Source organism: Vicia villosa, linkage group LG2, assembly GCF_029867415.1.
Source record: "Vicia villosa cultivar HV-30 ecotype Madison, WI linkage group LG2, Vvil1.0, whole genome shotgun sequence".
Lineage (NCBI taxonomy): Eukaryota > Viridiplantae > Streptophyta > Magnoliopsida > Fabales > Fabaceae > Vicia > Vicia villosa.
The window spans coordinates 21,972,719-22,044,807 of NC_081181.1; the positions used below are offsets into that span (position 1 = coordinate 21,972,719).

Genomic DNA, 72,089 nt, shown 5'->3' on the forward strand with positions numbered 1-72,089 from the left:
AAAACCTTAGAATCCAAATAATAGGACACATCCACCCAAAGAGGAATTATTCCCGGTGAAACCTCTTACCATTTGCTTAGAGCCAAAATAAGTTCAAAACTACATAGCTTTCTCTTGTGCTATAACAAGGACCCTCGATTAGCCTCCTCTTGGGCTTTGTACAAGGACCCACAGGCTTCTTAAAAGCATTTCCAGCTTCCTCTTGAGCTTGTATACAAGGACCCATCAGGTTTCTTATAAACATAGGAACAGGTCTTTAGTCACCTTTTAGCCTACCCTGGTGAGTTTCTTCCAATTTAAACCAGACTTTAAACAAGCTAAGTTTGTCTCAATTTTGCATTGAGTACACCTTTTGGAATGAGAGACATGGACAGTCTCTGTCACCCTTATCTTCATCAATCTTCCTTAGCAGAGTCTAGGATCCATGCTTTGGGTCATCCTCAGCATTGAGTCAGCCTTCATCTTGGGCTTTAAACAAGAAGTCTCCATTAGATAATCTTTCTGCCATTCATTTCAATAAAATCCCTGGAAAGGGTTAGCTTCCACACATTCTTTCATTTTTTAATAAAACCCCTGGAAAGGGTTAGCCTCCAAAGTCAATTAAAATCAACCTCCATAAACCCCTGGAAAGGGTTAGCCTCCAAAGTCAATTAATAAATGTCAATAAATAAAGATTCATTTCTCTTAGGAGATAATTTCCCCAAAAGAGTCAAAACCCCTGGAAAGGGTTAGCCTCCAAAAAACATGATAAAGTCAGTCTTTTAACAAACAATTTCTCCAGCTGAGTCAAAATCCCTGGAAAGGGTTAGCTTCCAAAGAAAAACAGTCTTTCAATAAATAAAATCTCCTCAGTAGAGTCAAAACCAACAAAAAACAGTTAGCCTCAACCTTGGGCTTCATACAAGGCACCCAAACAATAAAACTCCCCTGTCAAGAGTCAGCCTCAACCTTGGGCATTGTACAAGGCAGATAATAGAGTCTCCCCAGTGAGTTCTTCATCATTCAGTAGCCACAACCTTGGGCTTTGTACAAGGCAGATAAACCATACTTTCATGTGTCAAAGATTCCTAACACTTAGGATCTTTCCCCATATAGTCATCCATACTTAATTCATTTAAGAGTCCGCCACAACCTTGGGCTTTGTACAAGGCAGAAAATAATGTTTTCCCTAGCAACAGTCAGCCACAACCTTGGGCTTTGTACAAGGCACATAAAATAGAGTCATTCATTCAATTATCCTCAACAGTTAGCCACAACCTTGGGCTTTGTACAAGGCACACAAATAGAGTCTCCCTAAGTAGAGTCAGCCTCAATTCTGGGCTTCGTACAGAACACAAAAATACCCTGTAATTAATTCCCAGTGGAGTCATCTCCCAGAGTCAATAATAATTAATAAGTCAATCAAAAAGCCTCAAGCTTGGGCCTCATACAAGCCAGCTAAAGTCAAATCTTTTATACAGTAGATAGACATAGCTTATCTCTATAGAGAGATATTTTTACTACTCTACCACATTCAAACAAACAAACATTTCAATTTCAATTTCAATCAAAGTCTCCCATTTAGGACTCTGAAAGACATGCTCTGGCACATCCCCAGACTTGTACACTTTCCCTAATTTGGACGAGCATCTTTCTTTCATTTTAGAGGCACGATGGCTGTCATACTTGATCAACCAAGTAGACTCCCCTCTTGAATGAAATGAATCCAGTTATTCTGTCACTCCTTTAAATGTTTGTGGTAGAATAGTACAAATACCTCTCTGTAGAGATGATTTCATGTCTCTTTACTGTAAACAGAGATTTAATTCCAAGCTTCAACCTTGAGCTTCAAGCAAGGCACCAAAAACATTAATTTCCCTAGTTAGTTCCCCGAACTACATTAAGCTCTGACTTCCACTAGGGATATGTAGGCATGAGGTTCACAAGGAATCTCAGCGAGCTAATAAAATACCAAAAATAGTCAGTCTGTCTGTCTGTCTGTCTTTTCAAATCAATTCAATTCTCTCTCCTAACACAAAGGAGAAACTTTCCCAATCATTAGCAGCAAACACAATCACAATGACACAGAGAAGGTTCCTGTAGAGTACTACAGATATGTAGGGTGTTTAAACACTTCCCTATGTATAACCGACCCCCCGGACTCCAGAATTTCTAGTCTAGGTGAAATCCCCACACTTAGCAAACTCCTAGGGTTTAGTTGAGATCTTTTTTCCCCTTTCCTACTCGTAGGACAAATAAGAAAGTTCGTGTGATATCGTAGGAAGAACTGAAACAAAATTCATCCCACCACGGGCGCATTCTCCTTCCAAATTTCGCGTGAAGGGTTTAGCGTGTCGTCCTCCCAAGTGAAACGGGGAGGTAAAAGAAAACGACACCACATATCTTATCATAGCTCATGCCAATAGAGGACAACATCTTTTTGGCCTCATACGTTCGATTGGGAAGAACATTATCATCTGGTAGCATATCTTTCATAAGGGCTAATAACTCTGTGAAACTTTTATCCGACTATCCATTGTCCGCCTTTAAGTTTTACAACTTTAACACCGCAGACAATCTTGTGAATTTTGTACAACCATCATACAACATTTTCTCTGCATCACTTACCAACCTCTCGAACATTTTGGGACAATCCTCAAAATCTTCTTCAAGCGCTTCTGCAATCTCTTCGACTCGATCATAATCATATGTGTCTGTGCAATCATCGTTTGAAGCATACTTCGTATTACACCTCGACTCAACATTCCCGTTACTTTTCTCACCATGCATTGTCCAACATGTATAACTTCTATCAATTCCAAACCGTAGTAAATGTGATGCCAACTTATTCCCGTCAACCTTACCCCCATAACAGCAACCCAAGCAAGGATACGGCATTCGAATCGGGTCTTCAGAGTGCGCAACCGCAAACTTAACGAATTTCCATACCCCTTTATCGTACTCTTTCGACAATCGGTTTGAATTCATCCATGTTTTATCCATGTCTTAATTAAGCTAAACAAATGCTTTTGCTTCTTGGTTTCTCTATCAGGTACTAAGGAATTCTGTCAAGATAAGAAATAGCTATCATCATTATGTCTTGATCAGAATACCTAATGAGATCCTATAAAGTGTGAATAATAGAAATAAATCTTGTCAAACCACTCAAGTCTTGAAATAGAATGTTATGCAACTATAGTACAAAAATATACTACTGTGAATAAGCAACACTTAAGCAATACCTAATGAGATCCTATAGCTTTCATATTGGTTAAGTTGGTAGTTAGCTAAAGATAGGAAGTTACCGTTGTCTCGATTGTTTGAGTCTCTAAAAGAAGACAGTACCTTATTTCAGCCTACCCCCGATTTCTTAAAGAAGACATTACCTTATTTCAAGGTAATATAAGTCCACAAACCAAAAAACTGGTTGAGAGACACTAAATTGAAATTAAATAGCAATAATCTGTCAAATGAAGAAGAACTAATTAAAGTGCGACTAATTAAAGTGGAGAAGTAAGCAACTAATTAAAGTGCAAATGATCCATCATAGCAGTTTATTCAAATCACAACTAATTACTTTGACGAAAGAGATTCAAAAACTATAGCAAAAGAATAACTAATTACCTTTAGAGAAACTATAGCAAACGAATAACTAATTACCTTTAGAGAAATTCATAAACTTCTGGAACCACACACCGTAAGCTAATCTGATGTCTCTAGTGATGTTCTTTTAAAAAATCTTTAATATCCCCTGAAAAATAAAATTTAGAACAATTAGCCTTATATACATCCTGCGAATATGTATACTTGATTACGAGCCTCTTTTATACAATGAATCCAAATGGGACAGCACTACGGGAACAAAATGAATGACATAACATGGCTAAGAAAATGATCTGAAACCAAACTAATCATCACCCAGAAGTTATAGCAAATCTAGATACATAGTACCGCAAGGTAAATCAAAGTTTAACACCTACTTAGAAACCGGGGCAACAACTACCCATGTCAAAACATCGTCGTGAAAACGACCACAAATCATAGTCGAGTTATACAAATGGAGAAATCAAGGTGGAGCAATTATATCTCATGAGAAAACAACAATTTAGCATGTATTTTCGTAACGGGGCAGCATTAATGTCTAACGAGAAAGCACACAAAAAGTTGTCGCAAAAGCTATTCAAATGAAGTTATGAGATATGCTTATATTAAGAAATATAATTATAGTGAAATATGCTTGATATTGACTTCATTCAACAGACTAAGGTTTTATTTGGATAAGCAACATAATTAAGTGCTTATGGTATAGGTATTTATCATATAAGTTCTTATGTATAAAGCTCTATCACAAGCCGATGAAATTAACCTTTAGGCCACCGAGATAACTAGAATCCTTAAGAAACATAAAGAGTACAAAAAGAATGAAAATGCTACAAATTTGTTTCAAAACATGAGGCCACATTTACTTCAATGAGGTCAAACAAAAACCTCAATTACACTTTTATTTAAAGATTGACATAAGAAAATATTAGAAAACGTAGCAACAATAATCATAGCCGGTCTAACATTAATACAGGGGTTTTGATGCCAATTTGAACATGTGGAGTTGTAGCTACGTATATCTAATCGAAATTCAGAATTCAAGTATCATCACAAGTAGCAAGCATGTAATCATCATCATCACACTTATATTCAAACAACAAGACCCACACTAGAATTTATCATCAACTACCAACAACAATAAACAAGTTTCATCCACAATGAAAATAATTGAATCAACAACTAAAGGATCGTGAAATTACCGAGAAAATAGTGCGAGAGCAGAGTCACGGCGCGAAGCAGAAGCTTACAGCGTGAATCGAGTAGAGAAACAGAGGATTCACGATGGAGGGAGGAAGTCCGACGAGGTTGCGGCGGTGTCCGACGATAGAGGGAGGTTGTGGTCGAAGGTTGATCTTAAGGTTCACGATTTTCTTCTCTGACGGCTACTGATTGAGAACGGAGAATGGTGGCTCACGATTTTCTGAGATGGTGAGTTTTCTGAGTTGAAATGGTGGCCAACGATGGAAACGATGGCACGATGTTTTTTGAGTTGAAATGCTGAGATGATTTCAAAGATTTTCTAAGTTTTTTGTGGGCAGCAATGGCAGAGAAAGAGGAATTAGGGATTTGGAAACGATGAAACGCGTTTAGTATAATTTGTTTTAAAAAATTTTAATTTTAAAAAAGGTATGACAGCGCTTTTGAAAAGCGCTTTCGTAACTAAGGCTATACCAGCGCTTTTTAGGATAAAAGCGCTCTTGTACCCCACCCCCTATAGCAGCGCTTTTGAAAGCGCTTTCATATCCCCCCTATAAGAGCGCTTTTGAAAAGCGCTTTCGTACCCATGCCTTTACCAGCGCTTTTTGAAAGCGCTTTCGTAACCCCCCCTATAAGAGCGCTTTTTTTGCGTGTTTTTTAATTTTGTTTTTAGCGAAACCTATACCAGCGCTTTTTCCTAAAAGCGCTTTCGTAGGGGTGCTGCTAAAAGACAAATTTGGCATAGTGAACGCAAAAAAACACCAACTGGAAGAATAAACCAAAAGCCCAGATCGCATGGAAAAAAGGTATTGATCATGAATATGGTTTTTGTTTTTCCAAAACGTCTGTAAATACGTGAACCCGAGTCAAATTTTCCTTATGCCCTAACAATGGTAGTTTGTGTTCTACGCATAAAAGCTTCGTGACCATGGTTTAAATATCTCCTACACTGCATGCTGAACTCAAATATATAATTAGTTTCGATTAAAACACAATATAATGCATGATATATATAAAAAACGCATGAATGAAGATGATCATGGAGCATGCATTCAGAGCATCATGGGGCGTAGTCAATGACTCAATCTTACTCTATGCTACCTGTGGAAGAGATTCGGACGAGTGGATTAGTGTGATAAAGGCTGCAAGTGAGGAAACAAAAGTTCTTTTTAGTGAGATTTTTGGAACTTTTAGAGACTCCTTGAGGCAAGGTTTTTTCGTCCTCCTTGATGCTGAACATATTAGATATATATAGAGAGGACCAAATTAGGTTAAAACATGGGCTTGAATACTGGGTTTTTGGATCACTTAGAATTTTAAAAAAATATATGATATATCTATTTCTAAGTTTGCACACTTCCTCTCCTAATAGGGTTTGCACGAATTTGGACCCCCCTCATGGTGTTAATTGGGCCCTTGAATCATTAAAAATAAAACCATATGGTTTAATCACATTATCTTCATATTATATTCAATAAATTTGGCTTTTAAATGAATAAAAAACCAAATAAATTAAATAATAATTATCAAAATAAGTGGTAGGACTTATGGATCTTTATTAATGTCATGAAGATGTTTGAAGTCCAAAACCTGGGCCCAAAAGTTCAAAAACACAAGATTATGCAATTAGGGTTTCAAGCCTTTCTTGAATTTTAGCCAACTTGTGAACTTCATATCTCTCTCAATTTTAACCCTATGGAGATGTTCTTGACCATTTTAGAAAGCTAAAAATGTCCTCTAAAACCTCCTTTTGGTTTCATCTCAATTGAGTTTACCATGTTCAAGTTATGAGCTTTGACCAAAAAGGTGTTTTGTTGACTTTCAAAAATGACCTATAACCTTTTGATCCATATCTCTAAAATGAATCATTTTTAGACTTAGCCTGTGAGAGACAAAGATGTAGATAATTCGATTTCCTTAAAAATGAGCTTTGGATGGAAAGTTTCTGATGTTCTATGTGAAAGTTATGGATGGTCAAAGTTGGGTTGACTTTCTCCTTAAAAACCCTAATTTAGAAACTTAGGTTTTGGATGATTTTGGAGCTTTTCTTGATGAATCATGATCAACCCTTGATAAAATGATAAATCTAAAATTAAAATGTTGATGTTGACAAAAAACAGAAATTCTGACTGTACTTTGACCATTGTTGACTTTTAGGTCAAACTAGTCGACTGTTGTCTTTCTGAGCTTTTAGCTGAGCAATCTTGTGAATCAGAGCTTGAAACTTGGCATAAGGATTATTTGAATCATATGAGAGTGTTAGAACAAGATTTGTTCTGATCAATTATCTTAGTTTTGATGATAACAATAATATGAATTTTGCTTAAGATAATATGGTACTCTAATCCAATGCAATTTCCCTTTCAGGAAATATATAAAGAGTACGCATAATTCAGCGCTCAGAAGCTTTGTCTCAAATGGTTCAGCATGCAACATTAGGGGTGTTCGCGGGCCGGTTTGGTTCGGTTTTGAGAGAATCCGATACCCAAACCGATTAAAATTAAATGGATTGGTTTGGATTGGATTTACAAATTTTTGCGATAAAGCCCAAACCGAACCGATCCGAGTAACAACGGATTGGTTTGGATTGGATTGATCGGGTAGATAAAAAAATAAAAAAAATATTTTTAAAAAATAACTTATTTACAAAAATTAATTTTACATAATATTATAAAAAAATATAGTATTAATAGTGTTCAAATTTAAATATTATACTAGAAATTTTTATCTAATAGATTCAAAAATATCTAACAAGAAAAATATCTAAAATTAAGACTTTTGAATCTATAACTAGTCACTTGAATTAATATGATAATGAATGTGTTTCATAATTTTATGTTCATTTATCATATTACACTATCAATTTTCTAATAACAAATTAAAATAGCATAATTTGTCCACACACAACATTTTATTTTTTTCTTATTGAAGTTGAATGTTTTGTAGTAATTTTCATGATAATTAATTATGGTTGGTTTGGGTTGGGCTTGCGGGTAGAAAATTGAAAATCCGATGCCCGAACCGATTGTCATTGGATTTCATTGGTTTGGTTCGGTTCTTGCCCGAACTAAAAAAATGTCCAACCCAAACACTATGGTTTGGTTCGGATTCTGGTTTGGTTCGGATTTACCCGAACCAATGAACACCCCTATGCAACATCAGAACATGGTCTGGCAAGACATCAGAAGATGGTCGAAGCAGAATCAGAACATGGGTCTATGGAAGCATCAGAAGAACAAGAGAACAGAAGCACTGAAGTTCTGATGGTATCACGCTCAGAAGCACTTCAAGGTCAGAAGATCAGAAGATGCTATGCACCAAGCTGTTTGACTCTGATGATATTCAAACGTTGTATTCACAAACATCAGATCAGAAGGAAGTACAAGTGGCAGGCTACGCTGACTGACAAAAGGAACGTTAAAAGCTATTAAAGGCTACGTCAGTAGACACAGCGTGAACAAGGCTCGAGGTAGTTGACAAAAGCGTATAACATTAAATGCGATGTTGTACGGAACACGCAAAGCATTAAATGCATTCAACGGTCATCTTCTCCAACGCCTATAAATATGAAGTTCTGATGAGAAGCAAGGTTAACGAATTTTACATCTATTCTGTGAATATCAACTTGCTGAATCTCTGTTCAAATCTAAACTCAGAATCTTCATCTTCATCAAAGCTCACTACATTGCTGCTGTAATATTTTAGTGAGATTAAGCTTAAACGATTAAGAGAAATATCACAGTTGTGATTATCGCTTTTAAGAAGCATTTGTAATACTCTTAGAATTACATTAAGTTGTAAGGAACTAGAGTGATCGTGTTGATCAGAATACTCTAGGAAGTCTTAGGAGTGAACTAAGCCTAGAGTGATCGTGTGGATCAGTAGACTCTAGAAAAGTCTTAGAGGGTATCTAAGCAGTTGTTCCTGGAGTGATCAGTGTGTGATCAGAAGACTCTGGAAGACTTAGTTGCTGACTAAGTGGAAAACCATTGTAATCCGTGCGATTAGTGGATTAAATCCTCAGTTGAGGTAAATCATCTCTGCGGGGGTGGACTGGAGTAGTTTAGTTAACAACGAACCAGGATAAAAATAACTGTGCAATTTATTTTTATCTGTCAAGTTTTTAAAGCTACACTTATTCAAACCCCCCCTTTCTAAGTGTTTTTCTATCCTTCAATTGGCATCAGAGCGCCGGTTCTAAGGTGCAAGCACTTAACCGTGTTTAGAAAAGATTCAGGAAGAGAAAAACGCTTCTGTAAAAGATGGTTGATGAAAGTGAAAAGACTACACCTACACCTGCATCTACATCTGGCTCTGCTGAGCAATACAACGGTAACAATGGTTATACTAGACCGCCGGTATTTGATGGTGAAAACTTTGAATACTGGAAAGATAAACTGGAAAGTTACTTTCTTGGTCTAGATGGTGATCTATGGGATCTTCTGATGGATGGTTACAAACATCCAGTAAATGCCAGTGGAGTAAAGCTGTCAAGGCAAGAAATGAATGATGATCAGAAGAAGCTTTTCAGGAATCATCATAAATGCAGAACTGTTTTGCTAAATGCTATCTCTCATGCTGAGTATGAGAAGATATCTAACAGGGAAACGGCCTATGACATATATGAGTCCTTGAAAATGACTCATGAAGGAAATGCTCAAGTCAAGGAGACTAAAGCTCTAGCTTTAATCCAGAAGTATGAAGCCTTCAAGATGGAGGATGATGAAGACATTGAAAAGATGTTTTCAAGATTTCAAACTCTTACTGCTGGATTGAGAGTTCTTGACAAGGGATACACCAAGGCTGATCACGTAAAGAAGATCATCAGAAGCTTACCCAGAAGATGGGGTCCTATGGTGACTGCATTCAAGATTGCAAAGAATCTGAATGAAGTTTCTCTGGAAGAGCTTATCAGTGCCTTGAGAAGTCATGAAATAGAGCTGGACGCAAATGAGCCTCAAAAGAAAGGTAAGTCTATTGCATTAAAATCCAATATCAAGAAATGCACTAACGCTTTTCAGGCTAGAGAAGAAGATCCTGAAGAATCAGAATCTGAAGAAGAAGATGAACTGTCCCTGATTTCCAGAAGGCTAAATCAACTCTGGAAGACCAAGCAAAGGAAGTTCAGAGGCTTCAGAAGTTCAAAGAAATTTGAACGTGGAGAATCTTCTGATGAAAGAAGATTTGACAAGAAGAAGGTCATGTGCTATGAATGCAATGAGCCTGGACACTACAAGAATGAATGTCCAAATCTTCAGAAGGAAAGTCCCAAGAAAAAGTTTCATAAGAAGAAAGGTCTTATGGCAACCTGGGATGAGTCAGAAGATGATTCAGAAGATGAGCAGGCCAACTGTGCGCTGATGGCGACAGAAGATGACGGATCAGAATCTACATCAGAATCAGATTCTGAAGAGGTATTTTCTGAACTTACTAGAGATGAGTTAGTTTCCGGTCTAACTGAACTTCTGGAACTCAAGTCTAAGATTAGTCTCAAATACAAAAAGCTGAAAAAGCTATTTGAATTTGAAACAAAGAAGCTTGAGTTGGAGAATTCTGAATTAAAAGAAAAACTTTTAAAACTATCCAATAATGTTGGATCTCCTTCTGATTCAGAAAAATCCACTCCTAGTCTAAACCATATTCTGAAAGAATATGATTTAAGTTTCAGGAAGTTCTTATCTAGAAGTATTGGCAGAAGTCAGCTAGCTTCTATGATATATGCTGTGTCTGGAAACAAAAGAGTTGGTATTGGTTTTGAGGGTGAAACCCCATACAAACTTGAACCTGTTGATGAAATGAAAATTACATACAAGCCATTGTATGATCAGTTCAAGTATGGCCACTCCCATGATATTAGGCACACTTCACATGCTCAAAGTTTTCACATAACACACACCAAAAAGCATGTGACACAACCTAGGAAATATCATGAAACTCACATTAAAAATTACCATGCTGTTCCTCCTATTGCTTACAATGTTAAACCCAAGTTCAATCAGAACTTGAGAAAATCTAACAAGAAAGGACCCAAGAAAATTTGGGTACCAAAGAAAAAGACTATTTCTTTTGCAGATTCTCTTGGTGAGAAAGAAGATAAAAGTCAACATGACATGTCTCCTGGACTCAAGTTGATCTCAACACTTGAAGGGAAGAAAGATTGTCTTCCAAGTTCTGGTTCTTAAATCTGTTGAAGAAACTATGTTTGTAAGAAATCAGAGAAGAAAGCTTATTAGTCTTGGAACCATCTGTTTTGTTTGTCTCTAAAGCATTGATGTTTCTTTCTTGATTATTCTGATTGATCTAAATGCTACAGAATAGACAATATTGAAACATTGATTGTGGACTAATCAATAAATGTCTGGTTTGATGATAAACTTGGTTCTAATGAAACAAAGCGCTTAAGAATTTCTGCAGATACAGTTTTGTCTTATCAGAAGCTGCAGAACAAAGAAGTGAACCTCCAGAAGCTGTGTGTATCAGAAGTAATGGATCAGAAGATCATTCAGATTTATATCAGCACACTTCAGAAGGAGTGTTTCCAGAAGAGAAAGTTAATCAGATAAGAAGCAGTGATCAGAATCTGAAGGCGTAAAGTCTATTCTGAAATTTACAACTGTCATCTAGTATCTGATGGTGAACACGTGCCTGTACGGTTTGTACAAAGCGTGCAGTTGAAAAGACGCCGACCTAGGTAACTGTTTTAAATCATTTCATTTACCACGTTCTCTCTCCTCACGTCACTCATCATTTAATAAAATTGATTTCCTTTGATTCTGGAACTGTTCAATTTATATTTCTTATTATTCTCCTTTTCAAATCCGTCTCTATATATTCTTTTCAAATCATATCTTACATCTTTTTCGCTCCCTTGTCTCTCTCTCTCTCCTTGCATTCTCTCGTTTGAAAAGTTCTTAGCCGTTTTCTAAAAACCCTAATCGAAAACCCTGTCCGTTCTTCTTGTTCGTTTTTGTTCATTCTGCATCCATGGCTGCCTTCTCATCCCAAAATGCTGAGTCATCTGTTCCTCATCATCTCCAAGAAGAAACTTTGCAACTCACTCCTGTTGTTGCATGCTCCATTCCTAAAGATGAATTGGAAGTTCTGTGTGAACTCATGGTTGACTTTGACAACCTTGAAGAAAACCAATTCCACCTTAAAGAAGACATCATCTTTCAAGGATGGACCTCGTTGTTCGCTGAGTTTGTTGGTCCAGTTTATCCGGACCTTGTCAAGGAGTTCTGGGTACATGCTGTGGTTGCTCCAAAATCTATAATTTCTTTCGTTCATGGAAAGTTTGTCGTTATTACTGTAAACATCCTAAGAATGATGTTTGACCTGAAAAACCCTGAAGGGGTTTTTGAGTTGGATCAAAGGGCAGATATGGGAGAGGTTCTATCCACTCTTTATCCAAATGTCAAGAAAACAAAATATGTCAAGGAATTGAGAGATGTCTACAGAATCTGGGCAAAGATCCTTCTTGGGTGTTTCTACCATAGGAAATCAACACATGCCTCGGATTTCATCAGTAATGATCAAAGGTATATTCTTTATTGCATTGCCACTCAGAAGAAGGTTGATGTGATTTACATTATCTTCAACCATATGTGGAAAGCAGTAAAGGATTCCAGAAACGCCTTCAGAAAAGAAAATGGTGGAACAATCATTCCTTTTGGTAGAATTATTACAAACCTTCTGGTGCATTCCAAGATTGTTGAGAGTCTGGAGTCTGAAGGTATTATCAAAGACCTTGCTGTCACCTCTGGAGTCTGTCTGAATGCTTTTTCTTTGAAGAAGATGAAAATTATTGACACTATCCTCAAAGTTCCTAAACCTCTAGCTGGAACAAGAATCAGAAGAAAACCAGTACTAGCTGACTTTGAAACCTTCTTCAATAGTGAGGTACCTGATGTCAGAACTAAGTATCTGAAGTCACAAAAAGAGGATAAGAGTCTTAAAGATCAAGACAAAGGTGCTCCTATTAAAGTGAATCGTAAGAAGGAAGAAAGGACCAAAAGAAAGTTTGATCATCCTGCTGCTACCACCAATAAAGAAATGGTCCCAAAAAAAGTCATTGCAAAGGTTGCTAAGGCTGTCTCTGCTGATTTTGAGAAGAAAAAGAAGGAAGCTGAGAAAAAGAAGAAGAAGTCTAACAACAATGCTGAGATTGTTGAAGTTGTTGAGAAGAAGAAAATCGGAAAAAGAAAGATGATTCTTCAAGAATCTGATGAAGAAAATATCTCTCAAGAGGCTGAGAATCAACCAGAAGTTCTGGCATATGTCAGAAGGAAAGAAATCGCTAGCGGCAAAACAAAGATCTTTGAAGAGCCGAAGAGTAAGAAGCAGAAGAAGACTGAGGATGTGGCCAAAGCTTTTCTGAGAAGTTCCAAAGGTATATGCATTTCTGAACCCAATTCTGTTCCTGCTGTTTGTCCAGAAGTTGCACCAATAGAGATTGTCCCTACACCTGAACCAGAAAAAGCCACATCAGAATCACCTGTTTTTGTCCATGTTCTTACACCTCCATCTTCTCCTTTAACCATTCCTTCCTCTCCACCTACCATAAATCCTGTTCTGGATATACCACCCCTTCAAACTCTCTTTCCATCTCAACCTTCTCTCAATGCCACTCTTGAACATACTCCCTCCACCTCTCAAAACAATCCTTGTGATTCTCCTTTTCCAACCTCTGCATCACATGAGCAGCTGCTCCGTGATTGCAACTACACTCCCAAGCCTCGTCCTGAAGCTGAAGTGGTAGTGTTAGATTCTGATACTGAAGCAGAATCTTCTTATAGGTTGGATAGAGAACCTCATCCGTACTTCACTTCCAACCTTGCCTTTTCAAAAACCCAAATAAAATTCCGTCCTGTATATCCTATTGGTGTAGTTTTTGAAAACATAAAGAGGAATCTCAGAAGTACCTTTGATACTCTCAGAATTGCTGAAAGTTCTGGATTGAATGATGTTGCTATGCGGAACTTCTGGAGGATCTTTCGCAGAGAATCAGATGCTCTGTTTTTAGAACTTCAGGAAGCCTGTGTAGCTGCTGCCCCACGGCCTCGTGGAATTCTGAGGAATTATGAAGACTTCTGGTTTGCTCGTCTCAAAGGAAGATATCTTTTGGAAGAGAAGCCCTTCTTGGATGAGATGGACCAATTAAGACTCGCTGCTGCATTGGAAGCCAATCCTTGCAGGGAGATTGTGGTTTGGATACCTCAATATCCTGTTCTGCTCGGAGATTTCAAGACTCTTTTTGACTATCTAAGGGAAAACCCGTCTGAGAAATATCCAAACTTGGTCATTCCAGAAGTTGTTGACCCACCAGAAGTTGAAGGTCCTTCTGCTCCAAGGAATCTAGCTGCCATTCTTCAGGCACTTGAGACTGGAGACTCGGAAATTCCTGCTGCAGAATATGGAGATGCTTCTATGCAAGAAGCAGATGCTGAAGATCATGTTGCTAAAACTGTTCCTGTTGAGGAAATCCCTGCAAATGATCTATCCATGGAAGCTACAGATCAAGTTGCTATTCCTGTGGTTGAAAGAGTTGAAACTTCTTCTGGTGAATCTTCTCGTCTTGCAAGGACTCTAGAAGAAATTCAAAAGAGACAGGATGAGCAAAGCTCACTCAATGATCAGTATAGTGCTTTCATGGTGAGGCAAGAAGGACACAACAATATGGTTCAAGAGATGCTGACCAAGATCTTGTCAAGACTAGGGCCATCTTAGATTGAGTCTGTGTTGTTTCTTTCCTTTCGTTGCATCTGTCTTTGTGCATCTGATCTTTCTTATCTTCATGTACTTCTGTACCTGCTGTTTGCACTTCAATGGAATCATCTTCTTCCTCCGCGTGTTTCGTTTTGTTTATCTCTGAATCTTTTTTTTTGCTTTTTGATGTTATGACAAAAAGGGGGAGAAGATAAATGATAAATGATTTGATTAATCTATCAGTTGCTGGGTAAAGCTCCCACACATTCACTAACAAGAACTGCAAGTTCTACATGGTTTAAGTGTTTTGCAGGTATAAAGAAGTGAAGAGAGTCTTCAAAGCAAACACAAGAAGCAAAACCATGGAAACTGAAGCAAGCTGAGTGCTGTCAAGCTTCAGAAATCAGAAGCAAGAAAGAAGAATGAATCAGAAGCACTGATAATAGAATTTGATCCATAGTTGTCTACTTGATTTGACAAAATTCTATTTGCTCTGATATATTATTTGCTCTGATACATTATTTCAGCCTATATGGCTCTGATACATATAATGTTATAGCTCTGATACATATAATGTGTTAGAATATACATTTTATGTTCTAACTCGTTCATGCTGACTTTTGTCGTTTAGTTTTTGTTCTGTAACATTTCAGGATGTAGAGATGCTCAGATGATGCTCTGGTACATTCAACAATGTTCTGATACAATTCTAGCATGAAGTGATGTTGGTAGAAATTCAAAGCTCTGAAGCTATCCGAGGGAAGCAGAAATCAGAAGCTGTGAATGTTCTAAAGATCCAGAAAACTCAAGTTCTGAAGCTGTCCTAAATGGAAGCAGAAATCAGAAGCTGTGAATGTTCAGAAGATCAAAGAAATTCAAGTTCTGAAGCTGTCCGGAATGGAAGCAGAAATCAGAAGCTGTGAATGTTCAGAAGATCAAAGAAATTCAAGTTCTGAAGCTGTCCTAGATGGAAGCAGGAATCAGAAGCTGTGAGTGTTCTAGGGATCTAAAGAAATTCTAGTTCTGAAGCTGTCCTATGGAAGCAGAAGTCAGAAGCTATGAATTCTCTGAAGACAAAAGCTTATATGATCGTCTCTACCGAAATAATCAGGGAAGTCTTTTATTAAAGTTCTCCGAGTATTCATTTCAGGGGGAGATTATTTATCTCAGGGGGAGATTGTTAATCTCAGGGGGAGACATATTCATATGCTTATGCTATAGCTGTGTAATTTGTCTTTTGCCGTCTGTTCTTTCTGATCGCAAATTCATATCATTTATATATGTTTTTGTCATCATCAAAAAGGGGGAGATTGTTAGAACAAGATTTGTTCTGATCAATTATCTTAGTTTTGATGATAACAATAATATGAATTTTGCTTAAGATAATATGGTACTCTAATCCAATGCAATTTCCCTTTCAGGAAATATATAAAGAGTACGCATAATTCAGCGCTCAGAAGCTTTGTCTCAAATGGTTCAGCATGCAACATCAGAACATGGTCTGGCAAGACATCAGAAGATGGTCGAAGCAGAATCAGAACATGGGTCTATGGAAGATCAGAAGAACAAGAGAACAGAAGCACTGAAGTTCTGATGGTATCACGCTCAGAAGCACTTCAAGGTCAGAAGATCAGAAGATGCTATGCACCAAGCTGTTTGACTCTGATGATATTCAAACGTTGTATTCACAAACATCAGATCAGAAGGAAGTACAAGTGGCAGGCTACGCTTACTGACAAAAGGAACGTTAAAAGCTATTAAAGGCTACGTCAGTAGACACAGCGTGAACAAGGCTCGAGGTAGTTGACAAAAGCGTATAACATTAAATGCGATGCTGTACGGAACACGCAAAGCATTAAATGCATTCAACGGTCATCTTCTCCAACGCCTATAAATATGAAGTTCTGATGAGAAGCAAGGTTAACGAATTTTACATCTATTCTGTGAATATCAACTTGCTGAATCTCTGTTCAAATCTAAACTCAGAATCTTCATCTTCATCAAAGCTCACTACATTGCTGCTGTAATATTTTAGTGAGATTAAGCTTAAACGATTAAGAGAAATATCACAGTTGTGATTATCGCTTTTAAGAAGCATTTGTAATACTCTTAGAATTACATTAAGTTGTAAGGAACTAGAGTGATCGTGTTGATCAGAATACTCTAGGAAGTCTTAGGAGTGAACTAAGCCTAGAGTGATCGTGTGGATCAGTAGACTCTAGAAAAGTCTTAGAGGGTATCTAAGCAGTTGTTCCTGGAGTGATCAGTGTGTGATCAGAAGACTCTGGAAGACTTAGTTGCTGACTAAGTGGAAAACCATTGTAATCCGTGCGATTAGTGGATTAAATCCTCAGTTGAGGTAAATCATCTCTGCGGGGGTGGACTGGAGTAGTTTAGTTAACAACGAACCAGGATAAAAATAACTGTGCAATTTATTTTTATCTGTCAAGTTTTTAAAGCTACACTTATTCAAACCCCCCCTTTCTAAGTGTTTTTCTATCCTTCAGAGAGGCCATGGGGTACATTTAAGGCATCAGAAGTTGATTTTACTTTGAAAAGATCAAAACCCTAGTTTGAGGGTTGTTGTTTGGGAGAGTGTATATTCAGTCAAGTATTGAGACTTTGATATTCAAATGAGCTTGAGTATGAAAATGGGATGGGCAAATTTTGGGGTATGACACCTCCCTACAGAGTATGGGCTAATATCATTCTGGGATCTCTCTATCATAGAAAATCATTAAGTTCTGCTCCCTACATTAATCAAGATCAGAAGTATGTCTTGTTCTGCATTGGAAAAGGCATGAGAGTGAATCTTCCTCACATTCTGTTTCAGCATCTAAAGACAAATGTTGAAGAATCAAGGGATGAAGAACGTAAGAAGTATCAGTTTAAGAAGAATACTATTCCTTTTGGAAGAATGATATCTGATATTCTGACTGAAAGTGGTTTATTAGATACTCTGAGAGCAGCTGGCTTTTCTCAGAACTTTACTGCAATTCGTGGGAGTATTCTAAATTCTCAATCTCTAAAAAGGATGCTTCTGATTGAAAAGATGGCCACCCCTCCAAAAGGGTTTCCCGATATTCTTACCAGAAGAACCCCTGTCGTTGGTTTCTCTCATATGTTCAAAGAGGAGCTTGATAAAACAGTCAAACGCTATCTGAAATCTTGTGTTAAGGCACAAACTTCTGTTGATCCTGCTTAGATGCGTGGAATAACTCTTCCATCTCTGGATGAGTTAAGGAAGAAGGATAAGAAGAAGAAAGAAAAGAAGCTGAAGAGAAAGGTAACAAAAGAAGGACCTGAAGCTAAGAAAGCAAAGAAACAGAAGAAACCTTCAGGTATAGTAATTTCTGAATCTGTACCTACTGCTAATTCGGATCGTATATCAACAGATTCTCTTAAAGTATCCAGAACTTCTGAACAGTTCAGAAGCTCATAGAAGATGCCTTCAAAGCAGATTCTTCTAGCTCTCAATCTACCTCTGCCCATCCCCTTCAGAAAAAGCCTACTCCTTCTGAAATTCCATCTTCTTCCACCATCTCAAATACACTCCTTTCTTTACCAATTCTTAACCCCTAACCTCTAAATGTTGTTTCTCCTCAAATTCCATCTGACAATATATTATCGACAACATCTGTTCTGAAGGATAGAAAAACACTTAGAAAGGGGGGGGGGGGGGTGAATAACTGTAACTTTAAAAACTCTAAAGATAAAAACAATTGCACAATGATTTTTATCCTGGTTCGTTGTTAACGAAACTACTCCAGTCCACCCCCTTAGAGTGATTTACCTCAACTGAGGATTTAATCCACTAATCAACCTTGATTACAATGGTTTTCCACTTAGATACCTTCTAAGTCTTCTAGAGTTTATTGATCACAACTTGATCACTCTAGGAAATCAATGCTTAGATACCTTCTAAGACTTCTAGAGTATTCTGATCACAACTTGATCACTCTAGCAATCTTTACAAATTAATGTAAACAAATTCTTACAAGAGTACAAAGTGCTTCTTATAAAGCGGTAATCACAATTGTGATATTTCTCTTAAGATTTAAGCTTAACACTCACTAAATATTACAAGTTATGTGAGGTTGAAGATGAAGTTTGATAGAGTTTGATTCAGCAGCGTTTAAGGTTGTTTGTGCAGAGTTGTTTGCGTTAAGTGTTATGTAGTATTGTGTTGTAACCTTGCTTCTGATCAGAACTTCACTATTTATAGGCATTTTGAGAAGATGACTGTTGGGAGCATTTAATACGTTGCGTGATCCGTACAGCGTTGCATTTAATGTTTCACTCTTTTGTCAACTACCTCGAGCCTTGCTTTTCCTGCTTTTACTGACTTTGCCTTTAATAGCTTCTAACGTTCCTTTTGTCAGTCACCGTAGCCTGTCATCTTGTACTTGCTTCTGATCTGATCTTTGTAGATACAACGTTTGAATATCAGAGTCATTCAGCTTGGTGCAGAGCATCTTCTTGTCTTCTGACATTGAAGTGCTTCTAGCGTGATACCATAAGAACTTTAGTGTTTCTGCTTCTGAATTCAAGTTCTTCTGATGCTTCATAGACCATGTTCTGATTCTGCTTGACCATCTTCTGATGTCTTGCTAGAGCATGTTCTGATGTTGCATACTTGAACCTTCTGAGTTAGTGCTTCTTGCGTTGAATTGTGCATACTTTTTATATATTTCCTGAAATGGAAAATGCATAGGATTAGAGTACCACATTGTCTTATACAAAATTCATATATAATGTTATCATCAAAACTAAGAATATTGATCAAAACAAATCTTATTCTAACACGTTCCTTCTGCAATCTCACCCATAATTGATCATTCAACCACCTCCACCGCAGATTCTTCATCATCTCTAACCTCTTCTTTTACCTCTGCTTTATTCTCAAGAGAACCTGAACCCTATTTCTTTCTGAACCCAAACTCCTCAACCACCAAATTCAAAACCCCAAACCCTGAACTTTCTGTTGGTGTGCATTTTGAATTTCTGAAGCATAAGGTACAGACAGGTTTAGAAGCCTTGAAGCTTGTACATAATGCCATGACGGATTATGTTGCTACCAGAGGTCTTTGGAGAGCTTTCAGAAGGGAGTTGAATTCTGATCTTCTGAAGTTTCAGAAAGTCTGTGAAGCAGAAGCTCCTGGTCCTTGTGGATTCCTAAGGGATTTTGAAGACAACTATGTCTTTCCCATCAGGAGTTGGAAATCTCTTGAAGAGAAGGAATTTTCTGATGAGCTTGAAGAAGTACATCCTCTTGCTTTGGTTGTGTGGAAGCCTCACTTCAATGTTCTGACTGGAGACTTTCAGTCCATATTCAACTGGCTAAGGGAGAATCCCTCTATTAATGCACCAGATATGGTATATCCAAGTTTTGAATATCCATCAGAACCAGTTGCTCAAACACCTCCACAAAATCTGGCTGACATTCTTATGGCCCTTGAGAATCCAGATGCTGAAATCCCTGCTCTGGTATATGCTGAAGATGCTTCTGAATCAGAAGCTGATGCTGAGAAGCAAGATGCTGAGACTCATTCTGCTGAGAAATCTCCTGTTCAGGGAAATCAAGATGATGTTCTCATGGTTGATGCTGTTGCTGAGAATCCTCCTATAATGGATAATAGCTTTGATGCTTCTTCTGCTGGACCTTCTGTTTTGATAAACACCATGAAGGCTCTTCAACAAAATCAAGCTGACTTAGCTTCTCGTTTGGACAAGCATGAGGATACTCACAATGAGTTCAGATCATTCATGAAGACGCAGACTGAAGACACTACTGAGATTAAAACCCTTATGGCCATGTTAGCTAATAGGCTTGGCCCGTCGTAGTCTGTCTTGGTCTTAGTTGTTTTCTTGTTTTATGCATCCGTTTTCTGCATCTACTTCTATCTCTTTTGTATCTTCTGATATTCTTAATCAATGGAATCATTATCTTCTTCACCATATGTGTCTTTTATCATCTGAATATTTTAATGCTTTTTGATGTTATGACAAAAAGGGGGAGAAACATGATAATTGATTTGGTTTATTATATCAGTTGCTGGGATTAAGTCTCAACATTCCTAACATTATTGGCAAGTTCTATCTCTTTGAGATTTTTGCAGGATTGAAGATGGATATTCTGAAAAAGCTCAACATGAGAAGCAAATACATGGGGAAATGCAGTTCTATAAAGAAGCATGTTCTTGGAAATTGAAGCAAGCTTAGTGCTGTGAAGCTTCAAGATCAGAAGCAAGAAGAATGTTCTGATATTCTTTTGTAGAATATGCTCTAATACATTTTCTTCTCTTAAATGCTCTGATACATGTCTTTCTTAAAGAATGTTCTGATCCATTCATGCTCTGATAATTTTCGTCTAGTATGCTCTAATACATTTCAAGATGTAAAGATGCTCTGATGATGCTCTGATACATTCAAGATGTTCTGATACAATCAAGCATGCTATGATTCAAGGAGAAATTCAAAGCTCTGAAGCTGTCCTATGGAAGCAAGAAGCAGAAGCTCTGAATATTCTGAAGTTCTAGGCAAAGTGAAAGTCTCTGCTGAAATGGAAAAATACTCAGGGAAGTTTTTTATTTATAAATTCTTCTAGTATTTATTTCACGGGGAGATTGTTAATCTCAGGGGAGACATATTCACACACTCTGATTATATGCTTATGCTATATATGTGTAATTGTCTTTTGTCATCTGATATTCTGATTGCAAATTCATATCAATTATATATGTTTTTGTCATCATCAAAAAGGGGGAGATTATTAGAACAAGATTTGTTCTGATCAATATTCTTGTTTTGATGATAACAATATATATGAATTTTGTATAAGACAATGTGGTACTCTAATCCTTTGCATTTTCCATTTCAGGAAATACATAAAGAGTATGTACAATTCAGCGCTCAGAAGCACTGACTCAGAAGGTTCTGGATGGCTACATCAGAACATGCTCTGGCAAGACATCAGAAGATGGTCAGGTAGAATCAAAACATGGACTATGAAGCATCAGAAGAACATGAAGTCGGAAGCAGAAGCACTGATGTTCTGAACCGTATCACGCTCAAGCACTTCAAAGTAAAGACAAGAAGATGCTCTGCACCAAGCTGAATGACTCTGATATTCAAACGTTGTATCTACAAATCTAAGTTCATAAGCAAGTACAAGATGACAGGATATTAAGTCTAATCTCTGACTGACAAAAGGAACGTTAGAAGCTACAAAAGGCAAAGTCAGTAAAAGCATGGCTTGAGGTAGTTGACAAAAGTGTGAAACATTAAATGCCGTGTTGTACTATTCAAGGAATGAATTAAATGCTCCCAACGGTCGTACATCCAACTTCGATATAACTTGTAATTTTCCATACTGGATGTTTACAATATCGTATCCATTATAATAAAAGAAATGAATTTAATCAATTGACCTATTCGGGAATTTTGGTCAATTATAAAATTCTATGTTAAAACATAGTAAACATATTAGACTATTCATAAATGACATATCCATCAAAGAAATGAGATTTCAAGTCAATATTGTAAACATTATTTTTTGGTTTTTCAAAACATACACAAACTTAGAGAATCAAAGAAGTGTACCAATATTCTTTAACAACTAGTAGTGATTAATATTTGTTTTGATTTTTCTATAACATTTTTTTTATAATTCAAATTCAATAAAACAAAACATATTTTGCTAGTCATAATTACCAAGAGGTCACTCATAGATAACAAATAAAGCAAATCAACCAAATTAATAACACTTACCTAGTGATGTTCCACTCACGAAAACTGTGAGGGCAAGGATGAAAATGATGATCGAAGCTCTCCCTAATAAGGCAATTAGCTTCCTCACCAAATGCTGCCCAACAAGTGCGCAACAGTGACTACAACAACAAAGTAAAGAGCTGCAAGAATAATCAAATTAATTTATGATTTCTTTTAAAAATATAATTCCAATAACTTATATTTTAATCATTTCATTTCATTTTAATCAAATTCACAAGTAAGTGGAAGTCACACCACATTGTTATAATTACTTCTCATTACTTTTGGATCCAATATGAGTTTTATTCTGAACTACCATTTCTCATGCTTGTTGTAACAAGCCTGGAACTGTTTTTTGTTTTTTATGATAGGAATGGTTGATGAACATACATTGTACAGGCCTGTCAGTAACCAACTTTGTTGTTTCTAAATCCTAATGAATTAATTCTTTTGAGTAGAATATATATAAAACTCATAAGTTGGTTCATAATTGTAAAAATGCCTTGGAAAAATGAATGTTGTTAGGAACATCATTGTTATCAACTTATACCAGTGAGTAACATATTAATTAAAGGCCATAATAAGTATTGAGTATTATTTTATTTTTTTGAAAAACCAAAGCAAACTTTATTAAACATAACAGCATAACAACATAAGATATGCTCAAAATAGTTACACCAGTACAAGGAGACCTAACAATTCCACTGCAAAAAACAGCCGAATGCATGAGTTCTAAAACACTAACCATCCCCATGATACAACCAACACCAAACTAAGACCTTATCTTAAGCACTCTCCCAACTCTAATGCCACTGCACATTCTACAGCATATTGAGTATTATTATGAAAACTGAAAATATTACTCTTATGAACCCTGTAATATACCCTGTAATTTTTTTGCAGAAGTATTTGATGCCAATAATGAACACCTACATTGATACCAGTAAGTTACCTTCTATTTAAAATGAAATTTCCAACAAAACACTTCAAGCCCAATGTCAATTTATTGTATCAGTTCAACTTGAGCCATCGTATTTCGCATCCATCCGAGAGAAAAAAGACCTGCAATCACACATCAAAACCAAACCTCAGATCAACCCCAAACTCACACATTCAAATTGTACAAAATAATACATACACATTCAGTTTCAAAACTCAAAATGAAAAAATAGGAATCAGATTCTATGAATTTTTTCCGCCAACTGCATTATGCCATTTACGTGTTTTGGGTCGTTGGATAAATCAATTGGTTGACAGAATGCCATGTGACAACTTGGGTGATTTGGAAAGAAAAAATAAAAAGAAAAATGTTGTTTCTTCAACATCCGTCCTCGTCACCGTGAACGTGATACCCACTATTAGTCATCATCAACCAAACTCATCCATATTAACCCCTTTATGCAGTTCTAATCCTGACTACTCTCTTTTTCTTATTTTATAGTCAAAATCATTTTTCCTTTATCTAATTTTGTAACCTAAAAAATGATAATTCTTTAAATTTTCAATTAATTAACATCTAAGCAACCACAAAAATCAAGTGAAGCATAGGCAATAGTGAAAACAAGCAGAAATACATTAGCTTTTAGCTTACATGGAGGAGGGAAGCACGTTAAACTTGAAGAAAAAAAAGAGTAAAAATAGGCATAACGCCGAAATCGTAAACTCAAATTGCAGAAACCATGGAAGAGAAATCTCAATTGCAAGACAACGTTCACTAGAAAGGAACGATCAAGAAACCCCAAATGCTGAAACCCTAGAAAGAAACAAACCATTGTACCTTGTGAGAAGGCTTGAAACAAAAAATTACAAGTTGTGGGAAGGCTTGGAAATGCAGCTTGCAAGGATCCTGTTGGATTAAGGGTTTTGTGAAAATTTAATTTTTCTTGAGTTTTTCTTGAGTGAATAGAGGCAGAGAGTGAAATAGTGAAAGAATAGACAGAATGAGAACGTGAGAGATGAAGATGAAAAGGAAATATTAAAGAAATTTGCGAGGTAGAAAATACCCAACAAATTTTATTGTCATTGACACTTGTGGCGTGCTTCTTACCCCGCAACCTCCGTGTCTGACACATGTACCTACCAGTCTGAACCATTATTAATTGACAGATTTATTTTTGTCCAAAAGTTTTAAAAAAATATTGCAAAATGGTCCTCACCTCGCAACGTAAAAAGACATTGAAACTTGCGGGGTGAGTTGTACTTCGTAACTTTTGTGTCAGTAAAATCAGCAAACGTTCACCTGCTACTCTGACTTTTGAGTAAATGTAACATTTTTTTTCAATAATTTATTTAATACACGGTTGCGGGGTGTTTAACACTCTACAACTTTTTTTTTTCAAAATTTTAAACTTCCCTCCCTCCGTTGCGAGAGGGAAAAGCAATTATATATATATTTTTTTATGAAATCTGGGTTGCGAGGTGGAACGCATCCCGCAACTATAATATTTTGCGAGGTGTTTGTCACCTGGAAAATTCACCCGGCTAATCAACAACTTTCTTGTAGTGAAAAGAATAAAAGGGAAATGAAATTGTTACCAAATGAATAGCATATGTAGTAGGTAAGCAACAAAAAGAAAGAAACTTGGAGAACTTCAACCTCTATCATCAAGCAAACACAAATGCGATTAGTGAGTGAGAAGTAATCCGTAAAGTAAAGATACGTCGTCGACGAAAATAAATCGCAACGGCGTTGGTAATGGTGAACCTGCATCACAAACAAAACCACACGGAAAATAATGGTAAAATGGATGGCGAGCCTCAAGATAAGAGGTTTCGCAATAATCTGCAACGGACAATAAGCTCCTTGAAAGCACCTCGGATAACTCGTACAAACACGGAAACGATTAGTAATAACAAGGAAAATCATACAACAATTAAGTGTTCATGTTACTACATTGAAACAGATGTCGCGTGCACAATCTGGAAATCAAAAGCATGCATGTAAGTGACACATCAAGTTTGGGACAACATTTTGCAAGTAAAACGCGTGACCAAAACAAAACCATAGAATCGCACCAGACTCGCACAACATCATTAAAATACCGATACAAGGTAAGGATATTCGAATTCCACAATTAAAACAAAGTTGAGCCAAGATTTCCTCAACCAGACTTCTTTCGGTGTCTTCATCCCCAAGGCATTCAAGGGGCATTCATTTATCAGATATGCTCTATCAAAACACTTTCTTCAATCCAGAACTAACCAACATGCATCTAACTTTTTTCGAAAATGGTTCGATTAAATTTTTTATCTAAACCATTTTTTCAGGGAGTACTTGTAGTAGTTATGTTCCTTTCTATACCAGAAACAACACAGTAGCTTTCGAATGCCTCATTGTGGAATTTAAGACCATTGTTTGTTATTAACCTCTTGACTTTCTTGCTAGTTTGGTTTTCGACCAAAGTCTTCCAACTTTTGAATTTTTGAAAAGTTTCATTCTTAGATTTCTGAATGAATACCCATAACTTTCTAGAATAATCATCAAGCATGGATAGAAATTATCTTGCACCTAAATGTGAAGGACACCTTATAGGCCCCCAAAGATCAGCATGGATATAATCAAGGGATTCATGTGTTTTTTGTTTATCCTTGTTAAACTTCACCCTACAGGATTGACCAAATACACAAGGTTCGCAAAACTCTAGCTTTTCCACCTTGTCACCACATAACATATTTGTTTCAACAATTCGTTGATGGTGTTGCGCGTGGAAACGGAACCACCCGACAAAGGGGTGCCAGGGTTCGACCAATGGTGTTGCGTGTGGAAACTATATAATCCGGTTTGGTCATGCGATTCGACCAATGACCCAGTGGTTTGACCGATAAACCAATGACTCAATACACTCACTGGTTTGATGATCGGTTCGATTTTTAAAACATTGGATATAACATATATGATGAAATATGACAGTCATAACAAGTATAATGACATAATATGATAGATGCAACATGTATAACAGATATGATGAAATATAATAGTTATAACAAGTATATAGTGAATGAGTGATGAATAGTTATTATGAATGAATGCAGGGAAACATTTTTGATGTTTTTTAGTGTTTTATGAATTATGAAAGGAAAAAGGTGTTGGGTCTTACACTCTGATTGAGGCCCAGGAAAACTGTTTATGAAAAATAGATGAAAGATGTTTGGGACTTACAACTCAAGGAGAAGCCCATCGAAAACTGTTTATGAGAAACAAGTGAAAGATGTTTGGAAGCAGATGGGATTTACAACTCAAGGAGACGCTCATTGAAAATTGTTTATGAGAAACATGTGAAAGATGTTTGGGACTTACAACTCAAGGAGAAGCCCATAAAGTTTGAATAAAAAACAGATGAATGTTTTTTAAAACAATTGAAGATTTTGTTGAAAAGAGTTGAATATTTTTTAAAACAAATGACTGAAAGAAAAAGGGATGAGACTTATACTCAAAGAGAAACCCAAAAAAGTATTTACACAAAAAGGTTTTTGGGACTTACAACTCAAGGAGAAGCCCATAAAGATATTTACAAAAAATGTTTGGGACTTACAACACAAGGAGAAGCCCAGTGTGTTTGAAAAAGGATTTGATTTAAAACCATGTAGGAAACTCATTTATACAGTTATAGAGTTTAAGGTTTAAGGCTTACCTCAAAATAAGAAACCAGATTCTGAGTTTGAGGTGTCACACAGATACAAGATTATGAGCTGGATCGCTTCCTTATTGATGTGCTTGGAATAGATTGGAACCTCCTGGATCACTTGGCTCGATCTCAACAAATATTAAGCTTCCACACAAGCCGAAAAGAACGTCGAATAAGATTCCATGATCTTCCAGTAATTGATTAAGGACTCCTACATCAAATAGAAGATCAAACAAAACAGACAAAACCAAAGGACAACAGAGAAACAATCTCAAAGCCTAAGATAAAGTGAGAAAAAAATTCAAGTCTAATAGTCAAAGCCAATGTGTGCAAAATAATCAAATAGAATTTAAATAATTAAATGATTAACCACACAAAAATAGTTTAAATAAAAATATTTACTTAAATTAGTTAATTAGAGTAAAGAAAATCATTTAATAAAATTAACTAACAATTTAAAACTATTTAAAATGAAGATAAGACAAAATAATAGATAAAATAGAGGTGTAAAAAAGTTACTTTGGGCCAAGGGTGTTAAAAACCTGAATGGGGATGAGAGCTCATTATGTCAATAAAAAAAGATATTATGAACCGGACCGGGTCGGAATAGATGGAACCCGGATCCGGCCTTCTCTTAACACACACATGGGTTTGAAAACCCTAAAAATTAAAAAAAAAAGAGGCAGCGCCTCTTGTATGTTTCTTTTCATTTTTTTTTCTGAAACTCTCTCCATCTCTTTCGATGAACAACAACAGCAAAAGCTTTCTCTCTTTCGGTTTCGATCGCTATCTCCTCTCTCTTCGTCGCTAAATACGTCTCTCGCGATTTTTCAAACAAGGAACTCGGCCATGAAACCGAAGCTTCCTCTCTCTCGATCGCTACTCTCTGTCAGTGAACAACAACGACAACAACTTCTCGGCGTCACTCTCGGTGCTCTCATGGTTAGGTAACACGAATCTTTTTTTCTTCAGTTTTTTAAATCTATTCGTTTTTTCCTTCTTTTTATGATGTATCGATGATAACTCTCTGTTTCTGGCTATTTTTGTTCTATAGGGAACTAAGTTCACAGGAAACAAACAGCAATTTCGGGAGAAAGTGTGAAGTCGATTTACCTACGGCAAGGAGGTTTTCGCCGGATTATTGTTGAGGTATGTTGTTTACTTCTGCTTTCTGACAAAATCTGTTGCAAGTTTGTTGTTGTGATTGCTGCGATTTAGTGTTGCTGAAGAACACCGTGAATTGTTGTTGCTAGCAACTTTGTTGCAAATTGTTGTGGCTGAGGGATTCTGACCCTGTTGAGAATTGTTGCAGCTTCCGACGGAATCGGCCGTGTTTCAGAATCTTTGGTGATGAAGTGCTGCAAGTTGAAGTAACGATTCGGCCTTCGTCGTAATTGCGGAGTTTGTCGGCAGCTGATTGAAGGATGATGAGTAAGATTGAAGGATGATGAGTAAGTTTCGATTACTTCTCCTGTTTTTCTGTTTTCTATAAATTTCCGGTGCATTTTATAATGATTGAATTTAGTTGGTCATCTAACAAGTTTAACTCTTAACCAAGACTTATTTTGTCCTCTAGCTTTCCCAAAAGAAACCTCACTTTCATTTATAAAAGGTCATCAAAGAGGTGGAGAAGTAATTCTTCATATCTTGTTTACTAGCAACTTTCAACAACTTAAAGCTTCTTTTTCAAATCTCCCAAAAAAAGATCTTCATCTTCAAACCTCCAACTTCTAACAAGCTCAACCTTTGAGCATCCCTAACATCCAAATTTCCCGCAAATCCAAATAGAATTTGCAGCATCATCTTCCTCAAAGGAACCTGTAACAACCATCAACAACAATTCAAAGTTGTTTCAATAACAATCTCAAAGTTGTTCTATGACTTAGCTTAGGACTTAAGCTTGCTTGGTGACTAAATAAATTTAATCATCTCAAAATATGCACTTGAGTAGTTTAATCCACTTGAGTAGATTCTTCTCAACTCCCTCTCTTTAAATCACTTAACGGGACAATAAACTGTACAAAAACAAGATGCAACAAAAAAAATGAATGAATCTGCCATGAATTCATAATCAAGAAGTTTTTCTAGAGAAGAAGAGAAAGAAATCATGTTGATGGGTATAGACACACTAAGAAGAAAAAACAAAAATCACTTTGTGTCTCTATGGGTTTCAACCATATGATTCATTCACTTGTTGTTTTCACCAAAGAAACAACTATTTAAATCAAGGAGGGAAAATAAGTCTTGTGAAGCTTTGATCCAGATCAAGTGAAACTGTGATTCAAATCAATTTTAGTTGATTCTAATCAATTTTTACATTTGATTCAGATCATATGAGGTTGTCATTCGAATCATGTTTGTTTTGTGATTAGAATCACGTATTACACTTTATTCAAATCATAGAAAAATCCAGATCAAATGTATTACACTTTATTCAAAGCAAATGACTAAAAATCCAGATTTAAGAGTTCTAACTTGTGATTCAAGCTGCTCTTGATGAAACAAAAAAGTAGCAACTAGCTAGGCTAAAAAAATAATAATATCAAGGATCAAATACTTTTTTAAATTAGTAAGAAAGATTCTTTGTGATATAACAATACAATAGTCGAAGTGATTATAAATGAATAGCGAATAGAATACAAGCACATGATTATAGAATCAAATTACAAATACGTAAATACTAAAACAACTATTTTGAATTGGCAAAAACTTCAAAACAACTAAATGATACCATACAATACTCTGACTGCACTTCCGCCATGTATACTATTCGCAATTTTCGTTCAATGTCTATCTAGGCCATTCTCCTCAACATAAAGGCTTAACATAAAGGCTTAAAATGCTTAAGTCAAATGGAAAATTTTTCATATCAAAGAATATGATTTTTAATGAGGAACATCTTCCTTTCCCTCGTCTATTTTCTAATAAACCAAGTACTTGAATAGTCCAATTACCTATCTCTACCACGTCCCACATAAAGCACAAAGGCCTTTATCCCAAACTCTCAACCACTTGTTATGACTACAACTCATTTTGGACCTGACATATGCCTCAACCTATACACACCCACTCACCCTATGACATATCTCATTCAAAATCACACGCTTCACCTAAAGCAAATGAACACAACAATATTCCTGAAATTTCTCAATAAAGGATAGCCTTAGACAATGAAAGGTCCATAACTTTACTTGTTAAAAACCATGATCATGTCATTCATACATATGTCATAACTGATTACTCTATGGACACTATCTCATTTAGCTTACCTTTAAGCATGAGTGCTATGTCCCGTTCTCCTTTATTTCACAATAATAAACTTGGTCAACCTCTCTTGCAAAATGAACACCCTATATTGACTAGAGGTAAAATAGAAAAATCAAAAGCGTTTGTAGCTCACATAGAAGCCTTTGTATCTAATTTGACACAAGCCATGAAACTTGAATATGATGCACTCATTGAAAAGTATACATGGACTCTACAAAGTTACCTCCTTATAGATGTTTAGGGTCAAAGAAAACCCTAATGGAAGTATAAACAAATAAAAAGCAAGATTGGTAACTAAGGTTTATCATTAACAACATGGCTTTGCCTTTAATGAGACATTCTCACTAGTGGTGAAATCAACAAAAATCAAAGTTATGATCGGTCTATATGTCACCAACAAGTGGGACATTCAACAAATAGAACTGAACGATTTTTTTTCGAGAAAAGAGTAAATTCAAAGAAATTTGTCATCCAACATGTATCAATCTATATCGAACTTGATATTCACTTTATTCGTGAAAAGAATAAATCCAAAGAAATTTGTCATCCAACATGTATCCATCTATGTTCAAATTGCTGACACACTAACAAAATTCCTCGGTGCAACATTTTTTGTAAGGATTGAATACCAAATTCAAGGTAATTTGCTGTAAGCCTCCTTAATCTTGTGGGAGACTGTTACATTACAGATAAAAGCAAGCAAGTCGTGTACACAATAATTAAATATAACTACTACTTAATTAAATATAACTACTACTTAATTTACCTTGTAATACAGAGCCTTCGGCAGCTTCTTTATATGCCCATTTGCAAGCATTTTTATTACTTTCAGATGCATATCTAAATTAAACAAAATTCATTCGTACGTTAGCGACATGCATTTGTATACTTTGAATAATATTGATACTCTCTCTGGCAATTAATATAAGCAAATATTCTCTCTTTAGATTCATTGAATAATGAATGTATCTGATCTTTTATGTAGACCATATACAATCATTATTCAATGAACTTAAAAAGAGAATACTTGTTTATAATTCAGGTCGGAGGGAGTACTTGATAGACACACCACTCAAGAAAGGCCTCACAATATTATGGGCAATGTGCCTTTTTAATAATAATAGAAAATGATATATGGCCTATAGAACTCACGTGATTAGGCACGCGATGTCGTCAGAGATGCAGTTCTCCCATTCTTCTACTTGAGTGCCCCATACCTTCTATTTATTTATTAAGAGAATAATCAAAATGAACAACAATAAGGTTTAATTATCGATAAATATTATTGTTAAATTAGATCATCAACAACATGCACGCGAGTACTGTAATATTGGTTTGAATTGCATCAATGAATTCTCCCAAATCAAAGTTATAGAATCTTTCAACTTCACTCCCAATTATGCTATTATCCCAAACCTTCATACATACAACAATAGTTATATATAAGATTTCACAATAAAAAGTATATTATAAACAATACTACATCATAGATAACATACTTGGTGAATGTTTGTTTTATTTGCGAACCGCTGAACAATAATTGTATTGCCTTCTTTGTCTGAGAGAAAGCTACAATGTAGAGGTTGATGAATGTCTCCCATTAAATGTGAAAGGAATAGAAGAGATTCTGTGAGGTTATCTGATATTTATGAAATTCAAACCATTAATTATATAACTTTTAATTGGTAAAAAAATAATGTAATTACCATAGCCCTTCTTCCTAGAGTCAGCTGATTCAAAGGGCAGTAACTGACTGATTTGATCTCCGAATTCATTTCAATAGATGGGAGATATTAAAAGTTATCACTCTCTTTTGCTCCGCTCTCATTCACTTTCTCTCGCTACCCACCGGCCACACACCACCAGTCACCACCTCCAAAGCACGAGCAGTGCTCGAGCACCCACCGCAAGGTCACCCACCGCCGCTGGGAGATAATATAGCTAACAGAGCTGAAGGTTTATCTCTCTCTCTCTCTCTCTCTCTCTCTCTCTCTCTCTCTCTCTTTCTCTCTCTCTCTCTCTCTCTCTCTCTCTCTCTCTCTCTCTCTCTCTCTCTCTCTCTCTCTCTCTCTCTTTTTGCTTTCGGTTTATCTCTCTCTCTCTCTCTCTCTCTAATTCTCCGTCGTTGGCCGCTGAAGCTCTACCGTTGGCCGCTGAGTAACGAACACAAACATGTCACTCCGATTTGCTATTGGGGTATGGCTCGCTCAATCTCTCTCTAGCTCTATGTGTTTTGATCTCTGCCTAGGTTTTTTTGGGGTTTTATTTTATTTTGCTTCAGATCTCTGCCCTGCACATACTCATATAGCAACTAGGCAAGTGAAAGATTTTTAATAGCATAATGTCATTAGGTATGTGAAAGATTTTTTCACACCTTATCTGGGTAGCCTTTTCCCTGTACAAAAATAGAATTCAAACAAAATCTATCTGGGTAGCCTTTTCCAATGTATTTCGAATGTCACATTCATTAATGGCTTACAGGGATGATGATGCAACAATTTGCATTGCAGAATTGGTCAATTGTTAATCTTTGGAAAACTGCAAGTGAAGTTCAATGTAGAGTATATTTCCAATAGAAAATATGTCAGAAAATAACATTCTTTATTTTTGCCTTTTTTTTCTTCTCAAAAACAAGTATTTATTTACTTGATTCTTTCTCGACAACTAAGATGCAATGAGCAACACTAACAATATCTATACACATGAGTCAAGTAATGTATTCCTCATTTCCTCATCTCTAATCACTTTTTATTTTACTATGAACTGAACTTCGAAAAAGGTAGCTATCATTTGTAGTATATTCACCCAGAATTTAGGATGCCTTGAACTTCTTCAACATTTGCAGTATATTCACCCAAGAGATCTCTTTCTCTTTCAGACACAAGGTCTTGGTAAGACCTAAATGTAAGATAAATGTACAATTTCGCTTATGCATGTGCATAATTGAACTCGACTTTTTCACATGAATGTGCGAAACTGTACATGAAATTCAATTTGCACATGTATGTGCATTTCTGGGCAAAGTTCCATTTCAAATTTCACTAATGCATCTGCGTAATTAAACTTAGCTTTTTTCACATGCATGTGCAAAACATAGTTTTGGAAGATGAGATTTGGATCATTTATATTTTTGTTGGTTAGAGATGCAGGAGGAGAACGTGGATCAAAGTAGTTGTACTCATTCCTTAAGTTCTACCCTTACTCAGTGTACAAAGTTTAGGTTGGAAAATTGATTTAATTTCTCATATTGTTTTTTATTGTTGTTGCAAGTTGTCTAATTTTCATTTATGTCTCTTAAGTAACAGCGACAGTGCAACATAAAAAAAGAACCCGAGATAGTGACTGTGACAACCGTTTTTATTCTCTGACTGTATGTAATTTGGTAATAGGTATTTCACTAATTTAATTTACGTTTTATTTTCTTCTTTGCAAAATATGCAACAACAGGTTGTTGGGGATAGGGATCTGAATGAAGAACAACTTTTTAATCCGCTGTTCAAAGCTAGACTTGGACATCCTCAATATGGCAAATACAAAAGTTGGTATGATATTGCCTTATGGGAAGAAATTGTGAAAGAATTGGGAAGTCGTAGTCTATTTCACAATCCCACGATAACCGACGTGTTGAAAGTTGTCATCAAATATTATAAGGAGTATAAAAGTGACCCTGAATTGATTCAAAAGTGTTTGAGTCATTCTCTCAGGCTCAATATTTGTCATGTGTTTGGCTCCTTTACTAACAAATTTTGCTCTTTAACATTTGATGCCCTTGAAACAGTGCACTCTAGAGTTAAGCTGCAAAGCAGTCTGAGTGGTGAAATCATAGAGTACAAAAGCAGTCTGAGTGGTGAAATCATAGAGTACAAAAATGATGCCCAGGCGTTAGAAGAACTCTTTAAGGTTTGTGAGGAGAAGGCGAGAAGGATACTTCCCTCCACATCAGATAGAATGGAAATTAGAGAGTATAGGAAGAAGAGGGGTTTTGCGGGGCATGTAGCACTATAATATGATGAAGATTTGATTGCTCTAGTTATTGATGATGAGAAGGCTTGGTTACTCTAAAAATTTAATTCAGACTCTGTTGAATATTTATCTTTGGCAAATCAGCCTCTTCAAATAAGACTCAATTTTTTCCAGAGAATTCTTCAACGTGCTAATATTACTATACATGAAACCGAATGTTCCAGCCATCTGTCCTCCACTGCTAAGTCTTCTAAAAGAAGAAAAGAACCAATGATCAATTCTTAGGTACACATTTCCTTTGCAAAATCTATTTTGACCCCTGGATTTCTTTAACATTAATCATTACAAAGAAGTGGCTATAACAAGAGAAACTACTTCATACCCTACAATTTCACCATGTTTTTAAGGCTACCAGATCGACATGGTAATTGAATGATGGAATGCTTTATATCAGTAACGATTATTCTACTTTATACTAATACAGATTGTGTTGTACGTGTAGGCTAGGTTATGATGCTCATATTGTTGTTGCCCCAGGTGTTGCATGCCTCTGCTGCCCCAATTGGTCTCGAATTCTATTAGGCACTTGGATTATGTTATTTAGAGCTTGTGTTAGTGTTACTTTAGTTGTGAATTATGTTTTATCACTCGTGCTTATGAACTTATGTTTATTGGAAATTTTAGAATATAACCTTTCGATGTAACTGACTAATTTGATCTCCGAATTTATTTCAACAGATGGGAGATATTAAAAATTACCACTCTCTTTTGCTCCGCTCTCACTCACTTTCTCTCGCTATCCACCGGCCACACATCACCAGTCTCCACCTCCAAAGCACGAGCAGTGCTCGAGCACCCATCGCAAGGTCACCCACCGCCGTGCCACCCAACAGCCGTCCCACACCACCGCTGGGAGATAGTATAGCTAGAGAGAGATAAACCTTCAGCTCTGTTAACTATAGTATCTCCCAGCGGTGGTGTGGGACGGCTGTTGGGTGGCGCGGCGGTGGGTGACCTTGCGGTGGGTGCTCGAGCACTGCTTGTGCTTTGGAGGTGGTGACTGGTGGTGCGTGGCCGGTGGGTAGCGAGAGAAAGTGAGTGAGAGCGGAGCAAAAGAGAGTGATAACTTTTAATATCTCCCATCTGTTGAAATGAATTCGGAGATCAAATCAGTCCGTTGCATCGAAATGGTATATTTTAAAATCTCCAATAAACATAAGTTCATAAGCACGAGTGATAAAACATAAATCACAACTAAAGTAACACTAACACAAGCTCTAAATAACATAATCCAAGTGCCTAATAGAATTCAAGACCAATTGAGGCAGCAGAGACAGACATGCAAAACTTGGGGCAACAGCAATATGAGCATCATAACCTAGCCTACACGTACATCACAATCTGTAATAGTATAGAGTAGAATAATCGTTACTGATATAAAGCATTCCATCATTCAATTACCATGTTGATCCGGTAGCCTTAAAAACATGGTGAAATTGTAAGGTGTGAAGTAGTTTCTCTTGTTATAGCCACTTCTTTGTAATACTTAATGTTGAAGAAATCCAGGGTTCAAAATAGATTTTGAAAAAGTCAAAAAATAGATTTTGCAAAGGAAATGTGTACCTAGGAATTGATCATTGGTTCTTTTCTTCTTTTAGAAGACTTAGCAGTGGAGGACTGGTGGCTAGAACATTCGGTTTTATGTATAGTAATATCACCACGTTGAAGAATTCTCTGAAAAAAATTGAGTCTTGTTTGAAGACGCTGATTTGCCAATGATAAGTATTCAACAAAGTCTGAATTAAATTTTTGGAGTAACCAAGCCTTCTCATCATCAGTAACTAGAGCAATCAAATCTTCACCATATTAAAGTGCTACAGGCACCGCAAAACCCCTCTCCTTCCTTTACTCTCTAATTTCCATTCTATCTGATGTGGAGGGAAGTACCCTTCTCGCCTTCTCCTCACAAACCTTAAGGAGTTCTTCCAACACCTGGGCATCATTTTTGTACTCTATGATTTCACCACTCAGACTGCTTTGCGGCCTAACTCTAGAGTGCACTGTTTCAAGGGCATCAAATGTTAGAGAGTCATATTTGTCAATAAAGGAGCCAAACACATTACAAATATTGAGCCTGAGAGAATGACTCAAACACGTTTGAATCAATTCAGGGTCACTTTTATACTCCTTATAATATTTGATGACAACTTTCAACACGTCGGTTATCATGGGATTGTGAAATAGACTACGACTTCTTAATTCTTTCATAATTTCCTCCCATAAGGCAATTTCATACCAACTTTGTATTTGTCATATTGAAGATGTCCAAGTCTAGCTTTGAACAGCTGATTAAAAAGTTGTTCTTCATTCAGATCCCTATCCCCAACAACCTGCTGCTGCATATTTTGCAAAGAAAAAAACAAAACGTAGATTAAATTAGTGAAATACCTATTACCAAATTACATACAGTCATAGAATAAAAACGGCTGTCACAGTCACTATCCCGGGTTCTTTTTTTATGCTGCACTGTCGCTGTTTCTTAAGAGACAAATGAAAATTAGACAACTTGCAACAACAATAAAAGACAATATGAGAATTTAAATCAATTTTCCAACCTAAACTTGTACATTGAGTAAGGGTGGAACTTGAGGAATGAGTACAACTACTTTGATCCACGTTCTCCTCCTGCATCTCTAACCAACAAAAATATAAATGATCTAAATCTCATCTTCCAAAGCTATGTTTTGCACATGCATGTGAAAAAAAGCTAAGTTTAATTACGCAGATGCATCAGTGAAATTTGAAATGGAACTTTGCCCAGAAATGCACATACATGTGTAAATTGAATTTCATGTGCAGTTTCGCACATTCATGTGAAAAAGCCGAGTTCAATTATGCACATGCATAAGCAAAATTGTACATTTATCTTACATTTAGATCTTACCAAGACCTTGTGTCTGAAAGAGAGAGATCTCTTGGGTGAATATACTGCAAATGTTGAAGAAGTTCAAGGTATCCTAATTTCTGGGTGAATATACTGCAAATGATTGCTACCTTTTTCGAAGTTCTCATCATTGTATTTCGTTTTTCATAGTAAAATAAAAAGTGATTAGAGATGAGGAAATGAGGAATACATTACTTGACTCCTGTGTATAGATATTGTTAGTGTTGCTCATTGCATCTTAATTGTCGAGAAAGAATCAAGTAAACAAATACTTGTTTTTGAGAAAAAAAATGAAAAAATAAAGAATGTTATTTCCTGACATATTTTCTATTGGAAATACACTCTACATTGAACTTCACTTGCAGTTTTTCAAAGATTAGAAATTGACCAGTTCTGCAATGCAAACCGTTGAATCATCATCCCTGTAAGCCATCAGTTAATGTGACATTCTAAATACATTGGAAAAGGCTACCCAGATAGATTTTGTTTGAATTCTATTTTTGTACAGGGAAAAGGCTACCCAGATAAGGTGTGAAAAAATCTTTCACTTACCTAATGACATTATGCTATTAAAAATCTTTCACTTGCCTAGTTGCTATATGACTATGTGCAGGGGCAGAGATCTAAAACAAAATAAAATAAAACCTCAGAAAAACCTATGCAGAGATCAAAACACATAGAGCTAGAGAGAGACTGAGCAAGCCATACTCCAATAACAAACCGGAGTGACATGTTCGTGTTCGTTACTCAGCGGCCAACGGCGGAGAATTAGATAGAAAGAAAAAGAATTCTTTACACTAAAATTTTTAAATTGAAAGAGAAAATTGCATACTCGCTCAATAAAACCCAAATCTCTAATACACTTAATAGATTATATTTTTTTATTCTGGAAAAAATTTAAACTATTTCTATTTATCTTATTATTCAAATTATATTTTTATTCTACTATTCAATGTAGGACTTAAATGAATATATTATTTAACTCAACAATTACTTTGGGAAAATTAGCTTACATGTAGATTCTGAGTTACTGCCATAGTGAAGAAGCTGGTTGGTGTAATTAGTAATTGCTCGCACAACGCATCGACCTTTGGCTCCTGTTGTTGCATCCATACAATCCCCTGAAAATGTCACATCCCCAACATGAGTCATTTGGTGTCAAATTTGCAAGTAGAACTAATTAGGAGAAGATATAATACAGTGGCGGAGCCAGCGACTGGCTACCTAGGGCAGCTGCCCGGGCTCGACCGTCTCGAATCACTTCCATGGAACTCTTCTCTCCCTCAACACGATGAACAAGATGACAACTCTTTTTCACTCTTCACTGACTCCAATGAACTCAAAGGAGGTTTATTTCATTCTTATCTCATTAATTTCATTTTATCATAGACACCATTTCTCTATAATTAGCCTCATAACTTCTTCAAAAGTTATACACACAATAAGCTTTACATATTACTTATTTCTGTTTATATTCTTCCTGCCATGTGTTTGATGAATTGCTTTACTATACTATGTTTGTAATTGGTTATTTTTGTTCATACATTGGTCATGGCATCGGTATCGAATTGTTGTTGTTACCACAGTTTTGCATTTTGCACACTAAGTGTTTGGTAAATTGCCTCAACCAAATTTTTTTCTTTTTCGCTTCTGTTTCTTACGAATTATGGTGTTGAATTGTTCTTATTGATTGTTTCACTAACTTGACTTATGAAGGAAAGAAAAAAGTATTGAAGCAAGCTCTTTTATTCCGAAGTAATATCTGCCATGAGATAATGTCGAGATTTTGAAGCAAGCTCTTTTAAATAACAAAGTGAGTTACAACTTACAAGGTTGGATTCAATTGTGTTTCAGGTCACACCAACTAGAACCAAGTAACATGTCATGATCTTTAAATATGTGACACTGTTGCTATACTCACTACTATTACTAGTTTACTATACTTCCTGAATTTATCAAATTGTGAGTTTAAAGTCATTGAACTCGCTTTTCCTTAATTAATTTAATCCTTGTGTTTTCTTTCGTTTGGTTCAGTTTGGTCCGTGAAATTACTCCAAGAAGAAATTTAATGCATTTAGAGACCAAGAAAACTTAGGACTATAGTGACAGAGTATTAGAGTGAAAGTGATAGTGAAAAAATGATTTCATAAGGAAGTGGAATTTTTAAAAGGAAATGATTGTCATTTGAAACATTTGAAGGAAATGATTTGTTGCTGCTAGCAAGGAAAGTACCTTTAGAACCTATGAATGAAGTGATTTATTAATGTTGGAGTGGTGGGTCTTTAGACTTTTGATTTGCAGTTTGCAATGAAAATAAAACTAATTTTTTAATATTATTTTATCGTTCGATTTTATAGGTTAGAGCTGCAGAGCTAAGGAAAATATTGGTGGAACTTGGGCCAGTATGTCATATTGCTTATTTTATAATTGTCGAAAGTTTATTTTTTAAGGTACCCTTTCCTTGAACCAGGTGCTTTCATGATTGACTAATGGTAGTTTGTAGAGTCATGGATGTTATTTCATATCAGATATGTCATAAAATAGATTGCTAAATTTTGCAGAGTTAAATTTTTTGCTAGTTTGTTGGGGTTTGTCGTGATTCATGTCATAGTATTTTTGTTCTAATGAATTTGTTGGGTTTGTCATATAAGTTGTAACATACTAACATCTAATAGGAGCCAAAATTTCATAAATGAGTTTTGAATTTAAAGCAGCAAGCCAGCTTACAAATATTTTCACTCGCATGTTGAAGAGATAACAAATTGAATCTCACCATATTTGCTTCCCTTTTACGGTCTTCTATCTTTAATTATTTTTGGTCTGGTTATAGTTGTATCTTATTTCTAGCTTGTTGAATAGCTGGGGACATGGATCATTGTTTTAATTTGCCAGATATTGGTCCTCTACACTAGAAGGTCTTTTGGATCATGTAATTTAATGTGCTCCAAATGGAGTTTGTTACTATATTTTGTTCATACATATATGATTTTTATGTCACTGATAAATCTCTATTGTAAGTTAATTGATTAAGGGATTTTGTGCTCCTATGTAAATTAGGTTTGATTTTGTTATTATTGCCCAGACTTTATAATTTTTCTGGCTCCGCCACTGATATAATATAACTTACTTTCATCTTGGTAGATGCAAGTGTCAGGAGTATTAGCAAAGTGCAAAGGAGCAGACCAAGGAAACTGTTTTCTAACATTATCTGGCCAAGAACACATACTGGCCAAGTCATTTTCTGCTGATTTTGGTAATAAATCTTTCACGGCTTCAGCAGCTGTGACGAGCCTGAGCAATCTTGCAAACAGTGTAATGTCCTTCCTCTCCCCATCCTTGTGTGTTTGGAAGCAAAAGCATGAATGAAACTGTGGCTATGGCTATGACCAGCACTAGTTGAATTTTGTAACTACCCATTCTTGTTTACAACACAAAAAAGAAGATTCGAACAATGACTGAACTGATTGTGTGTGGCAAAGACAATATATATATATATATATATATATATATATATATATATATATATATATATATATATATATATATATATATATATATATATATATATATATATATATATATATATATATATATATATATATATATATATATATATATATATATATATATATATATATATATATATATATATATATATATATATATATATATATATATATATATATATATATATATATATATATATATATATATATATATATATATATATATATATATATTAAAGAGATAGAGAGCCCTAAAGTCACCCAAGCTAAACGAGTTGTTAACCGGACCTCTATATATATATATATATATATATATATATATATATATATATATATATATATATATATTAAAGAGATAGAGAGCCCTAAAGTCACCCAAGCTAAACGAGTTGTTAACCGGACCTCTCTCTCTATATATATATATATATATATATATATATATATATATATATATATATATATATATATATATATATATATATATATATATATATATATATATATATATATAGAGGATGGATCAAATTACACCCGAAGAGTTACACCACGAGTTACACTCGTTCAATAACTACATCTCGAATTAATATTTTTTAAATTCAACCGTTGGATTGAAACATAATATCATATAGATCATACCTGTAAAGTTTGAGCTTAATCTATAATGATTTACTATGTCATTGAATTACATTAAAATTAACGTTATATGAAAGCTCATTTTGACGTTAATCTTTGGATATCTTGATGATATAGTAAATCATTATAGATTAAGCTCAAACTTTACAGGTATGATCTATATGATATTATGTTTCAATCCAACGGTTGAATTTAAAAAATATTAATTCGAGATGTAGTTATTGAACGAGTGTAACTCGTGGTGTAACTCTTCGGGTGTAATTTGATCCCTCCTCATATATATATATATATATATATAGTCAAACTTTGACCGCTCACAGTTGGAGACAGGAGATTTGTATAGACCATGTGGAAAGGGTCGAGATATTAAAAATTGTAATATTCGATTGAATTGTTAAAATAGTATCAAGTCATGTGATGTGAGATTGTTAATCTTTTTATATAACAATATATGTTCTTATTAATTATACATGTGGGTAATGTGGTAATAAACTAATAATAGGTCTAAAACAAGAATATTATCAAATATATAAAAAAAAACTTTAATAATAAAAATTAGTTAATAGTTGATTTTTTTTTTTTTTATAAGTAAACCAGTTTTTTAACAAAATTCGAAATGATATCTGCACCTGTAACACACATCAAACTTTAAACAAAAACTTTAGATACACTTATGTACCACTAGTCTCCATTAACACTTAATCTTTAGAGATGAAGGTCATCAACAATTGAAAAAGACTAAGGATGAAGATGATGAATAGTGCCATAATATCTCACAATCACTCTAAAATTACAAGGTCTTAATCAAGGGTTTAGTTGAATGTGAATGAAGAACACACAACCAAGGTTCTATCAAATTTATGGGTAAATACGTCATTGCTTTGATTATTATCAAGATCTTAATTAATCATGAACAACACAACAAGATTAATCAACTCCCTCCCTCTAAATCACTCAACGGGACAACAAACTGTACAAGAACAAGATGCAACAAAAAAGTGAATGAATTTGACATGAATTCATAATCAAGAAGTTTTTCTAGAGAAGAAGAGAAAGAATCAAGTTGATGGGTATATACACACTAAGAAGAAAAAACAAAAATCACTTTATGTCTCTATGGGTTTAAACCATATGATTCATTCACTTGTTGCTTTCACCAAAGAAACAACTATTTAAATCAAGGAGGGAAAATAAGTCTTGTGAAGCTTTGATCTAGATCAAAGTGAAATTGTGATTCAAATCAATTTTAGCAGAGCCCAAATATAGATTCGCTGAATTAGTTGATTCAAATTGATTTTTACATTTGATTCGAATCATGTTTGTTTTGTGATTAGAATCATGTATTACACTTTATTCAAATCATAGAAAAATTCAGATCAAATGTATTATACTTTATTCAAATAGAATGACTAAAAATCCACATTTAAGAGTTCTAACTTGTGATTCAAGCTACGTAGCAACTAGTTAAATGAGTAAGAAAGATTCTTAGTGATACAACAATACAATAGACGAAGTGATTATAAATGAATAGCGAATAGAATACAAGCACATGATTATAGAATCAAATTACAAATACGTAACTACTAAAACAACTATTTTGAATTGGCAAAAACATCAAAACAAATAAATGATACCATACGATACTGTGACTGCACTATCATTAAGAATAAACATAAGTGGAAGTTTTGTCTTCCGCTATGTATATTATTCGCGATTTTCCTTCAATGTCTATCTAGGCCATTCTCCTCAACATAAAGGCTTAAAATGCTTAAGTCAAATGGCAAAATTTTCATATCAAAGAATATGATCTTTAAGGAGGAACATCTTCCTTTCCCTCGCCTATTTTCTAATTAACCAAGTACTGAAATAATCCAATTACCTATCTCTACCATGTCCCACATAAAACATAAAGGTTTTTATCCTAAACTCTCAACCACTTGTTATGACTTTAACTCATTTTGGACCTGACATGCCCCAACCTATACACACCAACTCACCCTATGACATATCTCAGTCAAAATCACACGCTTCACCTGAAGCAAATGAACACAACAATATTCCTGAAATTTCTCAACAAAGGATAGCCTTAGACAATGAAAGGTCCATAACTTTACTTGTTAAAAACCATGATCATGTCATTCATACATATGACATAACTGATTACTCTATGGACACTATCTCATTTAGCTTACCTTTAAGCATGATTGCTATGTCCCTTCTCCTTTATTTCACAACAACAAACTTGGTCAACCTCTCTTACAAAATGAACACCCTATGTTGACTAGAGGTAAAATAGGAAAATCAAAATCAAAAGCCTTTGTAGCTCACATAGAACCAACCAATGTCAAACAAGCAGTGTTAAAATCTAATTTGACACAAGCTTGTCAATTAGTATCATCACCTTTTGACACTCATTAGGTTGTAGTAAGAAGAATCTTAAGGTACTTAAGTGGCTCATGGTTTGATCCTCTCTCCATCTACTACAACTCACAAGTTCTTCTTAAGAGTTTATAGTAACTCTGATTGGACTAATGACCCTAATGATGGCAGGTCAACCTCATGAACCCGCATCTTCTTTGGCCCAAATCTTGTGGTATGGAGCTCTAAAAAGAAGTCTCTAGGTCAATCACAAAAACAGAATATTGAGCATTAACTCCCAATACCTCTGAATTATTGCGCCTAGAATCTCTTTTAACTGAGTTTGTGAACATACAACAATAACAGAAAACTCCATAGCCAAAAAAGAGAAAAAAGCTTTGAACAAGAGAAGTTGTATGTAAAACTGTGATTCTCAATCTTAATCTTTTACAAAGGAGAGAGCTACTATATATAGTTAAGCTAGTTAGTTAGATCCTAACTAACTTGTCTTAACTACTTCTAACTAACTTTGAAGTTAGTTACTATAAGGAGAGAAAAACAGAAAAGTTACACATCATTATTATTGCATAGCTCATTATCGTTCACAGCCCCCCTCAAGCTGGAATGAATGTCAAGCATTCCAAGCTTGGATTGCAAAGTACTGAAAGGACCAGGTTGGAGAGACTTGGTAAAAATGTCCGCAACTTGCTCTTTAGACGTGACAGGCATGAGATGGACAACTCTAGCTAGGACCTTTTCACGCACAACATGGCAGTCAAGTTCGATGTGTTTTGTGCGCTCATGAAACACGGGATTGGCAGCTATGTGCATGGCAGATTTGTTATCACAATAAAGAATAATGGGTGCTGAATGCTTGATGTGAAGATCATGAAGAATAGTGAGCAACCAAACTCCCTCACACGTGGCTTGAGCAAGGGCACGATACTCGGCCTCAGAAGAAGATCTGGACACCACAGGTTGCTTTTTGCTCTTCCAGCTAATGAGTGATGCACCAAGGAAATAACAAAAGCCAGATGTTGATCTGAGTGTATCAGGGCAAGCCCCCCAATCTGAATCTGAAAAGCCTTTGAGAGATAAAGAAATATTAGAGGGAAAGAAGAGGCCATGGCCAGGACTGTTTTTGAGATACTTCAGAACATGTAGACCAGCTAACATGTGTTTGTCTATAGGTAAAGCAAGGAATTGGCTTAATTTGCTAACAGCAAATGAGATTTCAGGTCTTGTATGTGTCAGATACAATAAACGACCAATAAGCCGTCTGTAGGGAGTAGGATCAGAAAGTGAGGTGCCATAGGATTTGTGAAGTTGTAGATGAGGTTGCATAGGGGTGGAACATGGTTTTGCACCAAGGAGGTCAGCATCAGAAATCAGATCAAGGGTGTATTTCCTTTGACACAAAGAAATACCATAAGAGCTGCGAGCTACTTCAAAGCCTAGGAAGTATTTGAGAACTCCTAAGTCTTTGATACTGAATTTAGCATCCAAACATGTTTTAATTTGTAGTATCTCATGAGAATCAGTACCTCCAACTACTAAATCATCAACATACACCAGAATCATAGTAAAACCATGTGGAGAAGTCTTAGTGAAAAGAGAATAATCTGCTTTGGATTGAATATAACCTGATGCAATAAGGGTGTCAGTGAGCTTTGTATTCCATTGTCTACTGGCCTGCTTCAGACCATAAAGGGATCTTTGTAATTTGCAAACCAAATTGGGAGCAGGTAGGAGAAGACCAGGTGGAGGCTTCATGTAAACTTCCTCATTAAGATCACCATGAAGAAAAGTTGTGTTCACATCGAGTTGGAACAAAGTCCAGTTATGCACAGCAGCAATGGCTAAACAAACTCTAACAATGGTCATTTTAACAACTGGACTGAAAGTGTTAGTGTAATCTAATCCTTCAGTTTGAGTGAACCCCTTTGCAACAAGGCGTGCCTTGTACCTCTCAATAGTACCATCAGCATGCATTTTCACTTTAAAAACCCACCTGCATCCAATGGCTTTCTTGTTTGAAGGTAAGGGCACAAGATCCCATGTGTTAGTTTTAGCCAGAGCCTGCAATTCAGTATTGATAGCAGTTCTCCAATTCTCATCACAAATAGCTTTCTCATATGATGCAGGTTCAGGATTGACAAACAAATTTAACATGTAATGTTTATGAGGAGAAGAAAAGGAATCATAGGATAAAGATGAAGAGATAGGATACTTACATGCAGATGAAGAAGTTGCCACAGCTGAGTCAGAATGGTGAATTAGATTGCAATGGTAATCTTTGAGATAGTTAGGGGGATTGATATATCTATGTGATCTTCTTACAGGAATAGGCTCACTAGTAATAGGAAGGGGATTAGTTGCAGTGGTGGGAGAATTGGAAATATGGTTATTGGGAATGAGATCAATAGAAGGAGAGTGATTCTCAGTATGACCAATATCAATTGATTGAGGCTCAGTATGACTATGTTCAGCTGAATGATTAAAAGGAGGAGTATAAACAGAATTAGGCAGAAATATATCATCAAGCAAATCATTCAAGGGTGTATTAGTGAGTGAAGATGATGAGGGTATAGGAAGATTATGTGCATAGGGAAAATGTGATTCAAAGAAAACAACATCTCTAGAAATGAAAAGTTCTTTATTAGACAGATAAAAAAGAAGGTGTCCTTTCACACCAGGTTTATGACCAAGGTTGATGCACTTTCTAGACCTTGAATCTAATTTCTTCCTATTTGATTTAAGGGTGGTGGCATAGCATAAAGAACCAAAAACTTTCAAGTTGGTCATGTCAGGTAGATTGTTGTACAAAAGTTGGTAAGGTGACTTGTGTTTTAAGAAAACTGTGGGGAGTCTATTTATTATATGAACAGCATAGCTGACTGCATGAGCCCAGAATAAAGGAGGCAAATGAGCTTGAAAAAGAAGTGCTCTAGTGATGCCCAAAATATGCTGATGTTTTCTTTCAACAATGCCATTTTGTTGAGGGGTAGCCACACAGGAGGTTTGATGAATGATACCTAATTGATTGTAAAAGTCTGGCATCAAAAACTCATTGCCATTGTCTGATCTAATGCACTTGACTTGACAATTGAATTGAGTTTTAATCAGAGCTACAAAGGACTTAACATGAGAAGTGGTTTCAGATTTTAGTCTCATAAGATACAACCAGGTAAATCTACTCTTATCATCCACTATAGTTAAAAAGTACCTATATCCCATCATGGATGGTACAGCCAAAGGACCCCAAATGTCCATATGCAATATGTCAAAAGTGGATTGAGAAACATGAGAACTAAGAGAGAATGGCATTCGTTTTTGTTTGGCATAAAAACGTACATCACAAGGCAATTTGGTATTAACAGGTTTGATGAAAGGAAAATCTTTATTGAGTTCAATCAATTTGGAATTAGAAGCATGTCCTAATCTAATATGCCATAGGCTACATTCAGAAATATGACTATTTGAATTATTAACAGAAGAATTGAGACAATGGATGGGAACTGTTTTGGGCAATGTAACTGAAGGAGAGGTCAAGAGGTATAATCCACCATGTAACTCAGCTGTGCCAATCATCTTCAGAGAACATTTGTCCTGTATAGAACAAGAATCTGCATTAAAAACAAGTTGACAATTGAGTGATTTGGTCAATTTTGGGACAGAAATGAGATTAAAAGCAAAATGAGGTAAGTAGAGTACATCAGTGATGTAAAATTGCTATCAAACTGAATAGTGCCTGAAAGATTAGTGGTAACTAGACTGCCATTTGGAAGTTTGAGAGTAATAGGCTTAATATGCTTAAGACACTAAAAATACTCACGAGTGAAGCAAACATGATCAGTGGCACCTGTATCCAATATGAATGATGCAGCATGAAATGAATTTGGAATAGTGCAGAGAATACCTGAACCAAGGGTAGGGTGAGAAGTTAACTGGTTAATGGTATGAGATTGCACTTGTGATGAGCCTTGAAGTAAGGCTAGCAATGCTTGATGCTGCTCTGGGGTGAAAACTAAACCATGAGATGCAGGTGCACTAGCTTCAATTGCAGATCCCGATGTGTTGTCAGATTTATCAGATGCAATATTGCATTGGTTGATCGCACCTTCATGCTTCCAATGAGGAGGATAACCATGTTTTTTAAAACAAGTATCAATGGTATGATTAGTCATGCCACAATGTGTACAAACTCGGTTATTCTTGCCCCTACCACCAGAAGATCTACCTCCTCTAAAACTTCTGAAGGATAGAAAAACACTTAGAAAGGGGGGGTTTGAATAAGTGTAGTCTTAAAAAACTTGAACGATAAAAACAAATTGCACAGTTATTTTTATCCTGGTTCGTTGTTAACTAAACTACTCAAGTCCACCCCCACGGAGTGATTTACCTCACCTGAGGATTTAATCCACTAATCGCAACAGATTACAATGGTTTTCCACTTAGCCCACGACTAAGTCTTCTAGAGTATCCTGATCACAACCTGATCACTCTAGGAACAAATGCTTAGACACAAGCTAAGACTTTCTTAGAGTATCCTGACCACCACGTGATCACTCTAATTACAACTGCTTAGACACAAGCTAAGACTTCCTAGAGTATCCTGATCAACACTTGATCACTCTAGTTACTTACAAATTAATGTAATCAAATAAGAGTATTACAAATGCTTCTGAAAAGCTATAATCACAACAGTGATATTTCTCTTAACGTTTAAGCTTAATCTCACTAATATATTACAACAACAATGTCGTGAGCTTTGATGAAGATGAAGTTTCTGAGCTTTGAGTTGAACAACGTTTCAGCAAGTTTTTCAGAATAAGTTCGTTCAGGATCGGTAACCTTGCTTCTCATCAGAACTTCATATTTATAGGCGTTTGAGAAGATGACCGTTGGGAGCATTTAATGCTTTGCGTATTCCGTACAGCATTGCATTTAATGTTTCATTGTTTTGTCAACTACCTCGAGCCTTGTTCACGCTGTGTCTACTGACGTTGCCTTTAATAGCTTCCAACGTTCCTTTTGTTAGTCAGCGTAGCCTGCCACCTGTACTTTCTTCTGATCTGATGTTTGTGTATACAACGTTTGAATATCATCAGAGTCAAACAGCTTGGTGCATAGCATCTTCTTGTCTTCTGACCTTGAAGTGCTTCTGAGCATGATACCATGAGAACTTCAGTGCTTCTGCTTCTGATCTCAAGTTCTTCTGATGCTTCCATAGACCCATGTTCTGATTCTGCCTTGACCATCTTCTGATGTCTTGCCAGACCATGTTCTGATGTTGCATGCTGAACCTTCTGAGTCAAAGCTTCTGAGCGCTGATTTGTGCATACTCTTTATATATTTCCTGAAAGGGAAATTGCAATGTATTAGAGTACCACATTATCTCACACAAAATTCATATCCTTGTTATCATCAAAACTAAGAATATTGATCAGAACAAATCTTGTTCTAACAATCTCCCCCTTTTTGATGATGACAAAAACATATATAAATGATATGAATTTGCGATCAGAAAGAGCAGACGGCTAAAGACAATTTACACAGCTATAGCATAAGCATGTGAATATGTCTCCCCCTGAGATTAACAATCTCCCCCTGAGATGAATAATCTCCCCCTGAAATTAATACTAGAAGAATTTTATAAATAAAAGCCTTCCCTGAGTATTTCAGTAGAGACGTTCACAGTGCTTGATCTTCAGAACATTCATGACTTCTGATTTCTGCTTCCATAGGACAGCTTCAGAACATTGAATTTCTTTAGATCCTCAAAACATTCACAGCTTCTGATTCCTGCTTCCATCGGACAGCTTCAGAACTTGAATTTCTTTGATCTTCAGAACATTCACAGTTTCTGACTTCTGCTTCCATCGGACAGCTTCAGAACTTGAATTTCTTTAGATCTTCAGAACATTCACAGCTTCTGATTCCTGCTTCCATTTGGACAGCTTCAGAGCTTGAATTTCTTCTTTCATCACTTCATGCTAGATTGTATCAGAACATTGTTGAATGTACCAGAGCATCATCAGAGCATCTCTACATCCTGAAATGTTACAGAACAAAACTAAACGACAAAAGTCAGCATGAATGAGTCAGAACATAGAATATGTTTCAGAACACATAATATGTATCAGAGCCAATATAGAATGTATCAGAACAAATAGACATAATGTTTCAGATCATATTCTATCATCAGAATATCTGAACATTCTTCCTTCTTGCTTCTGATTCTGAAGCTTCATAGCACTCAGCTTGCTTCAGTTTCCATGAGCATATTCCTTTTATAGAATTTGCGATTCCTCATGATTTTGCTTCTAATGTTGAGCTTTCAATCCTGCAAAACAACTTAGAAAGATATGAAGCTTGCAGCTTCTGTTAGTAATGTGGGGACTTTCTTCCCGGCAACTGCTAATATAAATCAAATCATTTATCACCATTTCTCCCCCCTTTTGTCATAACATCAAAAAGAATGTAAAAGATTCAGATGTAAGCATAGGACAAATGGAAAGAGAAGTACAAGAGTTATGCAGAATAAGCTTTTCATTGATTCACCAAACAGAGTTACAGAAGATGTGTTCATGATGAGTGCTAGGTTGAAGATGAGTAAACTAGGGTTTATGCAGAAATGCAGAAAGACACAGAAAGATGGTGAACGTTGAAAAACTGAACGCAAAGAGAGAGAAATGAAAGAGGGAAAAACTGAAACGTTTGAAGAATATAAAACGACAAAGAAAATAAAAGAAATGATGAATGGAATTTAATGTTACGTGACAAGAGGAGAGAGAAACTATGACAAATGAAGTGATTAACGCAGTTACCTAAGTAGGCGTCCCCTCAACTGCACGCATGCTTGTCCAAATAGGGTAGACACGTGTTACCATCTGGAAAGCTAGATACAGTTGTATTTACTTTAAAAGATATTCTGAATCAACTTAGACAATGAAACGTTAGTAATAAACGAGTCACTACTTCTAATTGATTTAAGATCAGAACTTCTTATAAAACATTAATCCAATCTCATTTCAGAAGATAGCCATACATAAGATTTTCTCATCTTCTCATTCTGGGCATAAATCCATACTGATATTCTTCAGAATGAACTTAAACCTATCTTCAGCCAGGGGTTTTGTAAAGATATCAGCCCACTGATGGTCTGTATCCACAAAGTTTAAAGATAAAACACCCTTCTGAACATAGTCCCTTATGAAATGATGTTTAATCTCAATATGTTTAGCTTTTGAATGCAAGATAAGATTCTTAGATAAACATATAGCAGAAATATTATCACAGAAAATAGGAATGTTACTCTCATATATCTGATAATCTTCTAGCTGACTTCTCATCCAGAGCATTTGTATGCTACAACCAGCAGCAGCAACATATTCTGCTTCTGTTGTTGAGAGGGCAATTGTAGCTTGCTTCTTGCTGTACCATAAGATCAGATGACTTCCAAGAAATTGACAACTTCCAGAAGTGCTCTTCCTTTCAATTCTATCTCCAGCATAGTCAGCATCACAGAATCCTACTAGGTTGTATTCTTCAGATATTCTGTAGATTAAACCAACATTAGTAGTACCTTTCAAATACCTTAGAATTCTCTTAACAGCAGTTAAGTGAGATTCTCTAGGATCTGATTGGAATCTAGCACACAAACAAACACTGAACAGAATGTCAGGTCTAGAAGCAGTTAAATATAGAAGAGATCCAATCATACCTCTGTACAACTTCTGATCTACCTTCTTACTTACCTTATCCTTACCTAGTATGCATGGTGGATGCATAGGAGTTTTGGCTTCTTTGCAGTCAGAAAGATTAAACTTCTTCAGAAGTTCTTTCACATACTTGGTTTGATGAACATACGTTCCTTCTGATGTTTGATTGATTTGAATCCCAAGGAAATACTTGAGTTCACCCATCATGCTCATCTCAAACTCAGCCTGCATAGACTCAGCAAACTCCTTTCCAAGTGTAGCATTAGATGTTCCAAAGATAATATCATCAACATATATTTGACAAATTAAAATATCCTTTTTAAATGTTTTACAGAAGAGAGTAGTGTCCACTTTTCCTCTAGTGAAACCATTTTCCAGAAGGAAAGAACTCAAACGTTCATACCAAGCTCTAGGAGCTTGTTTCAATCCGTATAATGATTTCTTTAATTTAAAAACATGATTTGGAGACATGGAGTATTCAAAACCAGGAGGTTGATGGACATAAACTTCTTCATCTATGTAACCATTTAAGAAGGCACTCTTAACATCCATTTGATAAAGAGTGATGTTGTGTTGAGTGGCAAAAGAAATTAATAGACGAATAAATTCTAACCTGGCCACTGGTGCAAAGGTTTCTGTATAGTCAATCCCTTCTTGCTAACTATAACCCTGAGCCACCAGTCTGGCTTTGTTTCTTATCACTTCACCTTTCTCACTCAACTTGTTTCTGAAAACCCATTTTGTTCCTATAATATTGAATCCTTTAGGTCTTGGAACAAGATCCCAAACATCATTCCTTGTAAACTGATTTAACTCTTCTTGCATGTCAATTATCCAGTCTGTATCTTCTATAGCTTGATCAACAGAAGTTGGCTCGATCAGAGAAACCAGACCTAATTGACATTCAACATTGTTCTTGAGGAATGCTCTTGTTCTGATAGGATAATCTTTCTTTCCAATAATGACATCTTCTGAGTGAGCAGATGTGAGTCTAGATGATCTTCTGATAGTTGGTTCTTCAGAACTTCTCAGATTTTCCAAGGATGCAACAACCTGATCTTCTGATTCTTTGCTGCTTAGGTTTTCAGCTTCTGAAACTTTTCTTCTTGGTTCTTCAACTTCTGAGATATCAATATCAATATCTGCAAAATTCTCAAACTGCTTTGGCTTTTCAAGACCAAGCTTATCATCAAACTTGGAAGCAAAAGATGATCTTTAGTGTTCAGAATATCCAAGAAGGAAACATTTTTGTGCCTTAGAATCAAACTTACCAAGATGATCTTTAGTGTTCAGAATAAAACAAACACATCCAAAAGGATGAAAATATGAAATGTTGGGCTTTCTGTTCTTCCACAATTCATAAGGAGTCTTATTTAGAATAGGTCTTATAGAGATTCTATTCTGAATATAACATGTAGTGTTTATTGCTTCTGCCCAGAAGTGCTTAGCCATATTGGTTTCGTTGATCATGGTTCTGGCCATTTCTTGTAGAGTCCTATTCTTTCGTTCTACAACTCCATTTTGCTGTGGAGTTCTAGGACAAGAGAAATCATGGGCAATACCATTTTCTTTGAAGAACTCCTCAAAGAATCTGTTCTCAAATTCGCCACCATGATCACTTCTGACCTTTATGATTTTGCACTCCTTCTCAGATTGGATCTGAGTGCAGAATTCAAAGAACACTGAATGAGACTCATCCTTGTGTTTCAAGAACTTTACCCATGTCCAGCGGCTATAATCATCAACGATGACTAATTGTTATACCCCAAAATTTGCCCGCATCTTTTTTCAAGAAAGCTCCAATCTGAAAATTAAGAGTCTCATATAATCATGGATTTTTGTTTCAACAAATATCCTGACATATGAAATACTTAGTTTTTTAGAATTTTTCTTATACAGTAATTTGGCTTGCAGTTGAATTTATTCTTACGCAAACGCCAAATACTGTTTATTACTTCACACATGCTATTTATTTATTTACAGATAAATAGTACTGACACAATTGGTACAGAGTTAAATCTTTTTGCAGGCGCAGAATCAGGAAACTCAGACTGTACTGGTAACAAGTAGATTATTATTATCTTTTGTTTCCCACTAATTTTTGTACTATATTCCATTATTTTCAAAAATCTTTTCAAATCTCTTTTTCAAAAATCAAATCCTAACTTTATTCTCTACATCTCTCTTTTTCCCAACACTATCTCCACTTTCTTTCAAATCTTATTTCCACTCAAATTTTCCTTTTGTACGGAATCACATCATTCCCCAACGTCTCTATCCTTCTTTCCACTCTATAAATACCTCTCATTTTTTTTCATAAAAATCTCACATCAAATTCTAATTCATCTCTCAAATTTCTACTTCATAATCCATCCTTTCTTCTTTCCCGACAAAATGGCAAAGCGGTGGGAAACGTGTTTTCTTATGGTCATCACCATTGCTACGGTGATCATGTCTTTCTTCTGTCTGCATAGCCCGGAACACTGTGGACCTGGGATGCTTATGCTCCCAATCATCTACATGTCACTATTTGTAGCATGGGTTATCAATCGTCATTTTTAAAATTTGCCGTATTTCCTATTTCTTAAATGTACCGTTTACTTATTCGTACTGTTCAATATAGTATGTAATATTTGTACTGTCAGTATTAAATGTTGTACTATCTGTCATAATATTGCTTAATTACTCAGATAATATTTTATGTGTTTTCTGCCAGTCAAATATTCATTTTTCTGTGCATTAAATGATTTTCAGGGTTATTATCGGTAATTTTGCCCGCATACAGTAAATATTAAGTTATTTATTATGTCTGTGTTTTTTTTAACAAGTCATGTAAATAAACTTTCATTTTTCACATAAAACAAAAACAAAAACAACAACAAAAAAGAAAATTAACTTTGACTGTTGATTTTTCACTCTAACTGCTACGTCAATATCTGAACAGTCAATTGACAGCCAAACTGCTGGCAATACAATTCTCAGTGTTTTGTACCATCAATCAAATCAATCTTTCACAATTCAAAATTCCAAGATTTTTGTTCTAGAAGTCTTCTGAATATCACGCGATTAGCAGAGACTCAACACTGCACAAAAATCAGGTACGCTTAACTGTCTCCTACACAAACAGTCCCTGACTAGGGTTTTCTTGTTTTTACAGGAGAAACAAGTTTTTGAGACCTCAAATGGATTTCATGCACATCCATATATCTCAAAGTACCATCATACAAATTTTCAAACTTCAATTCACTCAGACGCACCGTCAGCAGCTCAAACAGTCAACAGACGACCCGTTTGACCCAAAAAGCCAACAGACAGTCAAAAATGAAATTTTTTGTCAAAGTCCATATTTTGTCAAAGGATTCATCATTTGATCATTGGATGATCATAATTCATCAAGGAAAGATCAAAAATCAACAAAACCCTAAGATTCAAAATTAGGGTTTTTGCCTGAAAAGTCAACTCAACTTTGACTGGTCATAACTCTCTCATCCTTCATCAAAAAATTCAAACCAAAGCTCATTTTGAAGGAAATTCAATTATCTTTCAAATGCAATTGATTCCATGATCATTGGATTCACCATTTGAAAAATATGACCAAAGACATTACAGGTCATTTTCAAATTCAACAAAAAGACACTTTTTTCAAAAGGACACACAAGGAGCATCAAAAATCATTTTGACATGAGACTAAAGACATTGGTTAGAGGACTCTTTGAGGTTTCCAAAAAGTGCAAGAACTCCTTCATATGACAAAAATTGAGGGATTTACACCTTGTTGAAGTTGGCTAAATTTTGGGAAAATGCATGAAACCAACATTGCTCAAAAATGTATTTTTTCCAAATGGGGCCAAGTTTTCATGGTTCAAACATCATTTCCATAATATTATGGGCCTCCCACGACCAAGACAAGGCCCACACCTTTTTTTTTATCCATTTTTTGCTTAATTTTATCTTATTTTAAGATTAAATTAAAAGGAAAATGAATGGATAATGGGTAGCTTACAATCCAAGCATGACTCACCCAAGGAATCTCTGATTTTCTGCAGAGAATTGAAGAGCAAGGCAAGAGCATTGAAGAGAAGAAGACTTGGTCAATAATTCAAAGGATTTTAATATAAAAAATCAAGAATTCCACAAAGGCAACTAGATGCTTCTTGGCTTCAATTCTAAGCACAACATAGTCTATATAAAGGCTATAACACTTCACAATCAAAGGAGACAGAAATCAGAGCCATTCTTATGCTTGTACCATGCTTGTAACCACTTAAACTTTTCAAAGAAATTTCAAACTCGAATTTTTAATTTCAGTCAATTTCAATACAAACTAAGCATTCAAACATCATCTCTGAGCTTCACTGAAACTATTCCAATCAATTGCAAGTCTTAAACCTCACTGAATCGAGCTACACAGGTCACGATTTGCTCAAACTAAAACTGACTTGTATCTCATAACACAAGCATATCTAGCACGATGTAGACATATATTTGAACTTGGTGTGGTGTGTAGATCATTTCTGGAACTTTAATTGAGTTTTAGACGCTTACACACGAAGTTACCATTCTAGGGTTCATAATCTCAAAATTGGGGCTTTCTGAAATAGGCAAAATTAGAGGATCTAAGTGGTACCATTGAGTTCGTATGGATCAGACGAGTTGAATGGAGAGGTCGCGCCAAATTTATTTTTAGGTTTACCCCTATTCGTTATTTTACAGGTCTGAAGCTCATCAATTACAGCGCTCTTTTCATAAAAGCGCTGTAAAAGGTCCTAGCGAGAGGTTGAAGATGATGAGGTGTCCCTACCTCATTGGACAGCCAGCGCGCGCGTTCTTTTGAATTTTCCACTAATCCAGTGCTTTGCAGGTGTATTGATGGCCATGTGTCTCAATATCTGAGCCTTCAGATTCACTTTCCAGCTCATCCAACGCACCTGACACGCCAGTCCATACCATGGACTCTCCAATCAACCACATCTGATTAGTATCCTTTTATTTTCTATTTTATTTTAATTTTCTTTGCAAAATTAATTAAAAATAGATTTAAAAATCCAAAAAATACACAAAAAATATTTTTAGACTTCTAAAATAATATATTATTTTCTGAAATAAAAATATTTTATTTTTCTTCAAAATTTCAATATTTACATAATTAATTAGTATATATTTATATATTTGCTTTTTAATTATTCTAACCAATCAAAAAATCATAAAAAAAATTGTTCTTTATATAAAATATTGTTTATATATTATAAACTAATTTTGTACATATTTTGAATAATTTTCTCTTTGGGTTTTAATTATTTGTATAATTATTTGTATAATTATGTATTAATTAGCTTAATCAATTTCAAATCAATTTCAAAAATTCCAAAAAAATTAGTTTTGTTTGAAAATTAATTGACAAATATTTTGTACATATTCTAAACTTAATTTCTAGGTTTAAATCTATTTTCATCTTTTTTCTTCATTTTAATTTAATTAATCATGCATTAATTATAATTAAAATCAATCGTAAAAAATCCAAAAAAACATGCCTTTTATTTTTTCTTGCAATTTAAGTTCCTAGATAAATGTATAGGATGTCAAATTCATGTAAATAGGCTAGTTTACGTTTCCTGCACAATCGATGTAATAGCGTAGATTTTCTTTCCGCACTTTACATTTCCGCATTTTAATTTCCAGCAAATATAAACTGCGTGTATGTCAAAGATAAAATTGAATCGTTAGATCACTAACTCCAAAAGATAAAATATCTGAATTCAAACACAAATCACACTTGCACCTCTTAAGGTAATCCCTTCTCATTCTTTTCAAAATCAAAGTCAAATTCTACTGTTTCGAGTACAAAATCGAACCTTTTGTTTATATCCGGTGAAAGGATAGATTTTTAAAGGAAATAGGATAAAGACCTTACAACTCAGGGTAGACCTCCTAGTTTGCTTGCTCAAATCAAAACAAACAAAATTCTCATACACTGTTGTTTTTTCAAAACTTTCCAAAAAGACAATACTTTGTATACATCCAAACACGGATCATTACAAAGTTAACGTTCTTTTCAAAACATCTTTCGAAAGATAAACAAACATTTTGTATACATCCGCACAAGGATCATTACAAATTCAATTTACAAAGGTATTTGAAACCACATATGAGCATTCTAAAGCAATTGAAAAGTAATCGAAAAACAAGTGAGCTAAGCAAACTTAAGAGCCCATGGATAACCATGGATACAAAGGGTGCTAACACCTTCCCTTTGTATAACCTACCCCCTTACCCAGAATTTCTTAAAGGTCTTTTTTCTGTTTCTTTTATAAACCTTTCCTTAATTGGATAAAATAAAAGGTCGGTGGCGACTCTGTGAATTTTCAAAAAAATGCGAAAGCATAAGCGATAAAAAAGAGTCAGTTCACGTATCTCTCCCGCTCAGAGGTATGGCCCGAAAAAAAAACGGAGGTCCACAGAACTGGCGACTCTGCTGGGGAGATACTTTCAAAAAACAAAATGTTTTCAAAAGGGGTTACCTTAAGAGAATAGATTACTTCGATGTTTTCAATTGATTGACTTGATTGCTCTATTTTTTCAAAGGTTTGTTTGGGTATTTTGCTTGTGTGAAAGATTCTAACCCGAATCTCGAGATACCTTAAGTATATGACAATAGACCAAGAAAACTGTACGGCATGTACCGATACGGTTGATCTGGTAGTCATCGTTAGTGCGATACTTTGGTTTATACTGATGTCCCTTGAAAACGATCAAGGAGTATATTAGGCTTCCGAAATGTCATTAAACACTAATTTGTCTTAGAACCTTTTTAGTTGAACTTGACTTATGGCCTATTAAGTGGCTAGCTTTGAAATTGATCGAAGTTAGCTATCCTCGAGGAATATTTTGATCGGCCGCCCGAGCGCCGTATTGAGATGTTACTTCCAAGGATCATAGAACCCAAATACTATTCTAGGACAGGTTTTAACCAACTCAACTTCAGTGGGGAGGGTATCACCTATCAGCTCCATGCAAGCCTTTAAACCTAAGGCTATTGTTTGATTTGTTTTTGTGTGCCACATGTTTGCATCATAAGCACATCATTTTCTCACAAAACACTTCAAGGATCAAAGAGTTTACCTTTGTTTTTGCAGGTAATGGCTCCCGCCACCCGAGATTACATCCGAATCAACATCTCAACGGTACCATCTGAACTAAAAGACTTAGTGTCAGAATTCCCCAGGAATGTTCAATTCACCGAAAGGCATGGTCACCTACTCCATTTGGTTACCTCAAAATTTGAAGAAGACATGATACGGGTCCTGTTCCAGTTCTTTGACCCTGAACATCATTGCTTTACCTTTCCTGATTACCAGTTGGTACCCACTTTGGAAGAATTCTCTGAACTAATTGGATTGCCTGTTCGAAATAAATTACCTTTTACTGGTTTAGAAAGGATTCCAAAACCTGAAGTCATTGCTGCTGCTTTACATCTGCGAAAATTAGAAATCGAGTCCAATTGGGAAACAAAGAGTGGAGTTAAGGGTTTGCTTGCTAAATTCTTATTGGAAAAGGCTCGACTACTGCTAGAAAACAAAAGTTATCCAGCTTTTGAGGAAGTTATGGCACTTTTGATCTATGGGTTGGTTTTATTCCCTAATCCCGACCAGTTCATAAGTGTACACATCATCAACCTTTTCCTAATCCGTAACCCGGTACCAACATTGCTGGGAGACATTCTACATTCTCTACACACTCGTACCATGAAGAAACGAGGAACTCTTATGTGCTGTATACCACTACTGGCTAGGTGGTTTACATTTCATCTTCCCCGATCAGTGTTGAGAAATGAACAAAGAATGCAATGGTCTCGCAGGATTATGTCTTTGTCTCATTCAGATATCCGGTGGAACAACTTCTTTCAAAGAGACATTACTATCATTGATCATTGTGGAGAGTACCCTAATGTGCCACTCCTTGGCATCAAAGGAGGCATCACTTACAATCCCTCTTTAGCTCTACGCCAATTCGGATATGCAAGGAGCAACGGTCCTCATGACATGATTATCCGTGGCATTGTGTTTGATTACGAGAATGATTCTCATAGACACCGACGAAGGTTCATACATGCATGGGACAATGTCTATAGAATAGAAAGCAAAACTTTGGGGCAATGGAATTCTATCCCTATGGAACCTTACCTCAGATGGGTCCGCACTCATGCTCAGAAACTCATCCCGCTATTCTACCAGTGACTATTGAACCAGAGGTCGAAGGATACGAACCTCAAGTTATTCTACACCCGGATATGCCAACTGACCTAGAAGAGTTGCAAAAATCTTGGGTTCAACTCAAAGAGGAAAGAGACACCTTCAAAGCACACTGTCAGGACTATGAGAGAAGGATATTGGAGCTCACCGGACAGCTTCAAGAAGAGCAGCAGATCAACACATTCCTGGGGGCAAAGAGAAAGCGTCCAAGGGAGACCTGAAGGATCATTTATTTTATTTCTGTCTTGTAAGCCCAAATGAGGCAAAGAAAAAAAGAATAAATTGATTAACTAACGTTTGTTTCTTCTTTAACAAATCTAAACTCTAAGATCCTTGAAACATTGCACACACATTTCATTTCATGCATTGCATATACATTTCATACATTGCATTCATATACATTGCATATACATTTCATTCATATACATTGCATCCAGTCATACACATTGCGTAACAGGTTCTCATGACGGATTTCTCATCTCCTCGCTGTTTATTTCAGTCAGAAGAGATGGAATCCGAGACAAGCATCAAGAATCTCAAAGCACAGAATGCCCAAGTTCAAGTGGCAATTCTGGAACTGGCAAAGGGGCAACAAGAACTGAAAGCCCTGATAATCACGAAGAAAAAGAAGCCCAAAGGATCTGTAGGCTTAAGTCACCTGAAAAGGAAGATCAAAATCCCAGTCAAAAAGTTCAAAAAGCCACCGATCCCTGAAACAGTCGGTGATGGTGAACAAGAAGACAATCAAAGCAACCAGGGTTCTGCTAAACCCTCTCTCTCTCTTCAAATGAAGAAGATGATCATTCTGGGGACGAACCGGATGATGAAAAATACCAACAGCTGGAAGACCATATGAAAGCTATGGAGATACAAAAAGTACCTGGTTTAGATTTCAATGATCTGGGGCTCATCTCGGATGTTGTTATCCCTCCAAAATTCAAAGTTCCTGTCTTTGCAAAATATGATGGAGTTTCTTGCCCAAAATTACATCTGAGATCCTATGTGAGGAAGATACAACCTCATACAACAGATAACAAATTGTGGATTCACTTCTTCCAAGAAAGTCTGTCGGGTACACAACTCGAGTGGTACTACCAGCTGGAAAATACCAAGGTTCATACTTGGGAAGAATTAGCTGCTGCTTTTTACTAACAGTACCAATACAATGCTGATCTTGCGCCAACCCGTACTCAACTAAGGGGCATGTCTATGGGACCAAAAGAAAGTTTCAAAGGATATGCACAAAAGTGGAGAGATATGGCTGGAAGGGTTCAACCACCCTTATCTGATCGCGAACTAGTCGACATGTTCATGGGCACTTTAACTGGCCCTTTCTATAGCCATTTGCTGGGAAGCTCATCATCAGGTTTCACTGACCTGATACTGACTGGAGAACGTGTCGAAAGTGGCATTCAAAATGGAAAAATTCAAATAGGTTCCTCCTCTGGTACTACAAAAAGGCCCATCAGCGGGAGAAATAAGGTCAATGCGACACAAATTCAGAAAAGTCGCAAAAGTGAGCAGCATCAATCTGTAGGGGCAGTTCTGATCTCCGCATCTGCACCTCAAAAAGATCAACAGCCAAAATATACGCATCGATCAGATGCGCCAAGAAGAAATTTCACCAGGATCAACATGCCAATCTCTCAGGCATTGCAGCACTTGCTAAAAGCAGATCTGATCACATTAAAAGGTCCTCCAAAGAATGTCAACACTTCCTCTCCGAATTATCGCCCTGATGCGACATGTGCCTATCACTGAAACTGTCCAGGACATGACGCAGATCACTGCTGGGCCTGGAAAAATAAAATACAAGATATGATAGATGCTGGGGAAATTGAGTTCGATCCTCCAGAAACTCCAAATGTCATCACTGCACCTATGCCAAAGCATGACAAAACTGTCAACGCTATCCTGGACACTGTTTACATCTATGATGTGAACGAATTATCAACTCCACTCTGCGAAGTCAAAGGAAAGCTAATCCGAGCTGGTTACTTCCCAGGATGTGACCCCGACTGCTTTTACTGCTCCTGCCTGCCCAATGGTTGTGAAAATCTGAGGATGGGATTCAAAAATGGATGGATCGCCGTATCATTATGTTTGAGAGGCTCCCTTCTATGGACGTGCTGTGCGAAGTCTTTGCAAACGGGATGAGAATAGAGGATGCCTCAGTGATCTCCAGCTTACCATTCAAAATCTCTGCCAAGGCTCCATTCAAAATTTCTGCTACACTCAAAGTGGCATCAGTAGTCATTGCTAGTCCAACTCCATTTCCATACTCCTCAGACAAAGCTGTCCCATGGGGATACGACACTAATGTTTATGTTCATGGAGTTAAGCAGGGTACCTCGACTGAAGAGGCCGCAAAGTTAACTACTCCAACTGTGGGTAATATTGTGGGTACCAGCAAGATCACGAGAAGTGGAAGAATCTTTTCACCAGAAATTTCTCCAAATGTTGCTGCTGGTCCAGTCCGAGTCCCAGTTCCTAATCAAGATGACAGCGCTCGAGGCAAAGAGCCACAAGTTGAACAAGTTCAAACCCCGGTGGAGATCACTGCTGAGGATCCGTCAAAGCAAGAAATGGAGGAAATATTGAAAATCATCTGCAAGAGTGATTACAATATTGTTGAGCAACTGGGGCACACCGCTTCAAAAATCTCAATGCTATCTCTGCTAAAATATTCAGAAGCTCATGCCAAAGCTCTGATGAAGTTCCTCAAAGCTGCGCATGTGCCTCAAGAGATCTCAGTCGACCAATTTGAGAATTGTGTTGCCAATCTAACCGTGAGCAATGGTCTCGGTTTCTCTGATGTGGATCTAACCCCTGCTGGAAAAAATCACAACAAAGCCCTACATATATCCATTGAATGTAATGGCACCACTCTATCTCATGTGCTAGTAGATAACGGTTCTTCTTTGAACGTGTTGCCGAAAACAGTACTAGAAAAGCTTGACTTCGAAGGAATTGTGTTACAACCAAGTGATGTTGTGGTAAGAGCCTTTGACGGGTCAACAAGAACGGTATACGGAAAAGTGAATCTCCCAATCAGAGTGGGTTCTCAAATCTTCGATTCTATCTTTTACGTAATGGAAATTCACCCAGCCTACTCCTGTTTACTTGGACGCCCTTGGATACATGGGGCAAACGCTGTAACTTCTACCCTGCATCAGAAGTTAAAATATCCAGTAAAAGGAAAGATTGTCACAGTCTATGGCGAAGAGGAATATATGGTTAGTCACCTAAGCAATTCCAAATATGTTGAGTTGGAGGACGAATTCATCGAAACTCCATGCCAATCATTTGAGGTGGTCTCCCCAGATGTCTCTACCACCAAGCATATTCCTGCTACTCCAACTACAACTATGGCTTCTCTCAAAGATGCCAAAGCCATGATTGAACAGGGTGATTGCACAGTATGGGGACAACTTCCCGATATACCCTACAAGTCTGACAAGCTAGGCCTGGGCTATGATAGTGGAAATCAAAAGAATAGTCAAGGTCCTCGTTCTGGAGGATTAATGTCACACTTCGTCAGCCAAGAAGTAAACGCTATTGAAGATGAAGGAGTGTTCTTGAACCATATCATTCAGCCATATCCAGATGAGATTCCACCCATTTCCATGGGAATGTGGGATGCTGTGGGAGAACCAAGTGGCGGGTACAATTATCAGTATACCGCACCGCAGAATTCTTATATTGCTATGGAAGACATTACCCTGACTGGATGGGGTGACCAAATTGGAAATGACGAAAGTTTCACAAGTCCCGTCACTGAGCAATATCAAAATCCACCCAAAGAAGTATGGGACACGCTAGGAGAACCCAGCGGCAAATATGACTATATGGTGAAATACTCCGCTCCTCCGAGCTCACAAATTGCTATGGAGGACATTGTCCCAACTGGATGGGATGAACAGTACGATGACAATTTTGCTTTTGAAGAAGCCAGGGAAATACCAAATAACGAGGGTTGCTTTCTGTCAGCATACACTCCTCATCAGGATGCACAAGTCTCTATTCAAAACATCATCCCGACTGCATGGGACGGCCTTATCGAGCATCTCGCTCAGCCAACAGAGATATCTCAGCCTGGGCTCTCGTATCCAGCAGAGTATATCCCTTATCCCGAAGGATCACCGGCTCATTTTCCAACTAATGAAATCAATGTTGTGGAAGATGAAAAAGACAACTGCAACTGGAACAGCTGGATACTCCCTGCTCACAACAGTGGATTAAACAACTGGAAAGCTGAGGATGTGATCTCCTTTGACCAGGAGTAAATGCCATTTCCTGTTTGTAGATGTTGTTGATTGGCTGTAATTTTTGGTAAAACTAATTGTGGTTCTATCATGTCAAAAACAGTGTCATGACATGCTTTCTGTTGTTGTGAAGTCCTTCATTATGCAGGCCTTTACCTGATGTCAGGGCCGATGTCATGACATTCGCAGCTGTTCGTTATTTTCTATTACTACTTATGACTGTATGATCTGATAAGACCTTATGCGCTATATTTGGTAATAATGGATTCTGGTCTGTTTCAAGGACGTCTTGGATGATTACTATTATGAGTTCCTTGTGTAATGGAGATTTGGTTTAATTAGGGCAAAAACTATTTTGTGGATCCAAGGCCCAGTTGCTGTATTGTCTGAAGGCTATTTAATTCGTGCAGGTGCTGCTGTTGCCGTCAGGGGTTTTCTGGTTGAGAAACTATTAGAGTTCTGTGTGTTTAAGGTTCTCGTTGTAGTTTTCTTGTAAGCCAAACAATCATCATGATGAATGTCTTGGTCTAGGTGTTTTTGTTTTGAGTTGTAAGAAGTACTCGAAGCTTTTAAGCAAGAGTACTATTGTACTTGATCAAAGCTTTTAAGCAAGATCAAGTTGTGTTTTTGAAGAGTGTCTTCTTTTTCATTGGTTAGTGTTTCATCACTGCTGTGATTGAGGGGGAGTGAGTAGGATCTCTGGTCTAAGTTGTTTAGATTGAAGTTGCATTGGGTAGATATTAAGTGAAAGGCGTAATATTGAGTTGTATTACCTTGAATTGATATTACTTATAGTGGAATTCCTCCCTGGCTTGGTAGCCCCCAGATGTAGGTGTGTTTGCACCGAACTGGGTTAACAATTTTCCTGTGTTGTTTTCTGTTTACACTTTGTTCATTTGTTTAAAAACATTCAGATAGTGATGTCGTGACATCCTGTAAGACATCGCGTGTCTGAGTCCAGAATTTCAATTGGCATCAGAGCAGGCACCCTGCCTGTTTTTACTGGGTGAGATCTAGGGAAAGTATTTTCTGGTTCGATGGACAAAGAAGGTGGTGGATTTATAATGAGACCACCCATTCTGGATGGCTCTAATTATGATTATTGGAAACCTCTCATGGTGGCTTTTCTGAAATCCGTGAACAGCAAAGCATGGAGAGCTGTGAACAAAGGATGGGAACATCCTGTTATTACTGATAAAGATGGCAACAAAACTCTTAAACCAGAGGAAGATTGGGACAAAGATGAAGAGGCATTGGCGCTTGGCAACTCTAAAGCTCTAAATGCTTTATTCAATGGAATTGACAAAAATATATTCAGACTGGTTCACCAGTGTGAACTAGCCAAAGATGTCTGGGATATCCTAAAGACTACTCATGAGGGCACCTCCAAAGTGAAGATGTCAAGACTTCAACTGCTAACTACAAAATTTGAAAATCTAAGGATGAGGGATGATGAAAGTATTAAGGATTTTCATATGAATTTACTCGATATTACTAATACCTCAGGAGCTTTGGGAGAAAAAATGTCTGATGAAAAGTTGGTGAGGAAAATCCTTAGATCCCTACCTAAGAGATTTGATATGAAAGTTACAGCTATAGAAGAGGCACAGGACATCAGCAAAATGAAGGTAGAAGAGTTAATTGGATCTCTTCAAATCTTTGAGATGGGAATCAGTGAAAATTCTGAAAAGAAGAACAAGAGCATAGCCTTTGTGTCCAACTCTCAAGAGGAAGTAGAGGAAAGTAGAGAAGAGAATCTATCTGAATCTATAGCTATGCTTGGCAAACAATTCAACAAATTATAAGAAGAATGGATCAGAAGCCAAGACCTAATGTCAAGAACATCTCATCTGACATCAGTAGATCTTATTGTTAGAACAAGATTTGTTCTTATCAATTATCTTAGTTTTGATGATAACAATAATATGAATTTTGCTTAAGATAATATGGTACTCTAATCCAATGCAATTTCCCTTTCAGGAAATATATAAAGAGTACGCATAATTCAGCGCTCAGAAGATGTGTCTCGAATGGTTCAGCATGCAACATCAGAACATGGTCTGGCAAGACATCAGAAGATGGTCGAAGCAGAATCAGAACATGGGTCTATGGAAGCATCAGAAGAACATGAGATCAGAAGCACTGAAAATCAGAAGATGGTATCACGCTCAGAAGCACTTCAAGGTCAGAAGATCAGAAGATGCTGTGCACCAAGCTGTTTGACTCTGATGATATTCAAACGTCGTATTCACAAACATCAGATCAGAAGGAAGTACACGTGGCAGACTACGCTGACTGACAAAAGGAACGTTAAAGCTACTAAAGGCTACGTCAGTAGACACAGCGTGAACAAGGCTCGAGGTAGTTGACAAAAGCGTATAACATTAAATGCAAAGCTGTACGGAACACGCAAAGCATTAAATGCATTCAACGGTCATCTTCTCAACGCCTATAAATATGAAGTTCTGATGAGAAGCAAGGTTAACGATTCTGCACCAAAACAACTCATATCAAACTTGCTGAAACGCTGTTCAAATCTAAACTCAGAATCTTCATCTTCATCAAAGCTCACTACATTGCTGTTGTAATATCTTAGTGAGAATAAGCTTAAATTGTAAGAGAAATATCACAGTTGTGATTATCGCTTTTAAGAAGCATTTGTAAACTCTTGAATAGATTACATTAAGTTGTAAGGAACTAGAGTGATCAGTTGATCAGTATACTCCAGGAAGTCTTAGCAGTTGGCTGAGCAGGAAGTCTTGGCAGTTGGCTGAGCAGGAAGTCTTGGCAGTTGGCTGAGCAGAAAGTCTTAGGAGTGAACTAAGCCTAGAGTGATCGTGTTGATCAGTAGACTCTAGAAAAAGTCTTAGGAGTGAACTAAGCAGTTGTTCCTGGAGTGATCAGGTTGTGATCAGAAGACTCTGGAAGACTTAGTTGCGGCTAAGTGGAAAACCATTGTAATCCGTGCGATTAGTGGATTAAATCCTCAGTTGAGGTAAATCATCTCTGCGGGGGTGGACTGGAGTAGCTTCGTTAACAGCGAACCAGGATAAAAATAATTGTGCAATTTATTTTTATTGTCCAAGATTTAAAGTCACACTTATTCAATCCCCCCCTTTCTAAGTGTTTTTCTATCCTTCAATTGGCATCAGAGCGCCGGTTCTAAGGTGCAAGCACTTAACCGTGTTCAGAAAAGATTCAGGAAGAGAAAAACGCTTCATTTAAAAGATGGTTGATGAAAGTGAAAGGACTATACCTACACCTGCATCTACATCTGGCTCTGCTGAGCAATACAACGGTAACAATGGTTATACTAGACCGCCGGTATTTGATGGTGAAAACTTTGAATACTGGAAAGATAAACTGGAAAGTTACTTTCTGGGTCTAGATGGTGATCTATGGGATCTTCTGATGGATGGTTACAAACATCCTGTAAATGCCAGAGGCGTAAAGCTCTCAAGGCAAGAAATGAATGATGATCAAAAGAAGCTTTTCAGGAATCATCATAAATGTAGAACTGTTTTGCTGAATGCTATCTCTCATGCTGAGTATGAGAAGATATCTAACAGGGAAACGGCCTATGACATATATGAGTCCTTGAAAATGACTCATGAAGGAAATGCTCAAGTCAAGGAGACAAAAGCTCTTGCCTTAATCCAGAAGTATGAAGCCTTCAAGATGGAGGATGATGAAGACATTGAAAAGATGTTTTCGAGATTTCAAACTCTTACTGCTGGATTGAGAGTTCTTGACAAAGGATACACCAAGGCTGATCATGTAAAGAAGATCATCAGAAGCTTACCCAGAAGATGGGGTCCGATGGTGACTGCATTCAAGATTGCGAAGAATCTGAATGAAGTTTCTCTGGAAGAGCTTATCAGCGCCTTGAGAAGTCATGAAATAGAGCTGGACGCAAATGAGCCTCAAAAGAAAGGTAAGTCTATTGCATTAAAATCAAATATCAAGAAATGCACTAACGCTTTTCAGGCCAGAGAAGAAGATCCTGAAGAATCAGAATCTGAAGAAGAAGATGAACTGTCCATGATTTCCAGAAGGCTAAATCAACTCTGGAAGACCAAGCAAAGGAAGTTCAGAGGCTTCAGAAGTTCAAGGAAATTTGAACGTGGAGAATCTTCTGATGAAAGAAGATTTGACAAGAAGAAGGTCATGTGCTATGAATGCAATGAGCCTGGACACTACAAGAATGAATGTCCAAATCTTCAGAAGGAAAGTCCCAAGAAAAAGTTTCATAAGAAGAAAGGTCTTATGGCAACCTGGGATGAGTCAGAAGATGATTCAGAAGATGAGCAGGCCAACTGTGCGCTGATGGCGACAGAAGATGACGGATCAGAATCTACATCAGAATCAGATTCTGAAGAGGTATTTTCTGAACTTACTAGAGATGAGTTAGTTTCCGGTCTAACTGAACTTCTGGAACTCAAGTCTCAGATTAGTCTCAAATACAAAAAGCTGAAAAAGCAATTTGAATTTGAAACAAAGAAGCTTGAGTTGGAGAATTCTGAATTAAAAGAAAATTTTTTAAAATTATCCAATAATGTTGGATCTCCTTCTGATTCAGAAAAATCCACTCCTAGTCTGAACCATATTCTGAAAGAATATGATTTAAGTTTCAGAAAGTTCTTATCTAGAAGTATTGGCAGAAGTCAGCTAGCTTCTATGATATATGCTGTGTCTGGAAACAAAAGAGTTGGCATTGGTTATGAGGGTGAAACCCCATACAAACTTGAACCTGTTGATGAAATGAAAATTACATACAAGCCATTGTATGATCAGTTCAAGTATGGCCACTCTCATGATATTAGGCACACCTCACATGCACAAAGTTTTCACATAACACACACTAAGAAGCATGTGACACAACCTAGGAAATATCATGAAACTCACATTAAGAATTATCATGCTGTTCCTCTTATTGATTATAATGTCAAACCCAAGTTCAATCAGAACTTGAGAAAATCTAACAAGAAAGGACCCAAGAAGATGTGGGTACCAAAGAAAAAGATTATTTCTTTTGCAGATTCTCTTGATAACAAAGAAGACAACATTCAACATGACTTGACACCTGGATTCAAGTTGGTCTCAACACTTGAAGGGAAGAAAGATTGTCTTTCAAGTTCTGGTTCTTAATTCTGTTGAAGAAACTTTGTTTGTAGGAATTCAGAAAAGAAAGTTTATTAGTCTTGGAACCATCTGTTTTGTTTGTCTCTAAAGCATTGGTGTTTCATTCTTGATTTTTTCTGTTTGCTCTAAATGCTACAGAATATACAACATTGAAACATTAATTGTGGACAAATCAGTAAACATCTGTTTTGATGATAAACTTATTTCTGATGAAACAAAGAGCTTAAGAATTTCTGCAGATACAGTTTTATCTTATCAGAAGCTGCAGAACAAAGAAGTGAACCTCCAGAAGCTGTGTATATCAGAAGTAATGGATCAGAAGATCATTCAGTCTTATATCAGCACACTTCAGAAGGAGTATTTCCAGAAGAGAAACTTGATCAACTCAGGAGCAGTGATCAGAATCTGAAGGCGTAAAGTCTATTCTTAATACAGCTGTCATCTATTATCTGATGATGAACACGTATCTGTACGGTTAGTACAAAGCGTGTAGTTGAAAAGACGCCGACCTAGGTAACTGTATTAAATCATTTCATTTACTGTGTCCTCTCTCTCCTAATGTCAATTCTCATTAAATGCATATTGATTTCTTTTTAAATCTTTTAAATAACCCGCTTCATTTTCATTCCCATTTTTTCTCTCTTTCTCTCTCTGTTGTGCATTCACCTTGTTGCATCTTTCTTCAAACCCTAGTTCTTGATTTGATCACAAAGCATTATCATAATGAATCCATCCACTCGTTCATCAATCTCTAAAGATAGTATCACTTCCACACAGAACCGTTTAAGCAAAAATGATGCTCCGTTGAAAACATGCTTAATACCCACGAAAGAACTGGAAGTTCTATGTGAATCGGCTGTGGACATCAACAACCTTAAAGCAAATGGCTTTCAGTGTGATGCAAGAATCCTTGAGCAAGGATGGTCTAAATATCTTGATAGATTGGTTGGTCCAATTTATCCTGAACTTGTAAAGGAGTTTTTGGTACATGCAACAGTTACCCCAACTGCCATCATTTCATTTGTGCTAGGGCATGAAGTGACTATCACTGAGAAACTCATCAGAAAGCTGTACAATCTTAAGGATGAAGAAGGTTGGTCTGAGTTTCAACCCCATACAGTTGACTGGACTTTAGTTGAAAAACAAATCTCTACGGTTGTTGGAACTGATTCTCATTTTACGGGCAACTTAAAGCCTTTTTATAAAGTATGGGCTGAGATTATTCTGGGTTCTCTTCACCATAGAAAAAAATGCGCTGCTCCTCCTACATCAGTCCGACTCACAAGTATACTCTTTTCTGCATTGGCAAAAAGATAGAGATCAACATCTCCCATATTCTATTTGAGAATCTGAAAACCTCTATCTTTGAGTCAAGAGAAGATGAAAGGGCGAAGTATCCTCATATTCCAAGAACAACCATTCCTTTCGGAAGGATGATTTCAGACATTCTGATTGAAAGCAAAGTGGTGGACTCCATCAGAAATCATAATGCCTCGCATTTTCTTGGAGTAACTCAAGGTCCCATCTTCAATGGTGTTGATCTGTTCGGACTGGAAGTCATTAAGAATGTACCTGTTATGTGCACGAGCTTTCCTGACATTCTGTCTAGAAGAATTGCTGTTAAAGGGTTCATCTCTCTGTTTCATAAAGAACTTGATCAAGTTGTCAAGTTTTACTTGGAAGATTGCGTGAGGAAGCAATCGGATGTTGATCCTGCTTGGATCCGTGGCAGAGTACTTCCGTCTAAAGAGGATATTCTGAAGAAGGATAAGAAGGAACGACAGGCAAGGTTAAAAAGAAAGGCTGAAGAAGATGAGGCTGAAAGAGCAAAGAAGTTGAGGGTCACCTATGATCCTGACAAGGTGGACTCTAAAGAACGAAGAGATAAAAGGATCAGAGATTCCTTTCGCAGAACCAGATCTTCTTCTTCTTCTTCTGTACAAATCTCCAGAAATGTCCTTACTCCACCTCCTTCTGTCCCTAAACCATCTTTCCAATCACCTCCATCTGAACCAAAAGTAAACTTCACTTTACAAAATCCTTCTCCATCATCCTTCTCCTCTCCCATTCTAAACCCCACACCGTTGAGCATTCTTCCACCAACTCCTTCTGATAATTTCCCCTCACCAATTCCCTTTACAAATACTCCACCCTCTCCTCACTCCATCCCATCTGACACTCCAACCTCATCAATCATTCTCTCAGATATCCCCTCCTCCTCAACCACCGCACCTCCACCTTCTATATCTCATCCATTACCTACCAGAAAATCCCAACCCTACTGTCTTCTCTATCCAGACTACAAATTTACCTTCAATCCGCCTGAACCTGAACCTTCTACATACTTGGAACTCTTCAGACATGAGGTGATTAGTAGTCTAGACCTTCTGAAGGATGCATTCCTAAATGGTCTGGATGATGTTTCTACAAGAAATCTCTGGAGAAGATTTCGCAAGGATTTTCAAGTAGAAGCAATGGGTGTTCAGAAAAGACTAGTGGCTGCTGCCCCTGGTTACTCTGGTTACCTTCTGGAGGAAGATAATGGTATATACTACCATCCTCTCAGAAATTGTGTTGCTGCTGAGGAGAAGCCCTTTGTGGATGAATTGGAAGTATTGAGACTGGCTGCTGCAATGGAAGCAAACCCATGCAGGGACATGGTTATCTGGATTCCTGAGTATCCTGTTCTGCTTGGAGACTTCAAGACCTTATTTGACTTTCTGAGGGAAAACCCTTCTAAGAAAGACCCTAGCTTGGTCATTCCAGAAGTTGTTGATCCACCAGTAGTTGAAGGTCCTTCTGCTCCCAGGAATTTAGCTGCCATTCTTCAGGCACTTAAGAATGGAGACTCGGAAATTCCTGCTGCAGAATATGGAGATGCTTCTATGCAAGAAGCAGATGCTGAAGATCATGTTGCTAAATCAGACCCTGTTGAGGATATCCCAGCAAATGATACTTCTATGGAAGCTGCAGATCAAGTTGTCATTCCTGTGGTTGAAAGCGGTGAAGCTTCTTCTGATGAACCTTCTCGTCTTGCAAGGACTCTAGAAGCGATTCAGAGGAGACAGGATGAGCAAAGCTCACTCAATGACAAGTATGATGCTTTCATTGAAAGGCAAGAAGGACACAACAACGATGTTAAAGAGATGCTGGCCAAGA

General features: G+C 36.6%; 2 long non-coding RNA genes across 17 annotated transcripts; one reads left to right on the forward strand and one right to left on the reverse strand.

Moving 5' to 3' along the window:
* Nucleotides 1-22,148: 22,148 nt before the first annotated feature.
* On the reverse strand, nt 22,149-24,353 carry LOC131646002 (uncharacterized). The gene is made up of 3 exons (XR_009297255.1): nt 24,032-24,353; nt 23,207-23,316; nt 22,149-22,394 (listed from the first exon to the last, which is right to left on the reverse strand). It is a non-coding gene; the product is annotated as an uncharacterized LOC131646002 (long non-coding RNA).
* Nucleotides 24,354-27,542: 3,189 nt separating this feature from the next.
* Nucleotides 27,543-40,531, forward strand: LOC131649578 (uncharacterized). Of its 16 annotated transcripts, none has more exons than XR_009298225.1 (8): nt 27,544-27,826; nt 27,934-28,028; nt 28,192-32,102; nt 38,062-38,666; nt 38,770-38,866; nt 39,088-39,327; nt 39,411-39,503; nt 40,195-40,531. It is a non-coding gene; the product is annotated as an uncharacterized LOC131649578 (long non-coding RNA). The 16 variants fall into 16 exon arrangements; XR_009298228.1 differs by having other exon boundaries at nt 38,062-38,401; nt 38,640-38,666; nt 38,770-39,327; XR_009298227.1 differs by having other exon boundaries at nt 38,062-38,401.
* The last annotated feature ends 31,558 nt before the right edge of the window (nt 40,532-72,089 follow it).